General features: G+C 41.8%; 3 protein-coding genes across 3 annotated transcripts in view; 2 read left to right on the plus strand and 1 right to left on the minus strand.

Moving 5' to 3' along the window:
* Positions 1–3,449: 3,449 nt before the first annotated feature.
* On the plus strand, positions 3,450–32,571 carry LOC110523644 (stomatin). The gene is made up of 7 exons (XM_021602527.3): positions 3,450–3,670; positions 7,204–7,313; positions 21,256–21,328; positions 25,806–25,888; positions 25,985–26,188; positions 27,265–27,399; positions 30,813–32,571. The coding sequence occupies exons 1-7, from the start codon at positions 3,607–3,609 to the stop codon at positions 31,002–31,004; spliced, it is 861 nt and encodes a 286-aa protein (XP_021458202.1). The 5' UTR covers positions 3,450–3,606; the 3' UTR covers positions 31,005–32,571.
* Positions 32,572–32,603: 32 nt separating this feature from the next.
* LOC110523643 (gelsolin) lies at positions 32,604–51,192 on the minus strand. The gene is made up of 16 exons (XM_021602526.3): positions 50,847–51,192; positions 42,908–43,105; positions 42,382–42,536; positions 41,937–42,098; positions 41,497–41,646; positions 41,213–41,302; positions 40,932–41,064; positions 39,671–39,975; positions 38,981–39,114; positions 38,811–38,901; positions 35,031–35,201; positions 34,738–34,912; positions 34,516–34,643; positions 34,349–34,426; positions 33,953–34,013; positions 32,604–33,755 (listed from the first exon to the last, which is right to left on the minus strand). The coding sequence occupies exons 2-16, from the start codon at positions 43,098–43,100 to the stop codon at positions 33,586–33,588; spliced, it is 2,196 nt and encodes a 731-aa protein (XP_021458201.2). The 5' UTR covers positions 43,101–43,105; positions 50,847–51,192; the 3' UTR covers positions 32,604–33,585.
* Positions 51,193–71,158: 19,966 nt separating this feature from the next.
* Positions 71,159–72,089, plus strand: part of LOC110523645 (caspase recruitment domain-containing protein 8) — a 2,312-nt gene continuing 1,381 nt past the window's right edge. The window contains exon 1 of the mRNA XM_021602528.3: positions 71,159–71,440. The gene's annotated coding sequence lies outside the window, so the exon portion shown is untranslated. The remainder of the gene's footprint in view (positions 71,441–72,089) is intronic.

Below are 72,089 nucleotides of genomic sequence, written 5' to 3' on the forward strand. Positions count from 1 at the left end.
TTTTTTTGCGACTGCACTTGAAGATACTTTCAAAGTTCTGGAAATGTTCCCCATTGACTGACCTTCATGTCTTAAAGTAAGGATTGACTCTTGTTTCTCTTTGCTTATTTGAGCTGTTCTTGCCATAATACGGACTTGGTCTTTTACCAAATAGGGATATCTTCAGTATAACACCCCTACCTTGTCACAACACAACTGATTGTCTCAAAAGCATTAAGGAAAGACATTCCACAAATTAACTTTTATCAAGGCACACATGTTAATTGAAATAAAGATGATTGAGAGAATGCGTGAGTGTGCAAAGCTGTCATCAAGGCACAGGGTGGCTACATTGAAGAATCTCAAATATAACATATATTTTTATTTGTTTAACACTGTTTTGGTTACTAAATGATTCCATATGTGTTATTTCATAGTTTTGATGTCTTCACTATCATTCGACAATTTCGAAAATAGTCAAAATAAAGAAAAAACATGGAATGGGTAGATTGACTGGCACTGTATGTGAGAATGCTGTTCATTGACTACAGCTCAGTGTTCAACACCATTGTCCGCTCCAAGCTCGTCACCAATCTTAGGACCCTGGGACTGAACATCTCCCTCTACAACTGGATCCTAGACTTCCTGATAGGCCGACTCCAGGTAGAGAGGGTAGGCAACATCACCTCCGCCACACTGACCCTCAACACGGAGACCCCACAGGGGTGTGTGCTTAGTCCTCCCCTGTAATCCCTGTTCACCCACGACTGTGTGGCCACGCACAATTCCACCACCATCATCAAGTTTGCTGATGACACAACGGTGGTAGGCCTGATCACTGGCGAATATGAGACAGCCTACAGGGTGGAGATCAGTGACCGGGCAGTGTGGTGCCAGGACAACAACCTCTCCTTCAACATCAGTAAGACCAAGGGTCTGATCGTGGACTACAGGAAACGGCTGGGCGAGCACGCCCCCATCCATATCGACGGGGCTGCAGTGGAACGGGTCGAGGAGCTGTCACACCTTCTTCACAGCACCTCTACTCCCTCAGGAGTTTTGGCATTAGCCCTCAAATCCTCAAAATGCTGCACCGTTGAGAGCATATTGACAAGCTGCATCACTGCTTGTTATGGCAACAGCACCACCCTTAATTGCATGTGTCGTGCGGACAGCCCAGTATGTCACTGGGGCCGAGCTCGCTGCCATCCAGTGACCTGGCGGTGTAAAAGGAAGTCCCGGAAAATCATTAAAGAATCCATCCACCCAAGCCATAGAATGTTCTTTCTGCTTCCGCATGGCAAGCAGTACCGGTGCATCAAGCCTGACACCAACAGGCTCCTGAACAGCTTATCCCCAAGCCCTAAGACTGCTAAATCACTATCAAAATGGCTACACCGACTATCACACACACACACTTAATTTAATCACACACACATAACACATTTAAACTGACTCTACACACAAGCACACACTCACATACAATCATCATATACTCTGGTAGTACTCTGTTTCTATATCCCGAAGCCTAGTCACCTTACTCCTTACTCTTATACATTTCTACCTCTACCACTCCATTTTAAATAGGGTATTGGAACTGACCCTGTATACATAGTTGATGTCGGAAGTTTACATACACTTAGGTTGGAGTCATTAAAACTCGTTTTTCAACCACTCCACAAATTTCTTGTTAACAAACTATAGTTTTGGCAAGTCGGTTAGGACATCTACTTTGTGCATGGCACAAGTAATTTTTCCAACAATTGTTTACAGACAGATTATTTCACTTATAATTCTCTGTCTCACAATTCCAGTGGGTCAAAAATGTACATACACTAATTTGACTGTGCCTTTAAATAGCTTGGAAAATTCCAGAAAATTATGTCATGGCTTTAGAATCTTCTGATAGGCAAATTGACATAATTTGAGTCAATTGGAGGTCTGTCTACCTGTGGATGTATTTCAAGGCCTACCTTCAAACTCAATGGCTCTTTGCTTGACATCATGGGAAAATCAAAAGAAATTAGCCAAGACCTCAGAAAATAAATGTGGACCTCCACAAGTCTGGTTCATCCTTGGGAGCAATTTCCAAATGCCTGAACGTACCACGTTCATCTGTACAAACAATAGTATGCAAGTATAAACACCATGGGATCACGCAGCCGTCATACCGCTCAGGAAGGAGACGCGTTCTGTCTCCTAGAGAGTCTTGTATCAACATAACCTGAAAGGACGCTCAGCAAGGAAGAAGCCACTGCTCCAAAACCACAATAAAAAAAGCCAGACTACGATTTGCAACTGTACATGGGGACAAAGATCGTACTTTTTGCCCTCTGGTCTGATGAAACAAAAATAGAACTGTTTAGCCATAATGACTTATCGTTAGGTTTGGAGGAAAAAGGGGGAGGCTTGCAAGCCGAAGAACACCATCCCAACCGTGAAACACGGGGGTGGCAGCATTCACAAAATAGATGGCATCATGAGGTAAGGAAAATTATGTGGATATATTGAAGCAACATCTCAAGACATCAGTCAGTTCAAGTTAAAGCTTGGTCGCAAATGGGTCTTCCAAATGGACAATAACCCCAAGCATACTTCCAAAGTTCTGGCAAAATGGCTTAAGGACAACAAAGTCAAGGTATTGAAGTGGCCATCACAAAGCCCTGACCTCAATCCCAAGGAACATTTGTTGGCAGAACTGTAAAAGTGTGTGCGAGCAAGGAGGCCTAGAAACCTGACTCAGTTACACCAGCCCTGTCAGGAGGAATGGGCCAAAATTCACCCAACTTATTGTGGAAAGCTTGTGGAAGGCTACCCCAAACGTTTGCCCCAAGTTAAACAATTTGAAGGCAATGCTACCAAATACTAATTTGTGTATGTACACTTCTGACCCACTGGGAATGTGACAAAATAAATAAAAGCTGATATATATTACTCAATACTATTATTCTGACATTTCACATTCTTAAAATTAAGTGGTGATCCTAAGTGACCTAGGATAGGGAATTTTACTTGGATTAAATGTCAGGAATTGTGAAAACCAGATTTTAAATGTATTTTGCTAAGGTGTATGGAAACTTCCGACTTCCAACTGTAGCTTACTTACTACTTGTGTTTTTCTTATTTTATTTATTGTGTGTTTTTGTTCTACCTTATGCTATTTTTAGTACTTCATTGCTGTTGATTACTGCATTTTTGGTATTAATGCAAGAAAGGCAATTCATTGTACTTGCTCAAGTGACATTAAAACTTGAAACTTGATATATTAAAACCCTCCTAATATTTATGTGTGTAAAACCCAAATGAGGGGCCTCAGCGCTTAAATCATGTTTTTTTAGCAACTGTCCTCCAAGAGTTGCCAAATAATGCAGCTGGGTCATTTTCCTTTTCAGCAAGCCAAATTATCGGGCTACATCATTTGTTGTTATAAAGCCACGTCATCATAGTTTTTTTGTGTGTGTGCTTGACCCAGTAGGGGGTGACAAAGTGCATGAAAATGAAGTGAGATATGTCAGTACATCCCCCAGAGGACGTCTTATCTTGTGACACAAACACGCTCATTTGCATCAACACACATACTCGACTGAAGCGACAGTACTGAGGTCAGTGACTGAACTGTATTTTACAATGGAGGAAGACGGCAAAGAAACCATTTCAATTAGAGAGAGTAAAAGACGGGAACGTCAAGCAGGTAGGCCTAATCCAGTTTATTTACTTAAGTCTGCTGATATCTACATTTGGTCATCTTTAGTTGGTCAAATCAACACATGACCAAAGAAAGCAGTGGAACAGAGACCCACCCTACAAAACACCGTTGTGGTGTGCGACGCACGCACGCATTATGTATCAGACATAATGGTTAACTTACGTTTTTGTCACATTACAATTTTGCATTCAATACAGTTTGCCTGCAGTGTTGGGCAGTTGCCTAGTTAGGCTATTTGCCCAACGTCGATTTGCCAGATCAAATTCAGAATTCAGTGTTATAGTTAGTATCATAGCCCAGCATGGTCTCGTAGACTAGACTTAACATAGTAAACGTAAATCTGCTATACTCAAATGAGTATATATGGTGTTCACCCATAAAATTATTATTTCATTCAATGTTTATGTTTGCATCAGAAAAACAATAGTCCAAACCCTATGTCTCTAGGAAGTGGTCGCTTAATTTATACAACCGGTTAACAAAATATTAAAATAATGATAGACATATTTTCATAAAAAAATATTATTTTGATAATTTATTCATATTATTTCATCCTTCCACAAGAAACAAAGCAAATCTATGGTTGCTACCCAAGCCGTCTGGTCGTTCGTTCTATTGATTCGGTTGCCAGAGACGCGACCCAATCGTTCAGTCTTTTTGTTCTCTTTCTATCGACGCGACCCAGTCGTTCGTTCTAAATGTTTCATTGTCATATTGGCTGGCAACATTCTTATCCCTTGCTTGTACAGGTTTAGGGTTAATTAGGCATTTCTGAATTTAATTCAATTCAATAATTGAATTGGAATTAAAGAGCAATTTGCATCTGGGCGATTCTATGCCAGCGGGAGCTGAAAATATTTTTGGTATCTCAGATTGTTATGGGAATTCTCACATAGAAACTTAATTGGGAGGAAGGATGTTTGAAATGGTTTTTACATCATGATTCTTTACAGGATGCATGTAACGTAAACTCACTCACTTTTGTACATCCCCTCGGTCTGTACAATTGACCTTATTTTTGAGCCCCAAAAACGTAATACTTTCAGATCAGCTGTAATGTCAATACCATTGTAAAGCACAATTTCTCCCTTTTCCAAAAGAATCAATTACATGAACTAAACGCTGCCCGTTCTGCATGATTCAACAAGGTAATGAGCCCCGTCGGGTCTTTTTAAAAATGCGAAGCGAAACTAATGTGTGATAGTGAGAAGGAGAGATGTTGTGTGGGAAAATTGCTTTTTTTCACTCGATCTGTCCTACTTATCACCTTATCGCCTTTAAAATGTAAATAAAACACTATAAAGAGTTTATATAATGTGTCATTACATACCTATTTGAAGGTTTGTGTCGAATTTTAATCGGGTTTTTCAGGCGGTGCTAAAGTGATCTTATAAGTGAACAGCGGCTTTGAGAATGATGATCGCATGCAATGATGACGCAAAAAATGACTAGGTATCCCCCCCTTACCCCCGTCACTGTTCATTTCTTGTTTTTAAAGGATGAGAGAAGTGCTACACCTGGTGAAGAGAGATTGTAAGACAGAAATAGTTGCTTTATGCGTGCTGTACGTTACGACATGACACGTCCCGATGTAATGGAGGGTCTGTTTTTTCAACTTTTCTCCAATACTTTAGAGCCATTACCATGTCGATCAACGCTTGAATAGAAACCTAGTTCACACCCCCGATTTTGAAGTCAACACAGTCGCTACAGTCCCATTAGTTTTCTTTGTAGCCTCGTTTGAATGTTGCGGTTGCGCACATTTGTATGGAATGGGGTGAGTTTACGTTAGTCAGTTGTACAACTGAATGCATTCAACTGAAATGTGTCTTCTGCATTTAACCCAACCCCTCTGAATCAGAGAGGTGCGTGGGGCTGCCATAATCGACATCCACGTCTTCGGCGCCCAGAAACAGTGGGTTAACTGCCTTGCTTAGGGGCAGAACGACAGATTTTAACCTTGTCAGCTCGAGGATTCGATCCAGCAAACTTTTGGTTACTGGCCCAACACTCTAACCTCATGGCTACCTGCGCCCCAAGACCCCATGATCTGTGATCTGTACATGATACAGATTCTGGAGTATGTCACATTAATGTATTCAACATTAAACATATTAATATTAATATTTCCAAACTATCCTTTTGATTTAGTTTATTTTAAGACATTATTTGGAACAATATACTCTACATGTACATCACATTTCCAAAGTGGGGTCTCTGCTAATTCTGGAGGTATGATCAATTTTATGAACATCAACAGAGAATGGGAAAATGGATTCACAGGGAACTCCCTTTGCTTGTGACTTAAGGAATATGCAATCCTAAAAGAGAGCTGTGATTGGTTAATGATCTATAATGTCAATTTCTATGTATAAAATGGGTCATATCATTAAAAGAACCAGAGAGCACACTCTGGAATTTTGACATGTATATTGTTACAAATAATGTTAAACCAAGTTGAGATTTTATTTTTAATATTGAACAAATGAATGTGAAAATGTGTATTTCAGAATCTAGACATGCTCCATATTTGAGAGAATGCTATAAGGATTATAATGACACCAAGTTGTTGTCTGTATCATGTACGGTTCACAGATCATAGGGTCTTACAGGAGACATAGGTCTAAAAAGGTTCAAAAATTGCAACTTTCATCATGATTTTCTCCCCCAAAAATGGGGATACAAATGTAAAAAGCATGTTAAACATCCTTCCTCCCATTGAAGCGCCTATGTGAGAATTGTCAGATCAATCTGAGATACCCAAAGTATTTTCCGCTCCCATTGGCGTGAAATCACTCCACTCAATTCAGAATTGACCCAACCCTGCTACAGTAGTGGTGTATCCCCCCTCATGTGAATGCCAAGGCTTGTAATGTTACCATTGTAAATCATCTGAATATTATGGTATACAGTATCTCTGTAGTTTGCATGTGATTCTGATACAGGTAGGTAGGTTCCTTTTGAGTATGTCAGGGGAATTAGCTACTTGTTCGATAGCTAATTAGGTAGGTTTAATTCAACAAGTAAAGCTTTAGCGCTGTTTGCATTAACCAAATTTAATTTGAACAGTTGCTCAGTGGATAAACTTAATCTCTTCTAGACTGTTTATTTTCATCCTAATCTAACAATAATCTGATTGATTCATTGTTGTGGTAGGTGGTTCAGGGTGTGAATTTAGGGAAAGGTTAGTGTGATATCCCAGTCATCTGGATTGGATGCTTTCGGATTGGATGCTTAACTTGAGACACATGCATATCTGGGTATTACCAGCAGTTCTAAAACAATTTTCAGCCTAATTGTTTGTAGCCTAGGTACAGTAGCTGATGCACAATTTCAGCTACATAAACTAGACTTGGCAGATCACAGAAGAATACGGATGAAACATTTTGAAGAATGATGCTACCAGAAATGCATGATGTGGAAGGGGCTGCTCTTGGGTTGGCTGGGATGTGAGAATGTACATTTTCTGTTTGCAGTTATATTTCACACTGTTGGTATGTTTTTGTATTGTCTTTCAGCCTTGGAGAGCCCAGATATTGGTATTGGCTTATGTGGGTGGATCATTGTCGGATTATCCATCCTTCTGATGCTCGCGACTCTGCCTCTCTCCATATGGATGTGTATTAAGGTACAGTCATTACCTGTACATCTACACAAGCTGGATGGTCTGTGAACTGAGAACTGGTTAGGGGTGTCATTTGTGTGAGTCTATTTATTCTGTGAATTGATCGCGAACCAGCATGCTTCTAAATGGCCTTTCTCTCCTACTCATGATGCAGCACCATCCGTCAAGGTTGTATTGTTAGATGTTTACACACTTTAAACTAGGAACATATAGAAAAATAACTGCTAGATGTGTCATAATGGCCTGGAAGTTAGCTGCAGTGGGAGCCAAATTTGAAATGGATTACACTGATTACATGGAGCATGGTGGAAAGAAAATATGATTTAAATGGACTGTATTTTTGGAAGGGCTGCGTCACCATTCATGTAATACATTAAATATTGACATCTCATGATAGTGGGAAGCTGCTTTATAGTTTTTTGATGGGTCCATTCTTGGCAGCCCTGGTGTGAAGGGGAGGAATGGCAGAGCAGACCATCAAATAACCCTAAATATCTTTATGTGAATCTTGGAATGAGAATTTCAGAGGACCAGTGCTTCTATAGTGAAAGAACATCTCAGATCTGTGCCATTTGGGAGTGATGTGGTTAGACTTGCCTACATTCCGTTGTTTCCTCTTCAGAGGGCAACAGTGTTGTGTATTCATGGATGCCAAAATATTTGACCAAGATCATTTCTCTTTTGTCTTTGTGTTTTCATAATTTCCCTTCAATTCACAAGTGGCTGAATCTCACCAGATAAATAATCTGAGCGAGGGAAACAGTGCCCCTATGTAGCCCATGTATCTGATGCTATCTGGAAAAAAGAGTATGACATGTTGCCACCGTAGAATGTGATTGATTGATTGATGCCAGCAAGCATTTGCCTCCCTTGATTAAAAAAGTATAAAATTATTAGCCAATCAGCGTTGACTTGAGCTCAACAGTGGGTTGTCCAGGCACTGTAAAATGACCCCCAAGGGAGGCCTTCACACCAATCAAATCACATCTAAAGCAAAATGTAATTCTTAGAAAAAAGTGTCTGTTTCTAGTCTGCTTGTGTTGTCCTGCAGTAGCTAGCTTGCTAAATATGGCCTTTTGCCATTGATTTGAGATGGTGATTTGGACTTGTTGTTTTGACTAACAGTATCTTTACAGGCCAATGATTATGATGGCGATTCTGATCTAACCATAAAGTCATATATTGTTCCACTGGCCTGAGATGATTCAATAAGTTCAATATATAGCCTAGATGTAAAGTTGGTTTTACAGTCACTCATTCGGACATTCAACAGACATTCATCAGGCATTCAACAGGCATTCATCAGCCATTTAAAATGGTAAAAATCAATAACTAATTCACAAACATAAAAATAGATATGGTTTATTCTATTTATGTCTAGAATACTTTTACAACCTTTGTTTTGAATAAAAATTCCAGTTTTGATTAGATGGAAATACATAAAATCTTTAAAATGCTATTTAAATCTTTATAAATCAATAAATACTTCACAGTTTGTCACAAACATCAAAGTAAGTATGATATATTCTATAAGTGTCTAGCATACTTTTACAAGCTTTTGCTTTGAGTAATAACTAATTCCAGTTTTGATTTGATAAAAATACATGCAATTTATAGATGCCATTTAAAGCGATATAAATCAATAACCAATTCACCGTTTGTCACAGAATCATCAAACTAGGTATGATTTATTCTATAAATGTCTAGTATATTTTTACAACCTTTGATTTGAGTAAACATTCCACTTCTGATTCGATAGAAACACATAACCTCTATAAAATGCCATTTAAAGCTGTATAAATCAATAAAATTTTCACTGATTATGACAGAATCAACAAGCTAGGTATGATTTATTCTATAAATGTCTAGCATACATTTACAACCTTTGTTTTGAGTAAAAATTCCAGTTTTGATTTGATAGAGGGCATGTAGTTTGACTAGAGGGCGTGTGGTCAAACTTCTAACGAGTCTGTTATACCCTATTAGAAGGGCCCGGGCATAAAATTCTGTATCTTCAGTCAAATTCAATTAGATTACAGGAAAAAACTATGGGATTAAGGGGTCAGGCTTGACTAACAAAGAAGACAGGTGGATGGATCAAGAGGACCAAGACAACCAAGAGGATCAACATGAACATTCCACAGTGGAGATAAGGAAAACTAAGAGTGACACACACTACCGTTCAAAAGTTTGGGGTCACTTAGAAATGTCCTTGTTTTTGAAAGAAAAGCAATTTTTTGTCCATGAAATAACATCACATTGATCAGAAATACAGTGTAGACATTGTTAATGTTGTAACTCACTATTGTAGCTGAAAATGGCAGATTTTTTATGGAATATCTACATAGGCATACAGAAGCCCATTATCAGCAACCATCACTCCTGTGTTCCAATGGCACGTTGTGTTAGCTAATCCAAGTTTATCATTTTAAAAGGCTAATTGATCATTAGAAAACCCTTTTGCAATTATGTTAGCACAGCTGAAAACGGATATTCTGATTAAAGAAGCAATAAAACGGGCCTTCTTTAGACTAGTTGAGTATCTGGAACATCAGCATTTGTGGGTTCGATTACAGGTTCAAAATGGCCAGAATAAATAACTTTCTTCTGAAACTCGTCAGTCTATTCTTGTTCTGAGAAACTACGGGATGCTGGCCTTCTAGGCAGAGGTGCAAAGAAAAAGCCAAATCTCAGACTGGCCAATAAAAATAAAATATTAAGATGGGCAAAAGAACACGGACACTGGACAGAGATATGGCTTTTTCTTTGCTACCCTGCCTAGAAGGCCAGCATCCCGGAGTCGCCTCTTCACTGTTGATGTTGAGACTGGTGTTTTGCGGGTACTATTTAATGAAACTGCCAGTTGAGGACTTGTGAGGCGTCTGTTTCTCAAACTAAACACTCTAATGTACTTGTCCTCTTGCTCAGTTGTGCACCGGGTGTTACGTCCGTCGTTAGTGGTAGAAGACCGGACCAAGGTGCAGCGTGGTAGGCGTGAATTTTCTTTATTAATGTTCCACCAAAAAAACAATAAACAATACAACAAACGTAAAGCTTCAGAGTGCAACACATGCAACAAACAAAGACAAGATCCCACTACCTAAATGTGGGAAAAAGGGCTGCCTAAGTATGATTCCCAATCAGAGACAACGATAGACAGCTGCCTCTGATTGGGAACCACACTCGGCCAAAAACAAAGAAACAGAAAACATAGAATGCCCACCCAAATCACACCCTGACCTAACCAAATAGAGAAATAACAAGGCTCCCTATGGTCAGGGCGTGACACGGGGTCACTCTTTCTAAGTTACCCCAACATTTTTAACGGTAGTGTACATGTATACTGTGTAAATATATATATACTAGCATAGGTATTGAAAGATACCAGGGGTGGATAACAAAACAAAACACAAATATAAGAAGTGGACGGTACATGTTTTGTTTTTCGGCTAATACATGATGATTTGCCTCTGAACTGTATGTGAACCGCTCCGCAATCTACTTGCACTAAGCATTCAAATCTAGGACAAAACCAATTTTTTTAATGAAACAAATATCAACTGGCCAAATATCAACTCTACATAATTCAGCAGGCAGCTGTGCAACTACCACACATAATACCTATTATACCAGTGTATAAACTACGTCACCTACATAGGTATTACCAAATCTCTTTCAATTCACATTACTTGTAGAAATAACTATTTGCAAACCTTTAAAAAAGTCCAGAAAGACAGTGGTCTTTGAAGGGTATTTATACTTTAAAATATATATTTTATGTGAATGGATGTGGATGAAAGAATTCTGCCAGTGTTTTAATGTCCTAGTTTCATATTTTTTTCTTTACCTCCAACTCTATGTATCTAAGTGAGCCTGTGAGGAGCTTGGGGATCAGATTTACCATTAGACCCATTGATCAAACGTATAACAGACAGACACTGCTCAAAAGGAGTTGTTTGTGATATTTACACTCAGTTGCCACTTTATTAGGTTCACCACCTTATTCACGAAAATTAAATTGCTCCTACATACACTAAGTCCCGTGGTCTTGGCTTGCTAGACACTAAAGCATGCGGAGAAGTATTCAGGTATTCTGTTACTGTTTGTTGGACTTTAGAATGTGCAAAATGACAGCACAGTCGTTGATGGTCTTAACTCAGAAAAGTTAAAACACTTGTACTGACTGTAATAAACTCTAACAGTCTATCTCCTTTCCCAGTTTCATCGACTGTTTTGAATTCACACTGTTCCAGAAGCAAAGTTCACTGTTCACTAATAAAGTGACCCCTGAGTCTATAGACTTTCCAGAATATGTTCTGGGAATACCCGGGGTATTAAACATTTGGCTGTAAGTGTTGAACAGCTGAATCCATTTTTTTTTTTTCCTTTAGGCAAGTCAGTCAAGAACAAATTCTTATTTTCAATGACGGCCTAGGAACAGTGGGTTGTCATTGCACTGTTCAGAACGACAGATTTGTACCTTGTCAGCTCGGGGATTTGATCTTCCAACCTTTCGGTTACTAGTCCAAAGCTCTAACCACTAGGCTACCCTGCCGCCCCCTCAGGAGATAGTACCATTCAGCTTGAATGGAGATGACAAAGAAGGACTTCAACAAAGCCAAAATAGAAAATGATTGGAAGGGGCCTCTTTGCTGTTAAATTAGAGAAGTATAAATAAAAAAATGACTGTTGTGTCATGTAACTGTTGCACTAAAAATTGTAATAGAAAAAATCCTACCTATTTTGATGATTATGTCATAATCAGTGAACACGTTATTGATTTATACCGCGTTTTCTATCAAATCAAAACTGGAATTTGTATTCAAAACAAAGGTTTCAAAAGTATGCTTGAAATTTATAGAATAACTCATATCTAGTTTGATGATTCTGTGACAAACGGTGAATTAGTTATTGATTTTTACATTTGGAAATGGCTTTTGCCGAATGTCTGTTGAATGTCCGAATGTATGAATATAAAACTAACTTTACCTCGGTCCTAGATGTAGCCTAGTACGCTCACGTTGACTATCTTGCAAACTTAGCTGGTTCATTGTTGCCCATGCCAGGAAATTAGGCTAGCAAGCGTTTTAGTTTAGTAGCCTATGGCAACAAAAACTAAAAGTGTACTGTATGACAGAGACATAGACCGTTTTGCCAACTTGAAAAAGAGAATGGAATTAGCGTTCACAATTAGGGTGAGTCAAATGTTTTTACTCTTACCACATACACACAGACAGAAATCAGTACCATGGCTAGCCACTTGAAATTTAGCAACATTGATTGGACTAAATTGTCTTTAAGTTAGTTTTCACTGTATTATAGCCTAGTTGATTTGATGATGTTTAAATTGTGCCTGTGGTAATTCCGTGGTTCAATCAGTAGTTGTTTATAGAAAACATGAACTTGCTGGACCATGCTGTAGGTCATGTAACTGTTTGTTACATGCAATATTTGCTTTGTGGACTTCGGACAGATGTTGTTCTCTGGGTCTGTGATGATACAAACTAATGTGTAATTTAATTTATTCCGCCACTGTGTGACTGTTGTCTCTGCCTTATTGTATGTCACGGTGGTGTATTAATGATTGGGTTATAGAGCAAACAACGCAATTATCACAACCTAGGTTGTAATATGTTCTTTTTACTGACTTGGCTTGGCTTCCCCAGTGATTTTACCTAGGCACCGGTTCTGAAAGTTGAGTAGGCAAATATAGACAGATGTGTGCCTTTCCAAATCATATCCAATCAATTGAATTTACCACAGGTGGACTCCAATCAAGTTGTAGAATCATCTCCAGGATGATCAAAGGAAACAGGATGCACCTGAGCTGAATTTTGAGTCTCATAGCAAAGGGTCTGAATACTTATGTAAATAACATATTCCTGTGTTTTTTTATTTGTAATACATATTTTTAATACAAAAAAAAAAAGAAAAAACCTGTTATTGGGTATTGTGTGTAGGTTGATGTGAAAAAAATTATATTTAATACATTTTAGAATAAGGCTGTAACGTAACAAAATATGGAAAATGTCAAGGGGTCTGAATACTTTTCGACCCCCACAGTTGAAAGAGCATGTCAGAGCAGAAACTATTCCATGATGTTCAGGGGACTGTCCGTATCTCTGAGAGGGAATTCTGATGAGGCACATATCTGAGGGAGTGTATAAAACCATTTCTAGAGTGTTGAAAGTTTCCAAGAGCACTGTGGTGTCCATCATTGGGAATTGGCCTGACAGAAGCGACTCCTGAGAAGAAGTCACAGGACTGCACGCCTGGACTGCAAAAAGGCATGTGAAAAATTCTGAGAGCATAAGGCAAAAGATTTTATGGTCTGATGAGACAAAAAATGTACTATTTGGCCTGAATGCAAGGCGCTATGTCTGAAGAGAACCAGGCACAGCTCATCACCCGTCTAACACCATCCACACCGTGAAGCACTGTGGCGGCACCATCATGTTATGGGGATGCTTTTCAGCAGCAGGGACTGAAAGATTAGCAAGGATACAGGGAACAATGAATGGAGCCAAATACAGGTAAATCCTTGATGGGAACCTGCTTCAGAATGCAAACAACCTTAGACTGGGATCGAAGATTTACGTTCCAACAGGACAGCCAAAGCAATGCTAGAATGGCTTCAGAACAAGACTGTTAAAGTCATTTAGTGGCCCAGCCAAAGCCCAGACTTGAATTCCATTGAACATTTGTGGAAAGACTTTATGATTGATGTTCATCACTGCTCCCCCATCTAACTTAAGAGTTTTTGAGAAAGTCTGCCAGGAAGAATGGGAGAAAATACCCATGTTGTGCAAAGCTGATACAGATACCCAAGACGATTCAAAGCTGTTATCGCCGCCAAAGTTGCTTCTACAAAGTATTGTCTCAGGGGTGTAAACTAGATTTTGGTATTTCATCTTCAATACATAAGTAAAAATCTTTCAAACATTTTTTCACTTTGACATTATGCGGTATTGTGTGTAGATGGGTGAGAGAAAAACAACTATATAATCCATTTTGAATTCAGGCTGTAACACAACAAAATGTGGAATAAGTCAAGTGTAACGATTGTCGTCGGGAGAAGGAGAAGAGGACCAAAGTGCAGCGTGGTACGTAATTCATAATAATTTTAATAAAGATGAATACTGAACAAAAACAACAAACCGACAAAGGAACAGTTCTGTAAGATGCAACAAAAAACACTAAACAGAAAATAACTACCCACAAATCATAGTGGGAAAACAGGCTGCCTAAGTATGGCTCTCAATCAGAGACAACGATTGCCAGCTGCCTCTGATTGGGAACCATACCAGGCCAAACACATAGAAATAGAAAACATAGAACACAAAACATAGAATGCCCATCCCAACTCATGCCCTGACCAAACTAAAATAGACACATAACAAAGGAACTAAGTTCAGGACGTGACATCAAGGGATATGAATACTTTCTGAAGGCACTGTAGTGGTAAACTTGAAGAACTTGGACGTCTTGGTGAAGTGAAATGATTTTGAACGATACAATGTAGCCTAACAACATTGCTCGGAAACAGCACAGATGTGAGATTTGCTTCACTATAGAAGAACTGGTCCTCTTACATTTTTGTTACAGGTTGCATATCAAAATATTTCAGGGCATATCGAATGTTTTGCTCTTCCCATAACAGTCACGCCAAGCACAGGGTTACTAAAGATGCATGCACAGGGTTACTAAAGATGCATGCACAGATTCCTTTTAAAAATATGGGCCTAACAATGGGCCTCAGGATCTCATCACGGTATCTCTGTTCATTCAAATTGTGTTCATTGTTCGTAGCTTATGCCTGCCCATACCACAACCCCACCATGGGCAACTCGGTTCACAACGTTGACATCAGCAAACCACTCGCCCACACAAGGCCATACACGTGGTCTGCGGGTGTGAGACCGGTTGGACATACTGCTAAATTCTCTAAAACAACATTGGAGGCGGCTTATGGTAGAGAAATAAACACTCAATTATCTGGCAACATCTCTGGTGGACATTCCTGCAGTCACCATGTCACTTGCATGCTACCTCAAAACTTGACACATCTGTGGCATTGTGTTGTGTGACAACTGCACCTGTTTAATGTTCATGCTGTTTAATCAGTTTCTTGATATACCACACCTGTCAGGTGGATGGATTATTTTGGCAAAGGAGAAATTCTCACTAACAAGAATCTAAACAAACTTGTGCACAACATTTTCAGATCATGAAACCTGAAGCCAACTTGTTGCATTTATATTTTTGTTCAGTGTATATATTTAATGTAGTTCATGAATGGTGACACAGACCTTCCGAAAATGCATTTAAATTCATATATTTATTTTTTCCGTCCCTGCTGCATGTATTCAATGTATTCCATTTCAAATTTGGCTCCAAATGCGGCTAGTTCAGGGGGTATTGTGACGCATCTGACAGTTCCCTCTCCGTATGTTCATAGACTTTACATATGATATCTCAATTACCAGTGTAGTGAAAAGTTAGTCAAAAAGGGGAGAGGGGGCCTCCCAAGTGGCGCATTGGTATAAGGCACTGCATCGCAGCGCTAGCTGCAAATCAAATCAAATCAAATCAAACTTATTTATATAGCCCTTCGTACATCAGCTGATATCTCAAAGTGCTGTACAGAAACCCAGCCTAAAACCCCAAACAGCAAGCAATGCAGGTGTAGAAGCACGGTGGCTATGAAAAACTCCCTAGAAAGGCCAAAACCTAGGAAGAAACCTAGAGAGGAACCAGGCTATGTGGGTTGGCCAGTCCTCTTCTGGCTGTGCCGGGTGGAGATTATAACAGAACATGGCCAAGATGTTCAAATGTTCATAAATGACCAGCATGGTCGAATAATAATAAGGCAGAACAGTTGAAACTGGAGCAGCAGCACGGCCAGGTGGACTGGGGACAGCAAGGAGTCATCATGTCAGGTAGTCCTGGGGCATGGTCCTAGGGCTCAGGTCCTCCGAGAGAGAGAAAGAAAGAGAGGAGAGAATTAGAGAACGCACACTTAGATTCACACAGGACACCGAATAGGACAGGAGAAGTACTCCAGATATAACAAACTGACCCTAGCCCCCTGACACATAAACTACTGCAGCATAAATACTGGAGGCTGAGACAGGAGGGGTCAGGAGACACTGTGGCCCCATCCGAGGACACCCCCGGACAGGGCCAAACAGGAAGGATATAACCCCACCCACTTTGCCAAAGCACAGCCCCCACACCACTAGAGGGATATCTTCAACCACCAACTTACCATCCTGAGACAAGGCTGAGTATAGCCCACAAAGATCTCCGCCATGGCACAACCCAAGGGGGGGCGCCAACCCAGACAGGATGACCACATCAGTGAATCAGCCCACTCAGGTGACGCACCCCTTCCAGGGACGGCATGAGAGAGCCCCAGTAAGCCAGTGACTCAGCCCCTGTAATAGGGTTAGAGGCAGAGAATCCCAGCGGCTGCACCGCTAGAGATTCTGGATTAGAGTCCAGGCTCCGTGCCGGGCCGGGAGCAGTGCACGCTGACACGGTCGCCAGGTGTACGGTGTTTCCTCTGACACATTGGTGTGGCTGGCTTCCGGGTTTAGTGGGCATTGTGTCAAGAAGTAGTGCGGCTTGGTTGGGTTGTGTTTCGGGGGACGCACGGCTCTCAAACTTCGCCTCTCCCGAGCTGTACGGGAGTTGCAGCGATGAGACAAAACTGTAACTACCAATTGGAAACCACAGAATTGGGGAGGAAAAAGAGGTTAAAAAACATATATACACTACAAGGCCAGCATCCCGGAGTCGCCTCTTCACTGTTAACGTTGAGACTGGTGTTTTGCGGGTACTATTTAATGAAGCTGCCAGTTGAGATGGCTGTTTCTCAAACCATACACGCTAATGTACTTGTCCTCTTGGTCAGTCATGCACCGGGGCCTCCCACTCCTCTTTCTATTCTGGTTAGAGACAGTTTGTGCTGTTCTGTGAAGGGAGTAGTACACAGCGTTGTATGAGATCTTCAGTTTCTTGGCAATTTCTCGCATGGAATAGCCTTCCTTAGAACAAGAATAGACTAACGAGTTTCAGAAGAAAGTTATTTGTTCTGGCCATTTTGAGCCTGTACTCGAACCCACAAATGCTGATGCTCCAGATACTCAACTAGTCTAAAGAAGGCTAGTTTTATTGCTTCTTTAATTAGGACAACAGTTTTCAGCTGTGCTAACATAATTGCAAAAGGGTTCAATTAGACTTTTAAAATTATAAACTTGCATTAGCTAACACAACGTTCCATTGGAACCCAGGAGTGATGGTTGCTGATAATGGGCCTCTGTACTAGAGGTTGACCGAGTAATTAGGTCCAATTTCAAGTTTTCATATCAATCGGTAATCAGCCTTTTTGGATGCCAATTATGGCAGATTACATTGCAATCCACGAGGAGACTGCGTGGCAGGCTGACCACCTGTTACGTAAGTGCAGCATCAAAAGGACCTTGTGGCTGCAAGGAGCCAAGGTAAGTTGCTAGCTAGCATTAAACTTATCTTATAAAAAACAATCAATCTTCACATAATCACTAGTTAACTACACATGGTTGATGATATTACTAGGTTAACTAGCTTGTTTTGCGTTGCATATAATCAATGCGGTGCCTGTTAATTTATCATCGAATCACAGCTTAAAACCAATACACAAGTATATATTTTTTAAACCTGCACATGTAGTTAAAATAAATATATATTTGCAGGCAGTATTAACTAGGGAAATTGTGTCACTTCTCTTGTGTTCAGTGCAAGCAGAGTCAGGGTATATGCAGCAGTTTGGGCCACCTGGCTCGTTACGAACTGTGTGAAGACAATTTCTTCCTAACAAAGACCGTAATTAATTTGCCAGAATTTTACATGATTATGACATAACATTGAAGGTTTTGCAGTGTAACCGCAATATTTAGATTTAGGGTTGCCATCCGTTCGATAAAATACTGAACGGTTCCGTATTCCACTGAAAGAGTAAACGTTTTGTTTTCGAAATGATAGTTTCCGGATTTGACCATATTAATGACCAAAGGTTCGTATTTCTGTGTGTTCATTATAATGAAGTACAGTGCATTGCGAAAATATTCGGCCCCCTTGAACTTTGCGACCTTTTGCCACATTTCAGGCTTCAAACATAAAGATATAAAACTGTATTTTTTTGTGAAGAATCAACAACAAGTGGGACACAATCATGAAGTGGAACGACATTTATTGGATATTTCAAACTTTTTTAACAAATCAAAAACTGAAAAATTGGGCGTGCAAAATTATTCAGCCCCCTTAAGTTAATACTTTGTAGCGCCACCTTTTGCTGCGATTACAGCTGTAAGTCGCTTGGGGTATGTCTCTATCAGTTTTGCACATCGAGAGACTGACATTTTTTCCCATTCCTCCTTGCAAAACAGCTCAAGCTCAGTGAGGTTGGATGGAGAGCATTTGTGAACAGCAGTTTTCAGTTCTTTCCACAGATTCTCGATTGGATTCAGGTCTGGACTTTGACTTGGCCATTCTAACACCTGGATATGTTTATTTTTGAACTATTCCATTGTAGATTTTGCTTTATGTTTTGGATCATTGTCTTGTTGGAAGACAAATCTCCGTCCCAGTCTCAGGTCTTTTGCAGACTCCATCAGGTTTTCTTCCAGAATGGTCCTGTATTTGGCTCCATCCATCTTCCCATCAATTTTAACCATCTTTCCTGTCCCTGCTGAAGAAAAGCAGGCCCAAACCATGATGCTGCCACCACCATGTTTGACAGTGGGGATGGTGTGTTCAGCTGTGTTGCTTTTACGCCAAACATAACGTTTTGCATTGTTGCCAAAAAGTTCCATTTTGGTTTCATCTGACCAGAGCACCTTCTTCCACATGTTTGGTGTGTCTCCCAGGTGGCTTGTGGCAAACTTTAAACGACACTTTTTATGGATATCTTTAAGAAATGGCTTTCTTCTTGCCACTCTTCCATAAAGGCCAGATTTGTGCAATATACGACTGATTGTTGTCCTATGGACAGAGTCTCCCACCTCAGCTGTAGATCTCTGCAGTTCATCCAGAGTGATCATGGGCCTCTTGGCTGCATCTCTGATCAGTCTTCTCCTTGTATGAGCTGAAAGTTTAGAGGGACGGCCAGGTCTTGGTAGATTTGCAGTGGTCTGATACTCCTTCCATTTCAATATTATCGCTTGCACCGTGCTCCTTGGGATGTTTACAGCTTGGGAAATCTTTTTGTATCCAAATCCGGCTTTAAACTTCTTCACAACAGTATCTCGGACATGCCTGGTGTGTTCCTTGTTCTTCATGATGCTCTCTGCGCTTTTAACGGACCTCTGAGACTATCACAATGCAGGTGCATTTATACGGAGACTTGATTACACACAGGTGGATTGTATTTATCATCATTAGTCATTTAGGTCAACATTGGATCATTCAGAGATCCTCACTGAACTTCTGGAGAGAGTTTGCTGCACTGAAAGTAAAGGGGCGGAATAATTTTGCACGCCCAATTTTTCAGTTTTTGATTTGTTAAAAATGTTTGAAATATCCAATAAATGTCGTTCTACTTCATGATTGTGTCCCACTTGTTGTTGATTCGTCACAAAAAAATAGTTTTATATCTTTATGTTTGAAGCCTGAAATGTGGCAAAAGGTCGCAAAGTTCAAGGGTTCCGAATACTTTCGCAAGGCACTGTATATGATTTGATATTTGATAGAGCAGTCTGACTGAGCGGTGGTAGGCCGCAGCAGGCTCGTAAGCATTCATTCAAACTGCACTTTACTGCATTTGCCAGCAGCTCTTAGCAATGCTTGAGGTACAGCACTGTTTATGACTTCAAGCCTGTCAATTCCCGAAATTAGACTGGCAATACGAATGTGCCTATAAAAACATCCAATAGTCATATCTATATGAAATACAAATGGTATAAAGAGAAATAGTCCTATAATTCCTATAATAACTACAACCTAAACCGTCTTAACTGGGAATATTGAAGACTCATGTTTAAAAGAACTACGAACTTTCACATGTTCCCATGTCCTAAACAAGGAACTTAAGCGTTAGCCTTTTTACATGATTCCAAGAACACAGGATGAGATGTTACTATCCTTTGTGCAAGCACTTCCAAGAGTTAATGAACAGTGAGCCTGGTGAAATTTGGGGAGCGCATCATCAGTAGTGTACCTTTGGTTCCTAGGGTGTTTCGGCCTTTCACACTATACACCCTCCCCAAAGGCGGCCAGCGACAGGGTGATCAATCCTACGCTTGCGTCCCATTCCCAATTAGTCATAGGAGTTGCCTTGTTGAATATTATGCCTTGTTGCACATATTGCACTTTTACTTTCTTCTCCAACACTGTGTTTTTGCATTATTTAAACCAAATTGAACATGATTCATTATTTATTTGAGACTAAATTGATTTTCTTTATGTATTATGTTAAGTTAAAATAAACATGTTCATTGTTCATTCAGTATTTCTGTAATTGTCATTCTTACACAAGTATATACTGTATTTATATATATATATAAAAATTGGCCGATTAATCGAAATCAGCTTTTTTTGGTCTTCCAATAATCAATATCGGTATCGGCGTTAAAAAATCATAAACGGTCGACCTCTACTCAACCCGCCTATGTAGATAGTCCATAAAGAATCTGCCGTTTCCAGCTACAATAGTCATTTACAACATTAACAATGTCTACACTGTATTTCTGATCAATTTGATGTTATTTTAATGGACAAAAAATGAGCTTTTCTTTCAAAAACAAGGACATTTCTATGTGACCCCAAACTTTTGAACGATTGTGTGTGTGTGTGTGTGTGTGTGTGTGTGTGTGTGTGTGTGTGTGTGTGTGTGTGTGTATATATATATATATATATAAAAAGGGGAGAACTATGACTACCCAGCCTGTGTTACTTTCTCTCCCAGATTGTGAAGGAGTATGAGAGGGCCATCATCTTTCGGCTGGGGCGGATCCTACGAGGAAGAGCTAAAGGGCCAGGTAACATACTCCCCATCATCACCTTCACACCCACCGTCCTTGGAGAAACTCTGTGCCTATTAGCTATGATTCTTGGATTCTTTCAAGGTCCCATAAAATTACATTTTAGTCTCTACGAGTATGATATAGATGAAAATCGCAGTAAACAGGATGTGGGCCTGTCTTGAAACCACCTTAACTGTGAAAGTATGTTAGGAGTATCTTAGTGTTAATGTGGTTAGGGGTAAATCTGCTTTGACCTATTTGTTTTACATTGTGGTGGGCTACCACACTATAATTGTTCTTCCATTGAACCACTGTGTAGGAGTTGACTGCAACAGATCTGTTCTGCACTGTGTCCTAGTTTAACCACTCCTGTCCTGCAGTAGCTTGTGTTTAAACAGAGTTGCAGAACGTAAACCGAGTTCCAGGGTTCACGCTGGAATACTTTCAGCAAGCACATTAATTAAAATAGTGCTGGTCTTTGTTTTCCGAAGCGTAGTTTGTGTGGTAGGATTTTTTTGCCTTGGTAACACTGTAAAATATGTCTGGGGTATATTTGTCATGACAAACTAAATATATCAATAGTTGGCCTTCAGATCGATGTTTATAGAATACTTTGAGAGGTCTCTATTTAACAATAAGTCACAGAATTTGGCAGCAATTGCAATCAATTAACTAATGAGCTTAAGAGACTTAAACTAAGTGATCTTAGAGCTCCACTGCTGCCCTGTACAAACTGATGTCTTGATGAGAAGCAGTGGACCTGAGTCACAGTACTGGACTGGTAGTGCAGAATAAATACCAACATCCCTCCTCAGCTCTCTCTGATCTTTCTTTTGCCTACTACCAACCGCCTATTCGGAAGGTTATTTTGTGCATCTCCTGTTTGTGTGTTTTCCTTTACTCTAATGATATTCACTTTTTCCCTAAATGAGGCTCTCCTCATTTCTCAAATGGCCCGATTCAGACTTAGGAAATGTACGCTTTCCCTATGCACACCTTTCCTACGCACTTCTCAGTAGTTGGTATTCAGACTTACCATATGCAGGTGCAAAATAAATTATTTAAATTATATAAAGAATGATAGTGCTTTGGAGCACCTTAAATTACATTTTGGGATAAAAGGCTAATTCGGCTCCATCATTAATTGAATCAGATGGCTCATTAATCACAAAACCCACTACTTTAATTACGTTTTCATTGGCAAGATAAGAACACTTAGGTATGACATGCCAGCAACAAATGCTGACACTAAACATTCAAGTATAACTGACCAAATTATGAAAGACAAGAATTATACTTTTGAATTCTGTAAAGTGTGTGTGGATGAGCTGACCAATCAGCCTGTTACCAACCCTTAGTAAACTTCTGGAAAAAATTGTTTGACCAGATACAATGCTATTTCACAGTAAACAAATTGACAACAGACTTCCAGCATGCTTATAGGGAAGGACACTCAACAAGCACAGCACTAACACAAATGACTAGCTGAAAGTAAATGATGATAAAATTATTGTGGGGGCTGTCTTGTTAGACTTGAGTGCAACTTTTGACATTATCAATCATATATCAATCATAGTCAAAAACGTATGTGTTATTTTTTACACCCCCCTGCTATAATGTGGATAGAGTTATTTGTCTAACAGAACACAGAGGGTGTTCTTTAATGGAAGCCTCTCAAACATAATACAAATAGAATCAGGAGTTTCCCATGGTAGCTGTTTAGGCCCCTTACTTTTTTCAGTCTTTACTAACAACATGTCACTGGCTTTTGGTTGACTCAAAACTATAAACGTCAGCTACTACAGCTGTTGCTAGTGATCCTCAGGAACAACCACACAAATGTGACAGAGGAAAGAAAGGTAAACTAATAATGTAATGGAATGATGCAAAATGTAAGGAAACTAACACTAAAGTGACAGTTATAAATGTAAGGAAACTAACACTAAAGTGACAGTTATAAATGTAAGGAAACTAACACTAAAGTGACAGTTACAAATGTAAGGAAACTAACACTAAAGTGACAGTTACAAATGTAAGGAAACTAACACTAAAGTGACAGTTACAAATGTAAGGAAACTAACACTAAAGTGACAGTTGCAAATGTAAGGAAACTAACACTAAAGTGACAGTTACAAATGTAAGGAAACTAACACTAAAGTGACAGTTATAAATGTAAGGAAACTAACACTAAAGTGACAGTTACAAATGTAAGGAAACTAACACTAAAGTGACAGTTGCAAATGTAAGGAAACTAACACTAAAGTGACAGTTATAAATGTAAGGAAACTAACACTAAAGTGACAGTTATAAATGTAAGGAAACTAACACTAAAGTGACAGTTACAAATGTAAGGAAACTAACACTAAAGTGACAGTTGCAAATGTAAGGAAACTAACACTAAAGTGACAGTTACAAATGTAAGGAAACTAACACTAAAGTGACAGTTACAAATGTAAGGAAACTAACACTAAAGTGACAGTTGCAAATGTAAGGAAACTAACACTAAAGTGACAGTTACAAATGTAAGGAAACTAACACTAAAGTGACAGTTACAAATGTAAGGAAACTAACACTAAAGTGACAGTTACAAATGTAAGGAAACTAACACTAAAGTGACAGTTACAAATGTAAGGAAACTAACACTAAAATGACAGTTGCAAATGTAAGGAAACTAACACTAGTTAAAAATCTATGTGGGTATAACTGATGATGGCTACCGATAGTGAATAATATTTAAAAAGATACAAATTGCAAAAAATACAGTGTAAAGAAAAGTCTGGGCATATAATTAAAACATTCTACAAATCAAAAATCAACTCGGTAGATTTGGCACTATTCTGTCATTTGCACATTTCTAAAGAAGCCTATAACTTCAGACTCCAAATGTCATACCTGCATGTTATAGTGCCAGCATTTCGTAAACTTCACTGTTGAAAAGGTGATATGTTGATATGCTTCAGTTCACAGCCATATAACTGGTTTGACATTTGTCTCCAGTGATCATAAGGTAAAATGGATCTAAAACAATAGTCATTTATATTTACAATCCCCTTATCCATATGGCTTGCTCATTTACCTAGCTCTAATCAATAGCTCTTATCAATTAGTACATCTCAGCGCATGAACACTGGTGTTATTTCTTGTAGAAAAAAAATAAAGTAGATGTTGTTCCACTTGGAACCGACAGGTTACTCAACCTTATTCATTGTGCATAAAGGTGGTGGAATTACGAGGGAATTAAGTCAAGGTTAGAATATGGTGAATCTGTAGACACACCTTTGCCACACCTTCATTTCTTTGCTCGCCACCCCAAACGAATAGCAGGTTAATAGCATGCTATTCTCATGCTTAAGTTCAAGGTCAGAATACGCGTAGACAGAAAAGTCTAAAAAGGGAATTATGTTCCATTTACGCGCTTCATTCTTGTTGGAATTCCCCCCTAGCTGAGCAGAGTGGCTAGATCAGAGGCATGCTATCTCTTTGTAGTTGGAGTGGAAGAGTGGTGCTGAGGGTTTGGTTGACATTTACCCCTCAGTAGATGGTGGCATTCTTAAGATAATTTATTAATTAGCTGTATTTACACTTTAACAATGTGCAAGATACGCTATTGCCATAAAAAATCTCCAACCTTCAGTGTAGGTATAAAGTGGCCCCAGTAGTCTTATCTACCATAGCCAGGCTATGGACATCAAACTCTCAAGCATTGCTCTCCATGGGTGAAACATGATCTAGCAGGATTCCGGAACAGCCGCATGATAACAGCCAGGGGTAATAATAAACCGTGTCCATCTGTCACGAAGGGACCCTCAAGTTCCTCTGCTGCCCGGAGGCATAAACACCAAAGTTGAGTTTAATATTTGGTTTCGGCAACTAAACTCTGCTCATTATCTCTATGGTCTTTCCCCCTCCCTCCATAGTAAGTCTTGTCCAACTGTCAGATAAGATCTTTTAACAGAATCAACTGTTATAAGTCAGGCTATGGGCTAGTCAGTAGTCATTGCATTTGCAAGTTTCCCTGATGCTTTATGCATTGGTGTTACTCTGCATTAGCCTTAAACCAAGTTGGTGTGTTGAGTGAACCAGTTACATTTTTAGGGTGGGAATCCATGGAATTTTCCATCATAATCCCATGATGCTTTGCGTAGCGAATTCAGAGCATACTCCTGTGTTGCAGACTTGCAGTACAGTACAACCAGGGCCATCAGCTAGCATTTGGCTGAAGTCCCAGCTGGGAAAAATTATTAAAGAAAAAGAAGGAGCTGTTTACATGAGTGAAAGTTGCACGGGGCAAATGCCTCTGTTAAAGGGATACTTCAGGATTTTAGTAGCGAGGCCACAGTATAAGCTACAGTATCTTACACACCATCATGCCCAGAACTCTGTATTTGTACTGTACTGATTGTACAATAGTTGTGAGACTAATGGAACTGAGCCTTGATTTGTAGCTTTAGGCTTCGCTGTTAAACATGTGTGTGTGCACATCACCCCACAGGCCTGTTCTTCATCCTGCCGTGCACAGATAATTTCATCAATGTGGACATGCGCACCATCACCTTCGACATCCCCCCACAAGAGGTGAGCCCCGCCCCCCATTACCTTAATTACTCTTATCATGAAATACCAGTTATGATCAGTGATGTCAGTAGTAACTGATTTTCCCCTTCTCCCCAGGTTCTGACTAAGGACTCAGTGACGGTCAGTGTTGATGGAGTGGTGTACTACCGTGTTCAGAATGCCACCCTGGCTGTGGCCAACATCACCAACGCTGACGCTGCCACCCGCTTGCTGGCACAGACCACCCTGAGGAACGTCCTGGGCACCAAGAACCTGGCTGAGATCCTGTCTGACCGCGAGGAGATAGCCCACAGCATGCAGGTACTGGACCACAGAATCCTACCACTCACTCTGACCATAATCTGACCATACACACGCACCATACTCCACAGCATGCAGGTACTCTAATGCACTGTGGTCTGTTCTTTATTCAGTCTTGCTATAGCAACTTAATACCACACTTTGCAGCAAGCCATAATTGCGATAAAACAGGAGATGTTGCTAGAGTTCACTAAAGCCACTAGGTAGCAAAGATGGAGGGGCATGTCTCATGATTAAAAACTCATGGTGTGATTGTGGTAGCGTAAAGGAACTCAAGTCCTTTTCTTTTCCCGATCTGGAATACCTCAACAATTACCTCCTGAGATCATTTTCTTTGGTTATTGTCACTGCCGTGTATATTCCACCCCTCAATGTTTTTAGCAGTGCGACTGCATCTAGGGTATTACGCAAGGTTACGGTTAGGTGGTTAACAGATTTTTTTTTTACTCCACCGCCCTTGGGTAGGTGGATTGAGTCTGGAAGTGCACCTAGGAATCTTTGGGTTGTCCTAGAATTTATAGTGCGGCATTGGATAATCCTTGGTTGGGGTCTGAGGGAATTATTTGTTCCGATTGCAAACCTAATAAGATGGTGATTCAATAGTCCATAATTATGAGGATAAACATTTAGATCTATTCCACGGGACAAAAATAGATCCAGGGTTTGATTGTGGTAATGTGTATGTCCCGACAGATGTTGGTCAAAACCCACTAGTAATGGTGCGGGTAATTACCTTTCACCTGTTTGTGCCAGAAACAATTAGTTTTCTTTGTAGTAATGGTTCAGCCGTGACACTAACGAATCTGCACTCTGCTTTTTCTCTAGGGCACTCGGAAACAACGGTACAACGAAACCTAATCATTATGACAATTGTTAAGTGGGCACATTTTTTATTCTAGGCGCACTGGTGCTCTTAAAATTGCATTGAATTTCAGGTCACACAGCAAAATATTTCGGTGCATATGTGGCCAAAATGGTCGCACTTTTGAGCCCTGTCTGGGCCTGTTGTGACCTGAGGTTTCAAAAGGAGCGTGTTGGATGTAGAGTTCCGTGTCTTATCCCCTGTGTTTCCTCAGACTACCCTGGACGACGCTACAGATGACTGGGGTATCAAGGTGGAGCGGGTGGAGATCAAGGACGTCAAACTGCCCCAGCAGCTCCAGAGGGCCATGGCTGCAGAGGCCGAGGCTAGCCGCGAGGCCAGGGCAAAGGTACGGTACTGACACAGATACAGACCAGGCTCACACACACACTCGAATATACAGGCATTGGTCTGTAGTCTATTTTTCAGTCCCTTGAGTTGAGCTAAATCCTTTTCCTCTCAGCGAAAAATCCCCACTTGGCTTCTATTATATCGTTTGTTGATTTTACTGACTCCCAAAATAAATCATCCAGATGAAAATGTTTTTTTGACGGGTCAACACGTCATCTCCCTTGTTCCTTAGCAACCGGTGGTCATATCGTAAGAACCCGAGAGCATAGCAGGTCACAAGCTGGGGCTTCTCTGCCCGAGTCTCCTCCCATCGGCCATTACACTAATTGGATATCATCTTCAATCTGCTGGTTAAAGATAAGAGGGCTCTCTGGGATTGATTTATTTAATCATCCACTCACTATGGTTACTCTCTGTATGCTTACATTCACTTGATATGTGTGTGAAGAAGAAGCCGAATCGGATCGGACCGCGAGGAGACAGACAGGATGGTTTGGTGCTCACCTCTCGTAGACGCTTTTCTTTTACAATGTTACCAGGTGCAGGACTAATTGGCCAATAAAGTTTGTACGGAAAATAACAAACAGGACGTTTACAAAGACTTTAATAAATCAAAGGTATTCTCAATTTAAACTCTTCCGGCAACTTCTTTGCCTCTAACAAAACTCAGGTATAACTCTACTCTAGCCAACCTGTTACCCGCCCAGCCTGCTCTCCCCCAGACAAAAGCCAACTGACCACCTAAGTATTCTTTCCAGGAACTCCTTTCAGCTAGGAATGTTCCATCCTGATAGCCCCTGTGAAACTCACGAACGACTAGTAAAAGCTCAAACCAAGTTTATTCACCCACTGGGTCACACAGCTGCATAGACAAAGACATGTTTACACAAGTACATATATGAATACCCTCTACTGGTGCAAGGAGTTGATTCCACAGTCTAGACAGCCAATACATCTCTGTTGCTAGGCAGGAACTTAAGTGGCTCCTCTCATTGGGGTAGTCATGGCTCTGCCTCCTACGTGTGTATGTCATAGAACTGTTCCTCTTCACTTCTCTGACCTTACCTCAAGCCACAGTCCTCACCTCTCCCTAACTCACTGCTGTCCCACCTTACCAGTGACTGACACCAGACTGTGGCTTATCACCTCTCCATATGAGATTTAACAATAACATGTTCTGACAGAATTTAAGCTTTCTGCTCTCCCCTTTCTCACTCTGTATATTTACCTACCCTCAGTTTTAAAATGGTAACATGAATAAGGATATTTCGACTTTAGAAGCTAGTACCCCACACCCCAAAACACATTTCTACCATAAATGTGTAATTTCCCATGGACATATAACATCCTAAACAACAGTTTTACATAAACAAACCCTTTGATTTACTTGTACCATGAATTCTTCTTTAAGTCGCACAATACACATTCATGAAGTAATTCACGCCCGGAATAATTCATCACTTTGGTTATTCCCATCAACCAATACATGTTCCTCGAAACGTGTTAACATTGCCAAAGCAAGTGAGGTAGATAATATACAAAAGTGAAATAAACAATACAAATGAACAGTAAACATTACACATGCAGAAGTTTCAAAACAATTAAGGCATTACAAATGTAAGTGCTGTAACGATGTACAAATGGTTAAGGGTACACAAGGAAAGTAAATAAGCATAAATATGGGTTGAATTTACAATGGTGTTTGTTCTTCACTGGTTGCCCTTTTCTTGTGGCAACAGGTCACAAATCGTGCTGCTGTGATGGCACACTGTGGAATTTCACCCAGTAGATATGGGAGTTTATCAAAATTGGGTTTGTTTTCGAATTCTGTGTAATCTGACGGAAATATGTGTCTCTAATATGGTCATACATTGGACAGGAGGTTAGGAAGTGCAGCTCAGTTTCCAGTCTCCAGATCTGGTGTCCTTTGACAGCTCTTTGGTCTTGGCCATAATGGAGTTTGGAGTGTGACTGTTTGAGGTTGTGGACAGGTTTTATACTGATAACAAGTTCAAATAGGTGCCATTAATACAGGTAACGAGTGGAGGACAGAGGAGCCTCTTAAAGAAGAAGTTACAGGTCTGTGAGAGCCAGAAATCTCGCTTGTTTGTAGGTGACCAAATACTTATTTTCCACCATAATTTGCAAATAAATTCATTAAAAATCCTACAATGTGATTTTCTGGATTTTTTTTCTCTCATTTTGTCTGTCATAGTTGAAGTGTACCTATGATGAAAATTACAGGCCTCTCTCATCTTTTTAAGTGGGATTGGTGGCTGACTAAATACTTTTTTGCCCCACTGTATAATGAAGAGGTCTGGTCTGACCCGCTCGATGTGGGGGTATCTTTCTCAAGGGAGAGCTTCTCCTACTTGGCTAATTATTTGATTAGTTGAAAGTCCAGCTGAAACTGTTTGGGGTTGCCCTGTACCATTACTGTTCCAGACTTATAGAGATTTATATTAGCTGACTCAGAGTCCTCGTTGTCAAGTATCCTGAGTTTCCATCCCTTGTTAACACCCCCTCTCTTAACAAAGGGGTAGTGTGCTAATATAGCACTGTGCCATGCCAGGGGATGGTTTGTGTGGAAGATAAGGTTGCTGATGTTCCCATTTTTGTAATAGTCAGCAAAATGTGTCTCTTGATTTTCCATAAGGAACTTCATTTTGTCGTCTTTTCTTGCTTTATCATTCTTTACATACACAGGGTACTGTATTTTAATTACCTCTGAACAGCAGGAGGCAGCTTCTAAGGCCTCTCCATTTGGTTGGAGTAGACTGTTTGACTCTCCTGCCATTGTTGGGCTAAAGGACTTTGACACCTCTCACTTGACACGTCAGTGTTAATTGAAGCTGTATCAAGCTTGGCACCCTTAATTTACCATTCAGTCCCTATAAAGTAATGTAGTGTATTTTTCTTCTTGGCTTTTTTAAATAAAATACAATTTCAGACTAAACATTACTCACTCAGTTCCAGGTTGGATGGTGTTTTCAGGTTTCTGTTGTTTTCCAGAGAATTTGCTGTATAGAATAATAATCATTGGTAGTTGTAAACCTCCAGGTGATTCCTTAATTCCGTCCAAAATCAGGTTGTAGGTTTTGAGTTTTGATTTGGAGTGAAGGTTATGTTGTCGAGGGTAGCATCCTGTATATGTTCCTGACAAAAAAATCCAAGTTCATCTAACTCTAAATCTAACTTTTTTTAAGAAAATGCTGAAAAATGCAGGAGCTCATGTAATCATGACCTCTAGCCTGCTCTCTCTCTCTCTCTCTCTCTCCATTATCTATCATTGTTACTTAATGGTCATTACCTAACCTATTTTTCTTCCATCTCTCCCTTCCTCTCTCTATCTCTCTATCCTCTCTCTATCCCCCTCCGCCCTGCCTCCTGTCCCCTGGGTCCTGTGTGTAGGTGATAGCAGCGGAGGGGGAGATGAACGCTTCGCGGGCTCTGAAGGAGGCCTCTCTGGTGATCGCTGAGTCTCCATCGGGCTTGCAGCTGCGCTACCTGCAGACCCTCAACACCATAGCTGCCGAGAAGAACTCCACCATCATCTTCCCCCTGCCAATGGACATGATGCAGGCCTTCATGAAGAGAGACTGAGGGGAGCCTGTTGGGTGCTGTGTGAGTGCTGTTACACACATACAGTACACACACACGAAACAAACATTCCCACATATATCATAGTGTGCTGCTTTCCCTTGTGCCAAACATTTTGCCAATGCCAGCTGATGCAGAGGACGCTAGCTAAAGAGCTTGGTTGAGCTTTATGAGTCGAAGAACTTAATGTAAATGTTTTGTGTGTTGAGACTATATTCTGTATTGTGAGTTCCCATTGAATGGAACAGAGAAACAGGATTTGAACAAAAACAAGGGAAACTACATCGCCACTCGCTGGTACTACTGAGGTGTGGTGTTTCCAGCCCTGCTATGAGACCAGGATGTACTAGGGACCCTGTCTGTCTGTCTATCTGTCTGTCTGTCTGTCTGTCTGTCTGTCTGTCTGTCTGTCTGACTGTCTGTCTGTCTGTCTGTCTGTCTGTCTGTCTGTCTGTCTGTCTGTCTGTCTGTCTGTCTGTCTGTCTCCCTCCATGGGAAGCAACCTCTTTACTATGGCCATTTAAACAGCTCACAGCCTTAAATCATTGCCATGGAGTCGATGTACTCATCTCACACAGTTTCTATGCATACCTGGATGGAAATAAATTGTAAGTGTATTTTAGTCTGTTTTAATAGCAGTATTTATCATCAAGACTACATGCTCTTCAGATGCTGTTACAGTACCTATGCAGTATACATTACTGTATAATACATGGTATGTGTTATACACTGAGTTTACCAAACATTAGGAACACCTTCCTAATATTGAATTGCACCCCCTCAAAACAGACTCAGTTCGCCAGGGCATGGACTCTACAAGGTGTTGAAAGCATTCCACAGGGGTGCTGGCCCATGTTGAGTCCAATGCTTCCCACAGTTATGTCAAGTTGACTGGATATCCTTTTGGTGGTGGATCATTCTTGATACACACGGGAAACTGTTGAGCGTGAAAAACCCAGCAGCATTGCAGTTCTTGACACAAACCGGTGTGCCTGGCACCTGCTACCATACCCGTTCAAAGGCACTTTCAATCTTTTGTCTTGTCCATTCACCCTCTGAATGGAACACATACACAATCCATGTCTCAATTGTCTCAAGGCTTAAAAATCATTCTTTAACCTGTCTCCTCCTCTTTATCTACACTTATTGAAGTGGATTTAACGAGTGACATCAATAAGGGATCATTGCTTTCACCTGAAATGGCCTGGTCAGTCTGGCATGAAAAGTGCAGGTGTTCTTAATGTTTTGTATTGTCAGTGTATTCTGGTGTATAGTGTTACTGTATGTGTGAAGGAGGACATAGTTACATTATTTCATGTTACTAAACCACTCTGTTGTAAGCTATTTTTCTCATATTGAAATTATTTCTTATCATGTTTATATTTTCATATCCTTATCATGCAAACTTGCTGTTGAACAGTTTCTATAAAGGTCAATGTTGATTACGATGAATTGTAAATGTATTGACATACATTTGAAACTGAACTTTTCTCTTACACTGTTGTCCTTCAAAGCCATATTGTTATGTTCACTATGATTCAGCCTTTAAATAAAAATGATATACACTTTACATGATATACATGATGGAGACAACACATCTAGTGTCGGCGACAGAAGGTTTTATTGAAACAATGGTAAGGCCTGGGGAAAACCATTGAACTTGACATTGACTGCTGTTACGTTAATTGCGTGATCCTTATACTCCTGACTGGCTGACACCAAACAAATACAACTTAAAGGCAATGTTCCCACGTTGGTGGAGGCTGCATTCACGGTAAACACTGCATATATCGTCTCAATCGGAAAATGACCTTTAAATTGTTATTGCGAAAACTGTAGCGATACGGATTGATAACTAGTGAGGTTATGTCTGGCAGTGTGATTTCCTCAAAGCTTTGTCTCCCTGCCCCTGTTGGTTCAGATGATTGTAATATTCTAGGTTTCTTAATGGTGAGATACTGAATAGAAACAGCCTAATGTTGCTGAGGTCGTATGAAATATATTTCAATCTTAATGCAGATGGTAGCAGGTGCAAAGCCTTATCTAAACCTGTGGTTCCATTAAAGCCCTTATTATTGGTCACGTGCATGCTATTTGCATACGTAAAAAAAACAAATAAAGTCTCCATTTTATTATCAGAAGACTGCATTGGGTCACTGCTCCTAAATATCCTTGGATGAATTTAGAAGCAGGGGTGGGCTGAAATAATGACACAACATTATCACAATACGAAAACATGAAATGAGAAACACACGTTTTACATGTGGTGGGGGAGTAGAGCTAGTCTATTACAGTACCTTATTGGTATTGCAATTGTGCACCAGTGCTCTGTATCCGATATACAGGGTTATGACAGCCTCTTCTACTCTAATCAAAGCAACACATTCTAACCTAAAAGCTCAATATTCTTTGACACATTTCCTTTTTCAAAATGTAAAGAATCAACAAAAAGCCTCCTCCCACTGGCAGTCAGAAGAAAGGAGGTTGGCGGGGCATAGAGGGTTCCCCATTAAGTCTCATGACTGGAGCTGCTCAGTGCGTGCGGTAAAGTCAGGCGGCAGGGTTAGGGGTTAAAGGTGAAGGTTCACAGCTCCAGCTCAGCCATGGCCCGCTCCAGGGGGTCGCTGGTCCAGTACTCATGGTCCCAGCCCAGGAACCAGCCGGTGAACGTGGGTGGCTCGAACCCTTGCTTGATCTTCACGATCGGTGTCCTGAGGTCACGGTTGGCAGGGTCCGTCTCAATGTAACGCACAGCTGGGGGAGGAGGGGATTAAATTATAGTTCTATAGAGAGCAGTTTTCCCAGTGGGAAACTTCTCAATCAAATGAATTTAGTCATGAGTAATGCACTCAAAAAGAAAAGGTGGCATGAACATTCTCGATGTAAAACCGTCTGCAAGATAATTCATAAATCATTTATTAAATTAAGCAGTTTTCAATTGTATTACTTACCGGAGGCCATCGCCTCAGTCTTCTCCTCTTCATGGGCTTCATTCCCGATCCAGACAAACACCTAGAAGAGGATATTCAACTTTCATTAGACTATGTACAGCAATTCATATGTTATCCACTGTGTTACTGTGCAGGTGTAAGATCTTAATTTGTTCAGCTGGACTTGTTGCTGAGAATTTTCCTTTACCACAGGAAATGCAGATGAGCTTTGTGATTTACATAAATTCACTGACAACCCACACTAAGACAGGGTTATATTAAGAGTATTGCACTTTTTATGTAGTTTACTTTAGTCAACCTTATTTTGCTGTGAAAATATAGGTCAAATTAAGATCCTATATCTGCATACTTAATAACATTCACATCTCAGAAAATACCACATGCTAATTTATCTACCTGATCCCATGTGTCCAGGATCATGACATCATCAGTGGCCAGATCTTCTTGGGTCATCTCCCCAGGCACCTCCTCAATCTGGGTGGAGAAGGCAACAAGGCATTTGAAAAAACAGGGTTAAAGATGTTTAACCATGAATGGCTTATGGTATCAATAATGGGACTCACAATGAAGTTTCCAGACTTGTTGGAGCAGGCAAAGAGCCTGGGTGGATGGGCGTCCATCTTGTCCTTGCTTCTGAGTCTGGAGGAGGTGCGGTACGCTGCCTTCCCTCCTAGAGCCTCCCAGAAATCATCTGCATAGACACACACAATAGTCAGTTGGTTACGACATGCCACAGCCAGCCACAGAGCAAAGGTAAGCCAATGTCATTGGCACAATGTACATACCAGTCTCTCCGCCCTCAGGCAATTCTGAGGAGGACACCCCCAGGATAACACACAGCTGCTGGGTGCCATTTTTCTCAGTGTCACTGGCCCCCTGGCCCATCCACACGAAGGAGGTTCCAGGAGTCACCAGGAGGAAGGCATCGTTGGAGTTCAGGTTGGAGGACACAGCATCAACCTAGAGGTGGATAAGACATGGTGGGTAGAAAATGACCACGAGTGTCATGCCTGTAAATATATTGCAGTTTAGTAGCTGATTTCAGAAAAAAGAGAGGCATTGTCCTCATGTCACTCACCTCCACAGCTCTTGTACACCCTGCAGAGTTGGAACGCACCTGGAAGAGGCGTGTTTCTGCGGGGGCGGACTGGCCCCCATCTCTGGACGTACCTCCCTTGTACACCACCATGGGTTGCCCCCCAAACAGGCTCATAAGGTGAGCTGGCTCCTTGCCCTGGGCCACCCTCACCTGGACCACACAGAGCAAACTAGTTAACAAACATACACTGGGTATACCAAACATTAAGAACACCTGCTCTTTCCATGACAGACTGACCAGGTGAATCCAGGTAAATGCTACGATCCCTTATTTATGTCACTTGTTAAATCCACTTCTATCATTGCAGATAAAGGGGAGGGTAGCCTAGTGGTTAGAGCGTTGGACTAGTAATCGAAAGGTTGCAAGATTGAATCCCCGAGATGACAAGGTAAAAATCTGTTGTTCTGCCCCTGAACAAGGCAGTTAACCCACTGTTCCTAGGCCATCATTGAAAATAAGAATTTGTTCTTAACTGACTTGCCTAGTTAAATAATTAAAAAGAAGGAGTTTAATCATTGAGACATTTTTTTTTCTTTCACCTTTCACCTATTTAACCAGGTAGGCTAGTTGAGAACAAGTTCGCATTTGCAACTGCGACCTGGCCAAGATAGGAGCGTAGCAATTCGACACATACAACAACACAGAGTTACACATGGATTGTGTATGTGTGCCATTCAGAGGGTGAATGGGCAAGACAAAACATTTCAGTGCCTTTGAACGGGGTATGATAGTAGGTGACAGGCGCACCGGTTTGTGTCAAGAACTACAATTCTGCTGTGTTTTTCACACTCAACAGTTTTCCGTGTGTATCAAGAATGATCCACCACCAAAAGGACATCCAGCCAACTTGACAACTGTGGGAAGCATTGGAGTCAACATGGGCCAGTGTGGTGAAAAACAAAAATAAGTGGATCTTTGGAAGAATATTTATATTTGTATTTAATTACATCTATTTGGAAATCTATGGACATACTTGCAACGCAGCCTTGCATGTGTCTGCAAATATTTCTCACAGGGTGGCAGCAGTGAGCTCTGAACAACAAGGCATGAAAACACTAAGCACCAAGTGTTCTACAGCGCTCCCCACCCTACTCTCCCAGCATGCTGTGTATCTGTCTGGCTGGCTGACAACAGGAAGTCCTGTTTAGTGGATGCAGCAAGCTTGTCTCGCCATCCGCCAGCACAAAGGGGCCTTCTCTCTCTCCTCCCCTTAAAGAGCAACTGCTCCTAAAAAGCAACTTCTTGATTAGAAAATGGCCAATGTGGCATCGATATGAGTCAGAAAAATGTATTTTGTGTAAAAATTAACTACAAAGTGTAAATAGAATAATTATGATCATAATGTCAGTCTCGTCCAAAACTGAGATTTGCGAGATGATAGGTAAATGTAATTCGTGCCCCACGTTGGGCGCTCACTTTTTGGGGCGGCAGGGTAGCCTAGTGGTTAGAGCGTTGGACTAGTAACCGGAAAGTTGCGAGTTCAAACCCACGAGCTGACAAGGTACAAATCTGTCGTTCTGCCCCTGAATGGCAGTTAAGAATTTGTTCTTAACTGACTTGCCTGGTTAAATAAAGGTAAAATAAAAAATAAATAAATAGAATAAATTGTGCAGTATGTCACGGAATGACGAGTACCGTAACAGTTTTCAGTGGGCTGTGTTTATTTGAATTGTTCCCACAGCTGGCAGCACCCAATCATCAATTCAGAGCGCAGTTGCATGCGACCCAAACGTAATGCCCATGCTCAATTTGGTTTGACATTCGATTTCCCTATCGGGGCTAGTTAGGGACCATCAGTAAATTACACAATGTACATAGGACAATATTTTAAAAAGGTCCATAGCTCCACATTTCAATTACTTAATAACCTCAAACCAACTAAAATCATATACAAATATTAAAAGCATTTAATGAGAGAACTAAAAGATGTGCAACATGAAAATGTTATCCCACTCACATTGTGTAATTTATTGACGGTCCCTAACTATCCAAAGCAATGGGCTATCCAAAGTCTGACTGTGTGCATTTCTCACTGTTTAGTCTCTCGAGTGTGTTTGTTCTCCTCTTAACACCATTCCTGACATTTTGGGACCTGGTTGAGCCTGCACAAAGCCTTGTTCAGTTTTATTTGTTTTCAAAATTGGAGACTACTAATCAGAGAAATAGAGATTAGGTGCATATTGCACAGAGTTAATGAAGAAGTCTACCTCTGTACTGAAAACATGTGTGAGGCAATGTTGCAATCTTGGATGTTTAGTGTGATGACTAATTTCCATACACTGATTTCCTCTAAATACTGTTTCTGTTGAATGACTATGAATCACACTGTTACAAATGTATGTATGATTGTGTGTCAAATTAAATCAAATTGAATTTGTCACATGCGCCTTATTCAACAGTTGTAGACCTTACAGTGAAATGCTTTTTTAAAAGCCCCTAACAATGCTTTAACACTTTTTTTTCTTAAAACTTATTTTGTAAAAAATAGATAAGTAAAAAAATTGAAAATAAAATTAACAAATACCGTAATTAAACAGCAGCAGTAAAATAACAATAGCAAGGCTATATACAGAGGTTACCGGTACAGAGTCAATATGCAGGGGCACCGGTTAGTTGAGGAATTAGGTACATGTTGGTAGAGTTATTAAAGTGACTATGCATAGAAGATAAACAGAGAGGAGCAGCAGCGTAAAAGAGGGGTCTGGGTAGCCATCAGCTGTTAGACATCATGGACAGTTTGATGGAACATAAACGGGTTTGTGACTGACTTTTCCACCCTGGTGGGCTTCTCCACAAATGTAGGATCACTGTTAGTCATGCATTATAACAAATCAATGAAATAACTACGTAGTGCAGGTCCCCATTTTTCACACTGGCTATAGACAGGAAGGTGAGACTGACAGGCACAAACAGACAGATACACAGAAAGAGATGGTTGCAGACATTCCCAGAGCATGGAACCTTATACAGAGCCAGGGCATGATATAGCCAAATCATAATGAACTGCAGTATATAAGACAACCTACAACAGCGTTTCCCTAACTCGGTTCGGGGACACCAAGGTGTGCATCTTTTGGTTGTTGCTCTGGCACTACACAGCTGATTCAAATAATCAAAGCTTGATGATGAGTTCCTTATTTGAATCAGCTGTGTAGCGCTAGGACAAAAAACAAAATGTGCACCCCTTGGGGACCCCAGGACCGAGTTTGGGAAAAGCTGACCTAGAATCACTGGTGGCCTCTATATAACCTATGCAATGGTCCTTGCTTGAGTTGAGCACATCTCAGAAGGACGAGCAAGACAGCTCTTTGTCCCTACAACAGGTCAGGGAATTGGCTCGTCTGGGAACAGTAACTGTGCCAGAGTGATGAAGCAACAGAATCCGAGAGGATAAAGGGAACACCCTCATAAACATGGCCCTTAATGTCCTGTTTTGGGTCCCTGTTGATTTCAACCAGCTGATTTCTCTGTAAACACATTGAGCCATATCAGTTAAATACTCTGCTCTGTACTAAGTTATGCAGCCCTGAGAGGGGAGTACCAGGGTGGTAATAAGAGCACCTGAAACCTGGGGAGAGAAAGCACATGAAAGACAGGAAACAATGAGAGGAAGATGGAGAGTGACACACGGGGTTACACGGGGTTACTGATTCGAATATAGATGAGACTAAGAGGAAACCATAGAAAAAAGGAATATGCCACTTCTATACACACACACACACACCCACACCCACCCACTTACAAACACACATTCATTACCTGCACAGGTCCACCACCAAGCTCATCGTCCAACTGGGCACCCAAGATGGCCGAAGCACCAATTTCGTCCTGGGAAGAGTCACTTCCTTGCCTGAGAGACATTCTAGTTAGCAATGTATCTCTTCTGATTGTCTCTCTACTGTTTAATTTTACTTTAGTGTCTCTCTTACCACATGTAGATGATGTGCCCTTGGCGTCCTCCATGGTGGTAGTTATAGAGGATGATGTAACTGTCTCCGCCATAGAACTGTCCATGTGTGGAGGGGTCCACTTCCACCTTGTCTGATCCCTCAATACGCCAGATCTGTACATAAACATACGCATGATGTGACCCCTAATGGTGGCAGGCTACCAAAACAGAGCTATATATGTAAATACAAATTCATGCCCCTGTCATTTGGTTGCTATCTGTTCATCAGAGATTTCCTACTTCAATATCCTTCCTCTATCGGCTACATTGGGCTGAAACCCTAGCATACCTCCCTCACAGTCTACATAGATTAGCTCACATAATTATTTTTACCCGTATAATAGCCCTAATACATAAAGTTGATAGTGACAAGCAATACTGGGGCGGCAGGTACCCTAGTGGATAGAGCGATGGGCCAGTAACCAAAAGGTTGCTAGATTGAATCCCAGAGCTGACAAGGTAAAAATCTGTTGTGCTGCCCCTGAACAAGGCAGTTAACTGTTCCAAGGCCATCATTGTAAATAAGAATTAGTTCTTAACTGACTTGCCTAGTTAAATATAGGTTAAATTAAAAAAAATACTCGTCCTGATAGTTACTCTAAGAAAGATTACTGGGAAGGCTTGTCATACAATGTGGGCAAAGGCCCAGCCATTGGTCTTGTCCACCCACCTGCTTCTCTCCGTTGCCACCATCCACCATGCCGTGCTGGGCAGACATGGCGGGGGAGTCGTGGAGTGTGGCAGCATCAAATGGCACCTTCTCTAGCTTGGCGATGCTGTTGGAGACATAGGCCACACCCAGACCCTCCGTCTGGTCCTTGTCACGCCAGTTCTTGAAGAACTGTTTGAAGAGAGGTGTCTCTCCCATCTCCGGCAGGATCTGCACCTGGGTGTGTTTGGGGTAGCCCATCTTCTTGATGAACTCATCTGCTGCCTTCATGGCTGCCTTACGCTCCTCCAGGTTGGCTTCTTTACCTGGGTAAGAGTGTGTGGAAGTTGGGTGAGAAATACAAAAAGTGGGTTTAATGAATTCAACCACTTAGAAACTATAAAGACGGAGGACTTTATATAAATAACGGAGGACAATTATATTTTGAATTAAGAACAACACCTTTCAGTTGCATCCAGGGGTATCAATTGTGTACGGTAGGGTATGGCGCTCGCCATACCTTAGCTCAACACCAACAATGTCAAATAGGCTACTAAAATCATTCCAATCCTGATTAAAAGGCAAATGTACTTTAGTGGTATTAGAAGGCTGACTTTAGAACTATGCGGACACCTGGGAGTGGGAGGGAAGGTTGTTTGTGTGGCTGGCAGGCTTTATGGGAGGCGCTTCGATGCAGCTGCAGGGAACAGCAAAACTTTTTCTCAAAAGAGTGCAGAGTTAAAGATGGCTGTAGTAGATGTCTTTGGCTAGGTAACTGCTGTTTGACTTCACATGAAACGAAACTAGTTTTAATCCCTCGTGCGTTGCAACTAATTATTGTATGACGTGTTTGTCGAATGTTAAGTCCCCTAATGACTGAGGTGATTGAAGCTACCGCAACAAGATGATAATGGCTGGAAGTTGTTTTTGCTGTTCTCCAAGTTGCATTTTTGAGTTTTTAAATGGTGTAGAAATGCAGTAAATGAGCTTCAATTTTATATACATTTCTTGGAGGTTAAGCTGAAATGACACCCGTGGTTGCATCATATGCTCTCTGTGGAAGTTTATCATGTGAAACTGTCCAAGACAATGTCTCATTCTCTAAATGTGGTCTGTAATGCTGTGTTACCAAATGGACATGACAGCAGCCATACCATGCCAAAACAATTCCAGCTACAGTATTATGCTTTCATTGACTGGTTGAATTGGTGGAGAGTGTTGCAAACTGTGAAAAATCAGCTGATCATAAATATGTCTTTGATATTGGGTGACCCCAGCTGACCTTTCCAGATGAAGATCTTGCCATCGGAGCCGTGATCCAGGATGAAGCAGTCGCTGGACTCCAATGCACTCTGGGAGAATGGGTTCTCTGCTGCCACCATGGACATGGACATGTCTCCACTGGCATTTGACACCTGGGGGAGACGAGGAGCGACAGAGGAAGAATTGCAGAGAGATCAGAGACGTGTATGTGAAAAGTCCTCAGGGTCAATATGAGATGTTCTCATTATGCAGCTAGACCAGTTGATCTTGGTTTCAGTAGATTGTTCCCTGTATTCCCACCTTGTACAGTTTGGCCATCTTCCTGTTTGAGGCATCAGCTTTGATGTCATCAGAAGATCCTTCAGGAAAGTGGGGTTTATCTCCCAGAACCTAAAGACGCACAGAGAAGATCCCTTTTAGATATACTGTTGAAAATTAAACAATGCTTTAACCACAGCTGGAGTTTATTCAAAAGTCCATTATGCACCATTAAACACCACAATAAACGTCAACCAATCACAGACAGAAAGAGCGATAAAGAGAGTAAGAAGACTCTCCTGTTCTTTAGTGGTTTATGATCTCACCTCTATCATCTTGTCTCGCTCTGCTCCCTCGTCACACACATACACGCGGGCTCGCCCACTGCGCTCGTTGTCTCGGATACCCTTGGCAACCTGAGTGGCCTTCAGCTTCTCAAAGTGGTTGCTCTGGGAGCCACACCACTGGTAGATCTCCTGTGGGAGGAGAGATACACAACAAACAGGATACGTGATGTGGTCAGCATCGACCAGGAATTTGTTTGCAAGAACTATATGTGTATTTGGACAATCTCTCTATTAAACGTTTCTCTTTTCTCTTAAGCAAGACGTGAAACATACAATGTGCATGCTTCTCTGTTTATTTTTATTGAAATGTGACACCAATGTTTGATGACGCCGTGTCCTATATGAAACTTCTGTCTCTTCTGTCTATATGAAAGTCCTCCTGTCTCCCTCCTGTCTCCCTCAGGCTGATGGTAACTCACGCTGCCCAGGTCCAGGATGAAGCAGTCTCCCTGGTTGAAGCTGTCCCAGCTGACAGGCACCTCCGTCGCCCTGACAACTCGCCGACCTTTGACCTGTAGCACCCGCTGCATAACCACCTCGTTGGTAACAACATGTTTGAACCCAGATGCTACACCTCCTTTCTAAAACAGTGACAAAAGATAAGGCACGGTTAATATGGAGCCATTCACATTTCTAGGGCATATTTCCACCATTAGATTAGATTAACTTTATTATCACAAAAAGGGGATAATACAAAGAGGGCATACTTTATACCTATTAAAAGGTTGATGTACTCCAAAACCATTTAGGTATAGAGACTGAGGTATGAATGCAATATTATGTGTCATGACCTGGGTTTAAGCGCAATAATGACAAAACTGTCAAAGAAAATTCTAATTGTCATCTCAAATAACATTTCCTCACCAAGTACTTCAGTCCAGCCTTGAAGTAACCCAGCAATACTTTGGACTCATGTCCCTGGACCTCACGGTACTGGATGGGTTTACCTCCCAAATAGTCATCCATCTGGACTGTGAAGATGGCTGCTGCTCCACTCTCATCCTGGGTGCAAAAGTCACCTGGGGCAGAAAAACCACAGAAGTTAAACTCAACCTCTGAATTGCAATGTTTTGCTCTCTTGTCTTTGCACAATGGAGGCCCAACCCCCAATGGCTACTTAGTCTGCTAGATTCCACAGACGTCATGGATGACTATTTCCCTAAAGCAAAACTCAATGGACACATACCGGTACATCGAATGAACCAAGTTTGAGTATCACTCACTTAGTCCATTTCCCATCAATTATAGAGATATAATTACAGTACATACCCACCACAAGTCACAGTGACTTGAAAGAGGATACCCATTCTAGTAAAAGTATTTATATGGCGTCAATCATATCCACCAAGGCTTGTAATGCAACCCATCCTGCTCCTGGTTCTGTCCTCACCCAGCCAGAAGTGCAGGTCATACTGCAGGTTCCCGGAGCGCTGCTTGATGGTGTTGAGGATGAGGTAGGCGTCTCCCGTGTAGAAGCTTCCATACAGATTCTCTGGCACGGCCACCAGGTCAAACTTCTCAATCCTCCACACCTGCAGGCCCGCCTGCTGGCCAGCCTTCTCAAACTCAGGATGGTACACCATGCTGCCTGCATGGAAAGATCACACACACACACATGCTTTGATAGAAGATATTGATGATATGGAACACTATTAATTCACCAATTGCCAAGTTATACTGAGACAGTAAGATAAGAACAGATATGACCTCAGGAACAAGATCTAGTGAAAGACAAGAAAAGTCTGTCTCTACAATTTATGGACATAGTTTGCAGAAGGGTGCCACTCCCTTCACTGAGAGCTGTTGTCATGGATATAAAGATAACATTTAGAGTCGTGAGTTAATAATGTGTGATGTGGTGACTCATTGGTGCCCTGTGCTGTGTGTTGGGTGTTTCCTCCTCTCTCTGATGGGAAAGTGCTGTGACTCGGTTTGAGACAGGCAGCCCCAGCAGTGGTGCCACCACAGTATAAGTGTGTGTAGAGAAGAGAGGAGAGAGACCATAGATGAACTACGGCATAGTGCACACACACACAGCACACTCGTAGTCAGGCACGCAGCCCAATGGGACAGGCCCACAAACATCACACTTCAGTCATTTCAGACACCAAAATGAGGAACTGTATTAAAAGCATGGAGTGGATGGCTACGCTCAGTGAGATTATCACATATTGTATTTGAGCTCATTTTGGCATGTGGGAGTGGTTGAGATTTTTAAGACTTGAGGAGTCTTAACTGTCTAACTTAATACCTATCCTCTTTGCAGATCACTATAGTGACCACAGAAAAGTGTTTCAAAATGTTCAGTCAGTGGTCTAGATGCCAGGTAATCATGCCTAAGTTGGTTCCTGCACTTAGACAGTAGCCCTGCCACACACTGTTTCCATAGCAACCAAACACATAAGGTGATGCCCACTGAAAGGCAAGTGTCAGACATCTATATTTGCTCAGGTTTCAAAAGCAGTAACCGATCAAGATAAGATTACAAGGCCTCGTTTCTTATACGTTTTGAAACACACAACAACAACAGTTCAAATGAAATGAGAAGTTAAATTACTGTTACGGTAGGCCTACATCTACATAGCATAACACACCCTGAATGAATTCTATCCACACAACATTCCAGACAGCGCAAACAGGCTGCTCTGTGCTCTTAAATGAGGCCATGTTCTAGAGAGTAAACACAGTGTTTTCTGCACCGGGGCCCATCTGCATGCCTCGGGACTCAAGTCTCCAACTAGTATATTTAGGGAAAGACTACCGTTTGGGTCTCCTTCTCAATTTGTATGACTAACCCTCAGCATCAGAGCATGGAAAAAAAATTCACACGTGACCTTGTTTGGGAGAGAATTCAGGCAACCCTAACCCCGAAGAATATGATGTTCCTTTTTCCTCTTTTCCTCCTCTTTTCCTTTTGTAACCTATGACAAATTTCACAAGCAGCCACATACTTATTTCCCATATATTTTCTTACATGAAGACATGGTAGTAAGTCTTATAGCCCTCGTAAAGTTCAATATTGATGTAGTTTTCAATCACACGGGTATCTGTCCTGTAACAAATTTCACAGGGGGAACAATCTGCCACCGGAGAGAGCAAACAGAGAACAAACCATTGGCCATAAACAACACATTGATTCCTGTTTCAGTTGAAAATATAATAATTTGATCAACACCAGATCATGAAGTCAGATTTACAGCTCCCGGGGATTTAAGGAACCTGGGACTAAACACCCCCCTCTGCAGCTGGATCCTGGACTTCCTGACGGGCTGCCCCCAGGTGGTAAGGGTAGGTAACAACACATCAACCACGCTGGTCCTCAACACGGGGGCCCCTCAGGGTGCGTGCTCAGTCCCCTCCTGTACTCCCTGTTCATTCACGACTGCACGGCCAGGCACGACTCCAACACCATCATTAAGTTTGCCAATGACACAACAGTGGTAGGCCTGATCACCGATAACGACAAGACAGCCTATAGGGAGGAGGTCAGAGACCTGGCCGTGTGGTGCCAGGACAACCATCTCTCCCTCAACGTGATCAAGACAAAGGAGATGATTGTGGACTACGGGAAAAGGAGGGTCGAGCACGCCCCCATCTCATAGATGGGGCTGTAGTGGAGCAAATTGAGAGCTTCAAGTTCCTAGGTGTCCACATCTACCAACAAACTAACATGGTCCAATCACACCAAGACAGTCATGAAGAGGGCACAACAAAACCTATTCCCCCTCAGGAGACTGAAAAGATTTGGCATGTGTCCTCAGATACTCAAAAGGTTCTACAGCCGCACCTTCGAGAGCATCCTGACTGGTTGCATCACTGCCTGGTATGGCAACTACTCGGCCTCTGACCGCAAGGCACTACAGAGGGTAGTGCGTACGGCACAGTACATCACTGGGCCAAGCTTCCTGCCACCCAGGACCTCTATACTAGGCGGTGTCAGAGAAAGGCCCTAAAATTTGTCAAAGACTCCAGCTACCCTAGTCATAGACTGTTCTCTCTGCTACCGCATGGCAAGCGGTACCGGAGTGCCAAGTCTAGTTCCAAAAGGCTTCTTAACAGCTTCTACCCCCAAGCCATAAGACTCCTGGACATCTAATCAAATGGCTACCCAGACTATTTGCATTGCCCCCCCCCCCCCCCCCTTTTACACGGCTGCTACTCTCTGTTATTATCTTTAATAACTCTACCTACATGTACATATCACCTCAATTACCTCGACTAACTGGTGCCCCTGCACATTGACTCTGTACCGGTGCCCCCTGTATATAGCCTCGCTATTGTTATTTTACTGCTGCTCTTTAATTATTTGTTACTTTTATTTCTCATTCTTACTTTTTTTAGGCCAAAAATATATAATAATAATTAACTGCATTGTTGGTTAGGGCTTGTAAGTAAGCATTTCACTGTAAGGTTGTATTCGGCGCATGTGACAAATACAATTTGATTTGAACTACTGTATATTGACAGATCAGCCCAAGTCAGCTTTTACTTGAAACTCTGTCCAACACCATGAACATTGCCATGCCTCCAGATAGAGAGAACCATATAAATAAATGATGAATGAATAGAATGGGCTTGAAACTTCTAACCCTGGCAATTCGACTGGTAAACTCATCATGGGTACCCTCGCAATGGTTGCTTGGTATTATGAGGTAATTTCCATGGTAACGTAGAATGTTCATTCAAATGATGCTAACTGATGTGGCTCATGCAATGGAATGCATTTTTTGTAATGTAATTTGAGTTGATTCAACAAATCACAGCACAGATTGCTGGGTACATTGCTGGGTACACTTCCTGCTTTTGCTTCCTGCTTTGCTCCTATGGGTACATCACGCAATGACCGTTAATCCACCCATTATGCCATCATTGACTTGAATGGGGACACCCGTTCTATTCATTCTTATTTATATGGAGAGAACTACACCTGCAGCTCACCATGTTTCCATGCCTTGAACAATTTGTATTAAATGAATTCCAAACTTTAATTCCAAACTTTTTGAAGTGCTTGCAGTATGAAGTATGATGTTACATGACCAAATACCTGTAACTGTGATCTCTTCTCTGACAGAGAGGACTGTTCGCTCTGTGAGAACATCAAGGCCCCCAGTGCTAGATCACTACCAAGGTATTTACATATGAAACATCATCTGAGCAAGAACCCTGCAGGAAGTTATCTTTCTTTGAGCGGGAAGCCAGCTCCTCTCAGCTCCCACTGTCACGTCTCATCAGAGAAAGCAGCTAATTAAGTTGCATTGCATATATTATTATTTTCTGTATATGATATGAATACATGCATTCATCAAAATATATTGCAGCAACCTGACAAGTGACACTGCTGCAACTTTACTTAGATACAAGCAACGGTATCTTCCTCTGTAATTACTTGTCTGCTTATGTGCTAGGAGAGGGGATGTCATTTGTTTACTGTAAATCATGTCCCTGGGCCTCACAGTGTTGACTAGCATTGCTATACTAGCAGAAATTACTATATGCCCATGTTATGTGTCACTGTCAACACAAACTATACTCTAACTCAGTCACTTCTCTGATGATAATCTGCTCTGTGTTCTGGTCAGTGACTCAGAGGGGGTAGTTTGGTAGACTTCATACTCCACAGGAGGGAGAATAAATAGAACAGATCACCTGACTGCTGGTCCCAGTCTCATTGGCACATAAGGATAACAGAGCTGCCCAATGCAAATCCTCAAGACTTACGCAAGTCATTACCCGTCCCTCTTCTCCACAACCACATAAAAGTTAGTCAGTCATTCCAGTATCCCCGCCCCTCAGAGACTTGCTGCTGGCCTGTACGCTGCACCCCTCCCCCACCAACCAGACACTTTTTATTCCTCAGTATCAGATGAACTGGAAAAAAGCTTGGAATATGTTCTGGGTAAGCTGCTACAAGGTCTTTACTGAGGCCCAGAGAAAGGAGGGATGCTGGATTCGAGAAACTGCAAAGTACTGAGAGCTGTTGCTATAAACCAATTACGTTATAGATTACACGTAATACACAATCATAACAGGAAAACCAAAAAGTTAACTCGTTTTTTGCTCTCAATCTGATAGGGTTCAAGTGTTATGTCTAGTACTCAAATCAATGCATTGATGACGATCTTCACGTCCATCCTAAGTTTCCTATAGTTCAGTTTGGAAGAGAGATTCCTCAGTACTAATTTAGGGGTGACTCATTTTCTCCACTCAGGCTTCTCCCTCAGCTGAGTGTGTATCATGTGCCTACCCTCAACTCTACAGGCCTTCCCAGATAGACATTCAGTTTGGCTCCTTTAACCCCTTCTCTCCATCTACATACTGCAGTGTTTACACAGAGTATAACATCACCTGGAGAGGAAGAGAATCAGAGCCAGACTGACTTTATGGCAGTGTAAACACATAACTCCGGTTATAAGGTCGGACATTAAACTTGTGCGTGGGCGGGTACCGTTTCTAAAAGGGTTCAAAGTCAAGGACAAATAACATCTTATTTACCTGGCTTCTCTTTCATTCTCTCTCGCATAAAAGTAATGACGCACATAACACGCGCACAACACTTAAAGTGCCTTGCGAAAGTATTCGGCCCCCTTGAACTTTGCGACCTTTTGCCACATTTCAGGCTTCAAACATAAAGATATAAAACTGTATTTTTTTGTGAAGAATCAACAACAAGTGGGACACAATCATGAAGTGGAACGACATTTATTGGATATTTCAAACTTTTTTAACAAATCAAAAACTGAAAAATTGGGCGTGCAAAATTATTCAGCCCCCTTAAGTTAATACTTTGTAGCGCCACCTTTTGCTGCGATTACAGCTGTAAGTCGCTTGGGGTATGTCTCTATCAGTTTTGCACATCGAGAGACTGAATTTTTTTCCCATTCCTCCTTGCAAAACAGCTCGAGCTCAGTGAGGTTGGATGGAGAGCATTTGTGAACAGCAGTTTTCAGTTCTTTCCACAGATTCTCGATTGGATTCAGGTCTGGACTTTGACTTGGCCATTCTAACACCTGGATATGTTTATTTTTGAACCATTCCATTGTAGATTTAGCTTTATGTTTTGGATCATTGTCTTGTTGGAAGACAAATCTCCGTCCCAGTCTCAGGTCTTTTGCAGACTCCATCAGGTTTTCTTCCAGAATGGTCCTGTATTTGGCTCCATCCATCTTCCCATCAATTTTAACCATCTTCCCTGTCCCTGCTGAAGAAAAGCAGGCCCAAACCATGATGCTGCCACCACCATGTTTGACAGTGGGGATGGTGTGTTCAGCTGTGTGGCTTTTACGCCAAACATAACGTTTTGCATTGTTGCCAAAAAGTTCAATTTTGGTTTCATCTGACCAGAGCACCTTCTTCCACATGTTTGGTGTGTCTCCCAGGTGGCTTGTGGCAAACTTTAAACGACACTTTTTATGGATATCTTTAAGAAATGGCTTTCTTCCATAAAGGCCAGATTTGTGCAATATACGACTGATTATTGTCCTATGGACAGAGTCTCCCACCTCAGCTGTAGATCTCTGCAGTTCATCCAGAGTGATCATGGGCCTCTTGGCTGCATCTCTGATCAGTCTTCTCCTTGTATGAGCTGAAAGTTTAGAGGGACGGCCAGGTCTTGGTAGATTTGCAGTGGTCTGATACTCCTTCCATTTCAATATTATCGCTTGCACAGTGCTCCTTGGGATGTTTAAAGCTTGGGAAATCTTTTTGTATCCAAATCCGGCTTTAAACTGCTTCACAACAGTATCTCGGACCTGCCTGGTGTGTTCCTTGTTCTTCATGATGCTCTCTGCGCTTTTAACGGACCTCTGAGACTATCACAGTGCAGGTGCATTTATACGGAGACTTGATTACACACAGGTGGATTGTATTTATCATCATTAGTCATTTAGGTCAACATTGGATCATTCAGAGATCCTCACTGAACTTCTGGAGAGAGTTTGCTGCACTGAAAGTAAAGGGGCTGAATAATTTTGCACGCCCAATTTTTCAGTTTTTGATTTGTTAAAAATGTTTGAAATATCCAATAAATGTCGTTCTACTTCATGATTGTGTCACACTTGTTGTTGATTCTTCACAAAAAAATACAGTTTTATATCTTTATGTTTGAAGCCTGAAATGTGGCAAAAGGTCGCAAAGTTCAAGGGGGCCGAATACTTTCGCAAGGCACTGTATATATGGTTATTGCTACAGCTAACACAGTGGATAATGTGTGTTAAAGTGAGGCACAGAGGGATTAGGTGTGCTGTAATTTGTGGCGTCAGACAGCTTTCCCTGGTCTGGGCCCTCACATCTGTGTGGGTAAGAATCAGACACTTCCCCTGCTGACTGAGTTCCAGGTTGCTCTGTCTCACACACACACATTCTTTTTTATAGACAACCAAAGGCCAACACGCAACACTTTAACTTCCTCTTATGTTGGTTATTCATCATGCAAGGCCAGTGTTTGGAGTTGTGAGTGTTTCCATGGTGACTAAGGATGTCCATTTATAGATATGAGAATGCCCAACTGTTGATGGGATATGAACAGTAGGCATAGACAAACAGGCAATCATGTGTGCCATTTGATTGACACACACTTGCACGCCCTTTCAAACAATATACATTTAGCAGGAATATTTTGATATTGTAAAATGATCATTAATAATTTGACAGTCACTGTGCATAGTGAAGCATGCATTCAGAAGCATGTCTCTCTGTGTCGTGCAAAACCTATAAATTCTTATACAACTTTAACAAAGTTATTATGTTATTACAAAGTTGTAACAGTTTGATTAACTATGGTTCACAAAGGGGGGAATCATCAGAGTGTAAGATCTTCTTCCACATATTATAATGGTTTGTGCATCTAAATGTAATCTGACATCTTGATGTTGGAGTCTTTTCTTTGTTCTCTTTTTATTGGCAAATGTCATTGTTTTTTCCAATAGTTTCATCCAAGTTTTTCACTGTCGGTCCATATATTACATGGCATCCTCAGATATAGTAATTTGGCATAGCTCAATTTAAGTCATTGTCTCTGTTAACATTTTTGTAATTCATAATGATGGCTGTTTTACTCCAATTACGCACAAAAAAATCATCTTTCACCAAATATATAGTTTCAGCAAATAGTATCAAAGCAGCGAAACATCGAAGGTAGAATAGGACTGAATGCATATTTAGTTTGTTTTAAATCGTAGCCTATGAGTATAGCCTAATGATCATCGAAAGAATAACGGTCCGGTTCTGGTTAAATCAGCGCTGTCAGTGGCATCTATCTTGCTTCATTGATTTAATGCATCATTGTAACAGGCGCCAGAGTGTCGGTACACAAATTCAAATGAATTGCTTACCGTATGCTGTGTGATTTAGACGTTTTCTAGGCCGCGGCGGGTGTTTTGAGGCTGCAGGAGAGGGCTTAATTTGTCAGGACAGTGTCGCTTGGCAGGGTGTGTTGGTGCGTCTGGCTTGGGCCGAGCAACTCCCTAAATGACACTCGCGCTACAGGGGGATCAAGCTGGCATGTAGTGCCGCGTTCAAGTGCAAGTCGGAAACGGAGGGTGTATAACCAGTTAGCAAATAGGATATTTCAGAGTTCCGACTAGCATATGAGCGCGGCATAACCCCTCCTGTCTGGATGACAACCACAGATGACAACGGAGCATGATAGCCTATTACAGCCCACCACTTTTGTTTGAATACCATACGGAGTACAACTGTGTCTTGCAAATTCTCTGTTTTAAATGGCTTGTTTGAAAGCACATAATAAAAATGTGTTCTCTTTCTCTCAATGTTATGCATTCAAACGTGGCCATAAAACACTGAAAAACGATTAACTAAATACCAGAAAACATTGCCCAGCTTGCATTGCAGTTTATATTGACAAAAGTTTGACACAGGGACACAACTTTGGTTTTAGAAGTGTGGGGATATAGTTATTATTATTATTATTATTTTTATTTTGTTGGATAAACACTCCAAACAGCCTACCTGACTGCTCAGAGCCATCCGCATGGTCCCAAAGTAAACCGTTGCCACCGTTTGTATCACATTCTAATGATAAAACTGGGGAAGACAAAAATGCCATTTCAGAATGTGGGTGGGTCCCCTTCCCCATCCCCAGTGAAAGTTGCGCCCCTGATAGATATGTACAATATCCCGTTTTGATTTAGCTACCTCTTTGCTTCTAGGGTGAGTCCTTATGAGGGCAAATGAAGTCTGTCTGCTGGAAAGGCCATAGCACTATCTGCTGGTAAGGCTAAAGTATGGTTGGATGAATGTGATCCTCGTCATTTGAGGTGATTCTCTTGACTAGAGTGTGGATTTCATATGGCCTCTTTTCCAGAGGAACAACCTCCAATGAATTTTTTTTAAATCACAAAATGCAACTAATTTGATGTATGTCAACTCCCACCCAGCGAGACCATCAAAGGCATTTCATTTTTACAATTATTGTCCAACAAGTGTTTATAGGCCTTGATTGTTTAATCATAGAACTGAGCTCAGCAGGAGCTGCCCTCCCGTAGGGGTGGGAGGGTCAATAGACCTGAGAAGGCAGAACAGTGCCCGGGTTAGGGTGTAGGGTTTGAGCATAGACTGAAGGTTGGAAGGGGCAAATGCTCTTGCTGTTCCGTAGGCAGGTACCATGGTCTTGTAGTGGATGCGAGCTTCGACTGGAAGCCAGTGGAGTGTGCAGAGGAGTGGGGTGACATGAGAGAACTTGGGAATGTTGAACACCAGGCAGGCTGCAGCATTCCCGGATAAGAATTGCAATAGTCCAGACGGAAGAGGACAAGTGCCTGGATTAGGACCTGTGCCGCTTCCCGTGTGAGGTAAGTTCATACTCTACGGATGCTGTAGAGCATGAGCCTGCAGGAGCGAGTCACTGAATTGATGTTTTCAAGTACATAACTATAGAGAACATACAAAAAATGCTATGGTAATAAAACATGTACGTTTACACACAAAGACGAAGGGGCTGTACTTTCCAGTCATGTCCAGCTGAGGTCCTGGCTGCCTTTTAGGTCGAACTGTTGATGGAAGTGGCTCCACATTATCCTCTAACACAGTGTGCCAACGGTCCTCTACCTCGGTGGTTGCAACTGGTGAACTGGCCCTCCTCCACTTGTGGGCTGTCCTCTTCACACCTCTAGATGGCCGGGCGGGGGTGGGTGTGGAGCCTGGAGGAACCAGTTCCTACGTTTGAATGACTGGGGTATGGAGGGCTTGAATATGGTCTCTTTGGAGTTGGCTCCCAGAGGTAATCTCTACCACTATTGAGGATTTTTTTTAAATTAAGTTGGAAAGTTGTGTGGCATGGAGCATTGTCCTTCTGCAAAAACCAATCCTCAGAGTTGGGGAACATTGTCAGAGCAGAAGGAAGCAAGTTTTCTTCCAGGACAACCTTGTACGTCTTGATTCATGCGGCATTCACAAAGACAAATCTGCACGATTCCAGTCTTGCTGAAGTTTTCTTTCCCCTTTGTCACACCTGCAGTGAAAACAACAACCAGGAAAAGCCCTGTGATCATTCAGATCAAGAAAGAGCCTTGACTGGCATATGGGTCACCATTGAATTCTCTAAGGCTATAGAGAAGGTGTATCATGTGGCCAAAATCTTCGAAGTGTGGAACTTTCCCAGGAAATCAGACACTCTTTTTAAAGAGTACATCAAGACTTTCTTGAGATGCAAGCAAATGGCTTCTGGGTATCCTGCATCAGTCACAGATCAAAAGAGCAAAGACAGATGCATTCAGGACTATCATGAAAAAGAAGGCATACATCTTGACCCTGACAGAATAGAGGTCAACAAAACCAAAATAAATGTATTGAAATTATTTTTGAATGTGCTTTGGGGGAAAAATGGCCAAAGACGTCAAATGTTAACAACATCAATCATTAAAGATCCCGAAGAATTTATAGAATTAGTTTTTTCAGACCAATATGAAATGTCACATTTCTCGTTCTTGAGTCAAGACATACGTAAGCCCTGGTGCAATGGAGACGTAACAAGAAGTGGGTTCTACCCCCTGGTAATGTAAATGTGTTTCTTGCAGCTTTTACCACGCCCTATGGGCAACTTGAACTATATACACTCACGGAGGAGCAGCAGAGGATGGTTCTTTACCACGACACAGACTCTGTGGTCTATGTAAGCAAACAGGGTGATTGGAACCCCCCACTTAGCAACTATCTGGGTGGTTTAACAAGTGAACTGGAAGATGGTGATCATATCATAGAGTGGTCATCCTGTGGCCCCAAAAGCTTTTAGGACTAAAAAAAAGCCAAAGGCGTGACACAAAACTATGAAAATGCCCTGCGTATAAACTTGGAATCAATCACACACTTAGGGGTTCATAAATGACCGGAATAGTGTATTAGAAATGTTGAACTCCTACAAAAAGTTTGATACAAAGGGGTTCCATCTACGTAATGCCCCACTTACTAAAATATTCTGGGTAGTCTATAACAAGAGATTGCTTTTACCTGACGGGACCACCTTGCCCTTTGGTTACTGACTTTATGTTACAAACCCTGTGTGTCTTTTAACCCTCAAGATATAAACGGCTGCTGTAGAAGGTTTTGATCCCAGGTTGCAACTACCATTTTCGGCCTTATTCGCAGGCCCATCCAATAGCGGTAAAACTTGTTTTGTAAAAAGTATTTTAGATAATTCTGAAGATGTATTATCTCAGAAACCTGACAATATTGTGTGGTGCCATAGGTGTGATAAATTGACATTTAGGTGTGATAAATTGAAAGCATATAATGTGTAACCCTCTGTAAAATAATTTCTGTCGATAGGTAAAGAGAGATATTTTAGATTCCTCCCGGTAGCCAGGAATAGATTGTCAAATTCTCGCACAGATATGTTGTTATTAAATTGTGGTTGGAAAGCCTTAGCTGGGACCTGAGGTCTGTCCTGACAGAGAGCTACATACTCTGCATTGAAATGCTGAAAACGAATGTTTTTTAAATGTAAGCTGCTTGTATTAGAGGTGTGATTAACCATGCCTATAACAATGTAGTGGGGTAATGGGCCTAAAAACAGGTTTTCTTGACTGCAGATTCTACTGCCCCCAGGTATGCTGAATGTTTTCATGGTAATTCTTTGGAGAGTGTAAAGGGCATTTCCTTTCATCAAAGCCTGCAAATGACCCAGACAAACTGCTGGAGATAGACACTTATTGAATAAAAAGCGTAGCCCCCAACACCTTTAAACTAGTCACCGTCTTGGGCAGACATCAGACAAAACTCATCCTTGGCCCTTGTTAATTTTATCCTAAAATCAACCGAATTTGAGAGTAAATGTTCTTGAAGGAAAATGTCAGTGTGTATAGGCCCTAGCAGATGAAACTCTCGAGATTCACACAGTAGCGGGCACGAGCCTCCAATCCTTTGTTTTCACCCGTCATGGGGTCTATGGCTTTCATAGATGCTCCTGCAGTATCCTTGCTAAACAGCCCAGCGCTGAATTGTGTCTTCAAAGTGTCTTCGGAGTAGTTTAGTAAACATTCCAGGATCGGATAGCTGGCACTGCTTTGGATAGCTGGTACTGCTTTGACTCATAAGGTGTTCACCCAAATTCACATCCACCTGGGAGAAGATGGTCGCCAAGGGGTAATTAATGAGGCTGACCTTGGCATCATTTGCAATATTGGTACCATCTCTTTTGGTCACTTTGAGACGTAAATGTAATAAGGTGCTGTTGAGGTCCAGGTGGTTGTCACCATGGCCTGGGATGAAAAACTCTATAGGTCCATTGTCTGTAACGGCATAGAGTGGTGCTATCTATTGAAAATTGGGTTAAGGGGGCCGTGAAAAGATCGAGCTCTGTCTTTATAGCTTCAGATGACATACGGTGTAAAAGAGCCATGTTGTTTGTTCTTTTTAGAAAATGCTTCTGAGTATTCTTTTTGCAGTTTTTGTTCGAGACCTCCTCACTTTACTTTGTCTTTGACTTACTGAGTTTCATTTCACGTTTAACCTCCGCATTTTAAGTGGTGGCCTATGCCTTAACCCCAGAGGTCTCTTCTTTGGTATTCGAGACATCATAAGACCTGAGCCTTCTTGATGTTCAGGATCTGATGACACACGTCTAGTCATAGCATCAGCCACCACCACTTACTATATTTTTGGCTGATGATTTTAAATGAGGTTTGGCTATGCTAAGGCCTTTCTTCATAAATGGTAAAACCATCCTAAAGAGGTTACGAAATATACCACCTATCCCCGAACCATACATGGTAGGGGTTCCATGATAACCGGGTAATCCATTACCCACTTGATCAACATAATATAAGACATATCGGTTAGGATCGAGATGGTGGTTGTGTACCATAACCATTTTAATTTGTCTTTATTATGTATATATATAGATATATATATATCTATATATATACTGTACATAAATATACCCATTTATTGGGATTCATCCCCAACATGTAGGCTAAATTACCACTGGTCTTTATAGCTCCTTCATCATCCCCGGATAGTTGTACACGTTTCTGAATAGGGTTGTAGTTCAATAGTATTTTCATTTGGATCAGTGTTAGGAGGCCGTTCAACTCAAAGATAATCCTCTTTTACAGTTCTATAGAATCCTTTTTTAAGCTTTATAGGTTTAGAGGGTTCAGATGTCCTTTTAAAATAAAAATCACAGTCCTTATCCTTGATATTATACCAACTATGGGGGTATGTAATCTCGCTGAGACCTACTTCACAGGCCTCTGATAACTATAGGCTTAGAAAAATTGGTTGTATAATTCAAACTTTTGTTATATATCTGCAGAGGCATTACTGGGGAGAGAGTCCGGTAAGATCCACTGTGCTCCATGATGCACTCCAGTGTACAGTCCAACGTGTTTTTATCATGCATGAGGGTTTAAGTTAACCCCCACTGCCTCTGTTGTTATATCTCTTTTGAGTGCAGACCAATCACACCTTGTTGTTTATCTGGATTCACCGGTTTTACGCGCCAACCACACCTCTGGGAGAGTGCAATGTTCCCCTGTTGATTATGTTTTAAGGATCAGCAGCTAGTCTTCCTGAGGTCCAAACCAATTAATGCAAAAATAAAACATTTTATAAAACAGTACGTATAATATTATTACACCTAAAATGCAACATTTCTAATACCACCATACTTACGTGTGTGTAGAGTGCGTGTGCTGGCGGGTGTGTGCGTATGGATGTGTGTGTGTACGTGTGTGTCGTCATAGTACGCATTTTTCCATAAGGTGTAGGTTTATCTGTTTTTTTACATGATTTTACTGCTTGCATGAGCTACTTGATGTGGAATAAAGTTCAGTGCAGTGCTAGTCATTTGAACAGACAGCTCGATGCTTTCAGCATGTGAATACCACTCGCAAAGACACGTAGTGATGCATTCTCTCTTCTACTTTGAGCCGTGAGAAATTGACATGCATGTCATTGATGTTAACTCTCCGTGTACATTTAAGGGCCAGCCATACTGCTCTGTTCTGGGCCAACTGTAATTTGCATATGTCCTTTTTTTGTGGCACTTGACCATATAACTGGGCAGTAGTCCAGGTGCGACAAAACTAGGGCCTGTAGGACTTGTTTTGTTGATAGCAATGTCAAGAAAGCAGAACAGTGCTTTATCACGGGCTGACCTCTCCCCATTATAGGCAGCATTCACACTGAGCTAAAGGCTAGAGCTGCCACTTTCAAGGAGCGGGACTCTAACCCGGAAGCTTATAATAAATCTGTCTATACCCTCAGACGAACCATCAAACAGGCAAAGCGCCAATGCAGGACTACGATCGAGTCATACCACACCGGCTCTGACGCTAGTCAGATGTGGCAGGGCCTGCAAACCATTACAGATGATAAAGGGAAGCACAGCCGAGAACTGCCCAGTTACACGAACCTACCGGACAAGCTAAGAGGCAAATAACACAAACATACATGAGAGCAACAGCTGTACCGGAAGACTGTGTGATCACGCTTTCCGCAGCCGATGTGGGTTACACCTTTAGACAGGTCAACATTTACAAGGCTGCTGGGCCAGATGGATTACCAGGATGTGTACTGCGAGCATGTGCTGACCAACTAGCAAGTGTCTTCACTGACATTTTCAACCTCTCCCTGTCCGAGTCTGTAATACCAACATGTTTTAAGCAGACCTCCATAGTACCTGTGCCCAAGAACACTAAGGTAACCTGTCTAAATGACTACCAACCTGTAGCACTCATGTCTGTAGCCATGAAGTGCTTTGAAAGGCTGGTCATGGCTCAAACCACCACCATAATCTCAGAAACCCTAGACCCACTCCAATTTGCATACCGCCCCAACAGATCCACAGATGCAGTCTCTATTGCACTCCACACTGCCCTTTCCCACCTGGACAAAATGAACACCTATGTGAGAATGATATTCATTGACTACAGCTCAGCGTTCAACACCATAGTGCCCTCAAAGCTCATCAATAAGCTAAGAACCCTGGGACTAAACACCTCTCTCTGCAACGTGATCCTGGACTTCCTGACGGACCGCCCCCAGGTGGTAAGGGTAGGCAACAACACATCCACCTCGCTGATCCTCAAGACGGGCCCCTCGGGGGTGCGTGCTCAGCCCTCTCCTGTACTCCCTGTTCACTCATGACTGCACGGCCAGGCACGACTCCAACACCATCATTAAATGTGTCGATGACACAGTGGTAGGCCTGATCACTGACAACGACAAGACAGCCCATAAGGAGGTCAGAGACCTGGCCGTGTGGTGCCTAGGACAACAACCTCTCCCTCAACATGTCCAAATCAAAGGGGCTGATTGTGGCGACAGGAAAAAGAGGACTGCGCACGTCCCCATTCTCATTGAAGGGGCTGCAGTGGAGCAGGTTGAGAGCTTCAAGTTCCTTGGTGTCCACATCACCAACAAACTAACATGGTCCAAGCACACAATGACAGTCGTGAAGTGGGCACGACAAAACCTATTCCCCTTCAGGAGACTGAAAAGATTTGGCATGTGTCCTCAGATCCTCAAAATTTTCTACAGCTGCAACATCGAGAGCATCCTGACTTTTTGCATCACTGCCTGGTATGGCAACTGCTCTGCCTCCGCAAGGCACTACAGAGGGTAGTGCGTACGGCCCAGTACATCACTGTGGCAAAGCTTCCTGCCATCCAGGACCTCTATACCAGGCGGTGTCAGGGGAAGGCCCTAAAAATTGTCAACGACTCCAGCCACCCCAGCATAGACTGTTCTCTCTGCTACCACACGGCAAGCAGTACCAGAGCACGAAGTCTAGGTCCAAGAGACTTCTAAACAGCTTCTACCCCCAAGCCGTAAGACTCCTGAACATCTAGTCAAATGACTACCCCGACTATTCACATTGCCCAGCTCCCCTCTCCACACCACTGCCACTCTCTTTTGTCATCTATGCATAGTCACTCCAATTAACTCAACCTACATGTACATATTACCTCAACTAACCGGTGCCCCCGCACATTGACTCTGTACCGGCACCCCCCTGTGTATATTGTTCTTTTTTAATGCTCCTCTTTAATTACTTGTTACTTTTCTCTTATTCTTATCCGTATTTTTTGAAACTGCACTGTCTGTTAGGGGCTCGTAAGTTAGCATTTCACTGTAAAGTCTACACCTGTTGTATTCAGCGCATGTGACAAATTTGCTTTGATCTTAGCTACCGTTGCATCAATATGTTCACACCATGACAGTTTACAAATCAGGGGTACACCAAGCACTTTAGTCTCTGATTGAGTTAAATGCGGAAGACACATTTTGGTTGAATGCCTCAGTTGTGTAACTGACTAGGTATCCCCTTTCCTTTCCTTCCTCAACTTGCTCACTTTCCATTCATTACAATATTTAGTTGAGGTTTAGGGTTTTCATTTCATTCATCATTCATCGTTTCATCTTTGAAATATTTAGGACTAGCTTATTACTTGCCACTAATTCTTAAACTGACTGCAGGTCTTTGTTTTAAGTGTTGCAGTGATTTCACATGCTGTGGTAGCTGATGTGTATGATGTTGTGTCATCAGAATTCATAGACACAGGCTTTACTCAGTGCCAGGTCATTAGTAATGATTGAAAAAACATAGGGAATGCCAGAATCTACCTGGATAATGTTGGAGAGGCTTCCATTAAAAAACACCCTCTGCTTTCTTGTCACACCCTGACCTTAGATAACTCTGCTTTTCTATATATTTTGGTTAGGTCAGGGTGTGACTAGGGTGGGTACTCGAGTGTTGTATGTCTAGGGTTTTGTATGTTTAGGGTTTTGTTTGTCTAGGGTTGTTGTAGGTCTATGGGCTTTTGTATTTCTATGTTGGCCTGATATGGTTCCCAATCAGAGACAGCTGTTTATTGTTGTCTCTGATTGGGGATCATATTTAGGCAGCACTGTTGCCCACTTTCTGGTGTGGGATCTTGTCTATGTGTAGTTGCCTGTCAGCACTCATTTGTATAGCGTCACATTTAGTTTTGTTATTTTGTTCAGTGTTCATTCTTTAAATAAATAAGAATGTACGCAGACCACGCTGCGCCTTGGTCCAATCCTTATGACGAACGTGACATTTCTGTTAGACAGAACTCTCGATCCACGCTATAGCAGGAGATGTAAAGCCATAAAACACGTTTTTCCAGAAGCAGATTATGATCGATAATGTCAAAAGCTACACTGAAGTATAACAGAACATTATCAATTTATTTCAGCCAATCATCAGTCATTTATGTAAGTGCCATGCATGTTGAGTACCCTTCCCTGTAAGCTTGCTGAAAGTCAGTTGATAATTTGTTTACTGAGAAATAGCATTGTCTCTTGTCCCAAAAATAGTAATCTTAAACTTTTTCCATTTCAACTGAGCTGGCCCTAGCTGAAATGCAGATATATTTTGACTCCCTATATGATTACACAGGAGGCAGGTGATCCCTGTGGATTTGATATGGCGGCCTTTTCATTAAATGAACCTACACCTAATAGCGGACTCGTTCAGCTCCCTCTTGCTGTGTGTCATTGCCTAGATATTCTAGTTTTGTTTGGCAAAAATAACGTATGCAGTGAAATATATAGTTTAGGTCTATGCTAATTTTGTTAATATATTTTAGCAACAACAAAAAACACATTTGCAAATGCGAGGGCCGGCTACAGGCATAAGGTTTCCCTTAGTTGAGGTCTCAACTTATTGTTGAGAGTTAGAAGAGTAGAATACACAAAGTGCAATTTCGAAATGTGGTTGTGCATCAGCAGTTTCTCTTATTAGGTCGGTCTCTGACAATCAAATCAAATTTTATTGGTCACATACACATGGTTAGCAGATGTTAATGCGAGTGTAGCGAAATGCTTGTGCTTCTAGTTCCGTCAGTGCAGTAATATATAACAAGCAATCTAACAATTCCCCATCCACACATACATCTAAAGGGATGAAATAAGAATATGTACATATAAATATATGGATGAACGATGGCCGAGCAGCATAGGCAAGGTGCAAAGATGGTATAAGGTACAGTATATACATATGAGATGAGTAATGTAAGATATGAAACATTATTAAAGTGGCATTGTAAAGTGGCCAGTGATTTGAGTCTCTATGTAGGCAGCAGCATATCTGAGTTAGTGATTGCTGTTTAGCAGTCTGATGGCCTTGAGGTAGAAGCTGTTTTTCGGTCCCAGCTTTGATGCACCTGTACTGACCTCGCCTTCTGGGTGGTAGCGGGGTGAACAGGCAGTGGCTCGGGTGGTTGTTGTCCTTGATGATCTTTTTGGCCTTCCTGTGATATCGGATGCTGTAGGTGTCTTAGAGAGCAGGTAGTTTGCCCCCAGTGATGCGTTGTTCCGACCGCACAACCTTCTGGAGAACCTTGTGGTTGAGGGGGGTGCATTTGCCGTACCAGGCGGTGATACAGCCCGACAGGATGCTCTCAATTGTGCATCTGTAAAAGTTTGTCAGGGTTTAGGTGACGACAAATTTCTTCAGCCTCCTGTCTGTGTGTGTTGACCATTTCAGTTTGTCTGTGCTGTGTACGCCGAGGAACTTAAACTTTCCACCTTCTTCACTACTGTCCTTTCAATGTGGATAGGGGGGTGCTCCCTCTGCTGTTTCCTGAAGTCCACGTTCCTCTCCTTTGTTTTGTTGATGTTGAGTGAGGTTGTTTTCCTGACACCACACTCCGAGTGCCCTCACCTCCTCCCTGTCTTGTCGTTGTTGGTAATCAAGCCCACTACTATTGTGTCATCTGCAAACTTGATGATTGAGATGGAGGTGTGCATGGCCACACAGTCATGGGTGAACAGGGAGTACAGGAGGGAGCTGAGCACCCACCCCGGTGGGGCCCCAATGTTGAGGGTCAGTGAAGTGGAGATGTTTCCTACCTTCACCACCTGGGGGCAGCCCATCAAAGTCCAGGACCCAATTGCACAGGGTGGGGTTGAGACCCAGGGCCTCCAGCTTAATGATGAGCTTGGAGGGTACTATAGTGTTGAATGCTGAGCTGTAGTCAATGAACAGCATTCTTACATAGTTATTCCTCTTGTCCAGATGGAATTAACCATATTATCTAACAATGTTTCGATTGGTAAATCAGTCTAGGGGGGGGGGGGGGGGGGCATTGATTTTGTTAGTCACTCTCCAAGATTTCATTAACACGGCATACAGTACCAGTTAAACGTTTGGACACACCTACTCATTCCAGGGTTACTTTATTTTTACTATTTTCTACATTGCAGAATAATAGTGAAGACATCAACACTCTGAAATAACACATGGAATCTGTAACCCATAAAGTGTTGAACAAATCAACATGTGTTATTTGAGATTCTTCAAAGTAGCCACCCTTTGCCTTGATGACATCTTTGCACACATCTTTGCAATCTCTCAACCAGCTTCATGAGGTAGACACCTGCAATGGATTTTAATTACAGTTTCTCAGTCGCTTTGGTGCATTTTTCACATCATCCCTAACATGTGCAAAATAACAAGTGCATTTCTCAGAACAATTTGTACAAACTGCAATATACAATAGATATGTTTCTAAAGCTAGTCAGTCACTAAAAATCATTAGTACATCTCTCAAAAGTAAATATTCATGCCAATGATCATGTCAGTGTCATCAGAATGATAAGTCATTGAGTCATTGTTCACGAACAAGGTCGTCAAAATGTTTAGGCATGTTGTCAATGTAACTGTGTACTTTGACAGTATTACCTGATGTAAACTTAGGCTACAGTTTGGATGACAGTTACTGTATTGAAAATGCACAAGGCTGCACTTCTATGGCATATATCAATTTCAACAGTACTATTTACAGTACTATTTACATACGTATGTGGGTTATTGATTGAAAGAGACTGGACAACCCAAGGGGCACAAAGGAAAAAAAAACTAAATTAGAAAGAAACACAGGAAACCACCCCTAAGGCACAACTTTAACCGCAGCACAGTTGTGCTGTCTCTACACATCCAGACGTTCCTGTCTGTCGGCCCACATATTCTCATCCACATCACACCGGATATTTTCCCTTCCAATGCAACGTGGAAAGAATCTTTTGTAATGCCTTATCCATCCTCTGCAGGCGTCTACTGTGATGTCCTCACATGCTGCATCCATTGCATCCAGCAGGGTGATCTGTGTGTGGCTGACGATCGTACACCTTCCACCTCCATGCTGAAAATAACTCCTCAATTGGGTTAAGGAATGGTGAATAAGGTGGGAGGAATTCTATGAGCATCCTCGGGTGGGTCACAAACCATTGCCTTATGATGTTTGATCGATGGAAACTCACATTATCACAATTGACCACATACTTTGGCAAATCCTCTCTAAACAGACCCCTATCATCATCAGGGATGAGAGCCCTGTAGAGAGTCTCTAAAAAGTTGAGTAGATGCTGGGTGTTGTATGGCCCTATAAGGGGGATATGGGTTAGGACACCATGCTCCGAAATAGCAGCACACATGGTGATATTTCCTCCAAGTTGGCCTGGCAAATCCACATTAGCTCTGTGACCGATGATATTCCGACCCCGCCTTCTGCATTTGGTCAGGTTGAAGCCAGCCTCATCCAAGTATACAAAGTTGTCTGAGGGTTCACTTGAGTCCAACTCCATTATACGTTATATCCCAGAACACACAGTTGAATTTGTTTTGGTAAGGAAGAGTGACATAAAATGTACATATATTGCATGTTCCTTCCACAGCAATGGAAATGTGTGCAGTTTATGCTTACTGTACTATGTATCACTATAAAATGTTGCTGTAAAGTAGTTACATAGATATATGTTTTACCTGTACATACTGGTACCGTAGCTCCTTAGTTCATGGTGCAAATAGCCTCCTCCTGTTGAGGTGTGAAAAGGCATCCTCTGCCACCGGTTTGAGGTAATCTTGCAGTCCTATGTGGGGAAAAATGCAGCGATGCATGGCACACTTTCACGTAGGCAAAAGCTATGCGAACACACATTTTACTGTAAAACATACAGGTGGGTGCATGTAAGGTGCAGTATGTATCTGTATAGAGTATATTTCTGTATGCTGTGAAATACAAGTGGACTACTGTAATATGAAGCATTGTAGGAAGTATACAGTATACTGCTTATATACAGTAACAGTGCACTGTACATTGGTGGACATACCTGTTCTCTCTCCGAAACGTTTGAACTATTGAGTACACGGTTGATCTCCCAATATTCAGCTGCACCCTTCGACCAGCCTCAGCCATTGTAAGGCCATGATTGACAACATGGTCTACAATAGTGGCCCTTATGTCATCAGATATGCACCTATGTCCTCTTCTGCCTCTTCCTCTGTTTTGCCTTCCACCACACATCCTTGCTCCTCTTCTTCCTCTTCCTCAGCCTCCTCCTCCTCCTCCTCCTCCTCCTCCTCTTGGCTGTTGACCCTGTTCGTTTCCTGGTCCATCCATTATTGGAAAATTGCAGCTCTGGGTTGTGGTCTGTCTATATATGCTTGCCAATTGATTCTTCATGAGCTACACCTTTGAGCAATTTAGACAACTGGTTGATTGTTGGTTGAACAAACACTTTACATTCCTTCATGAGTGAGGGTGAATTTCACCTGCACGATTCATCAATTCACGTTTTTGTACAAAAGGTCTAATAGAAATGTGTAAAACTATACTTGACAGTTTATGACAAATAGTTCAACAATTTTGCATGTAAAGGCTTATGTAAGGGTGCAGGCCAGGCAGCAGGCTGTTAACCAGCCTGCCAGCATAGTGGAGTCTGCCACTAGCACAGTCAGTGTAGTCAGCTCAGCTATCACCATTGAGACCGTGTCTGTGCCTCGACCTAGGTTGGGCAAAACTAAACATGGCGGTGTTCGCCTTAGCAATCTCACTAGGATAAAGACCAACTCCATTCCTGTCATTATTGAAAGAGATCATGATACCTGACATCTCAAAATAGGGCTACTTAATGTTAGATCCCTTACTTCAAAGGCAATTATAGTCAATGAACTAATCACTGATCATAATCTTGATGTGATTGGCCTGACTGAAACATGGCTTAAGCCTGATGAATTTACTGTGTTAAATGAGGCCTCACCTCCTAGCTACACTAGTGACCATATCCCCCGTGCATCCCGCAAAGGCGGAGGTGTTGCTAACATTTACGATAGCAAATTTCAATTTACAAAAAAAAAAATGACGTTTTCGTCTTTTGAGCTTCTAGTCATGAAATCTATGCAACCTACTCAATCACTTTTTATAGCTACTGTTTACAGGCCTCCTGGGCCATATACAGCGTTCCTCATTGAGTTCCCTGAATTCCTATCGGACCTCGTAGTCATAGCAGATAATATTCTAATCTTTGGTGACTTTAATATTCACATGGAAAAGTCCACAGACCCACTCCAAAAGGCTTTCGGTGCCATCATCGTCTCAGTGGGTTTTGTCCAACATGTCTCTGGACCCACTCACTGTCACAGTCATACTCTGGACCTAGTTTTGTCCCATGGAATAAATGTTCTGGATCTTAATGTTTTTCCTCATAATCCTGGACTATCGGACCACCATTTTATTACGTTTGCAATTGCAACAAATAATCTGCTCAGACCCCAACCAAGGAACATCAAAAGTCGTGCTATAAATTCACAGACAACACAAAGATTCCTTGATGTCCTTCCAGATTCCCTCTGTCTACCCAAGGACGCCAGAGGACAAAAATCAGTTAACCACCTAACTGAGGAACTCAATTTAACCTTGCGCAATACCCTAGATGCAGTTGCACCCCTAAAAACTAATAACATTTCTCATAAGAAACTAGCTCCATGGTACACAGAAAATACCCGAGCTCTGAAGCAAGCTTCCAGAAAATTGGAACGGAAATGGCGCCACACCAAACTGGAAGTCTTCCGACTAGCTTGGAAAGACAGTACCGTGCAGTACCGAAGAGACCTTACTGCTGCTCGATCATCCTATTTTTCTAACTTAATTGAGGAAAATAAGAACAATCCGAAATTCCTTTTTGATACTGTCGCAAAGGTAACTAAAAAGCAGCATTCCCCAAGAGAGGATGGCTTTCACTTTAGCAGTGATAAATTCATGAACTTCTTTGAGGAAAAGATCATGGTTATTAGAAAGCAAATTACGGACTCCTCTTTAAATCTGCGTATTTCTTCAAAGCTCAGTTGTCCTGAGTCTGCACAACTCTGCCAGGACCTAGGATCGAGAGAGACGCTCAAGTGTTTTAGTACTATATCCCTTGACACAATGATGAAAATCATCATGGCCTCTAAACATTCAAGCTGCATACTGGACCCTATTCCAACTAAACTACTGAAAGAGCTGCTTCCTGTGCTTGGCCCTCCTATGTTGAACATAATAAACGGCTCTCTATCCACCGGATGTGTACCAAACTCACTAAAAGTGGCAGTAATAAAGCCTCTCTTGAAAAAGCCAAACCTTGACCCAGAGAATATAAAAAACGATCGGCCTATATCGAATCTTCAATTCCTCTCAAAAATTTTAGAAAAGGCTGTTGCGCAGCAACTCACTGCCTTCCTGAAGACAAACAATGTATACGAAATGCTTCAGTCTGGTTTTAGACCCCATCATAGCACTGAGACTGCACTTGTGAAGGTGGTAAATTACCTTTTAATGGCATCAGACCGAGGCTCTGCATCTGTTCTCGTGCTCCTAGACCTTAGTGCTGCTTTTGATTCCATCGATCACCACATTCTTTTGGAGAGATTGGAAACACAAATTGGCCTACACGGACAAGTTCTGGCCTGGTTTAGATCTTATCTGTCGGAAAGATATCAGTTTGTCTCTGTGAATGGTTTGTCCTCTGACAAATCAACTGTAAATTTCGGTGTTCCTCAAGGTACCGTTTTAGGACCACTATTGTTTTCACTATATATTTTACCTCTTGGGGATGTCATTCGAAAACATAATGTTAACTTTCACTGCTATGCGGATGGATGACACACATCTGTACATTTCAATGAAACATGGTGAAGCCCCAAAATTGCCATTGCTAGAAGCATGTGTTTCAGACATAAGGAAGTGGATGGCTGCAAACTTTCTACTTTTAAACTCGGACAAAACAGAGATGCTTGTTCTAGGTCCCAAGAGATTTTCTGTTGAATCTGACAATTAATCTTAATCTTAATGGTTGTACAGTCGTCTCAAATAAAACTGTGAAGGACCTCGGCGTTACTCTGGACCCTGATCTCTCTTTTGAAGAACATATCAAGGCCATTTCAAGGACAGCTTTTTTCCATCTACGTAACATTGCAAAAATCAGAAAATTTCTGTCCAAAAATGATGCAGAAAAATTAATCCATGCTTTTGTCACTTCTAGGTTAGACTACTGCAATGCTCTACTTTCCGGCTACCCGGATAAAGCACTAAATAAACTTCAGTTAGTGCTAAATACGGCTGCTAGAATCCTGACTAGAACCAAAACATTTGATCATATTACTCCAGTGCTAGCCTCCCTACACTGGCTTCCTGTCAAAGCAAGGGCTGATTTCAAGGTTTTACTGCTAACCTACAAAGCATTACGTGGGCTTGCTCCAACCTATCTCTCTGATTTGGTCCTGCCGTACATACCTACACGTACGCTACGGTCACAAGACGCAGGCCTCCTAATTGTCCCTAGAATTTCTAAGCAAACAGCTGGAGGCAGGGCTTTCTCCTATAGAGCTCCATTTTTATGGAACGGTCTGCCTACCCATGTCAGAGACGCAAACTCGGTCTCAACCTTTAAGTCTTTACTGAAGACTTATCTCTTCAGTGGGTCATATGATTGAGTGTAGTCTGGCCCAGGAGTGGGAAGGTGAACGGAAAGGCTCTGGAGCAACGAACTGCCCTTGCTGTCTCTGCCTGGCCGGTTCCCCTCTTTCCCACTGGGATTCTCTGCCTCTAACCCTATTACAGGGGCTGGAGTCACTGGCTTACTGGGGCTCTCTCATACCGTCCCTGGAAGGGGTGCGTCACCTGAGTGGGTTGATTCACTGATGTGGTCATCCTGTCTGGGTTGGCGCCCCCCCTTGGGTTGTGCCGTAGCGGAGATCTTTGTGGGCTATACTCAGCCTTGTCTCTGGATGGTAAGTTGGTGGTTGAAGATATTCTTCTAGTGGTGTGGGGGCTGTGCTTTGGCAAAGTGGGTGGGGTTATATCCTTCCTGTTTGGCCCTGTCCGGGGGTGTCCTCGGATGGGGCCACAGTGTCTCCTGACCCCTCCTGTCTCAGCCTCCAGTATTTATTCTGCAGTAGTTTGTGTCGGGGGGCTAGGGTCAGTTTGTTATATCTGGAGTACTTCTCCTGTCCTATTCGGTGTCCAGTGTGAATTTAAGTGTGCTCTCTCTAATTCTCTCTTTCTTTCTTTCTCTCTCTGAGGACCTGAGCCCTAGGACCATGCCCCAGGATTACCTGACATGATGACTCCTTGCTGTCCCCAGTCCACCTGGCCGTGCTGCTGCTCCAGTTTCAACTGTTCTGCCTTATTATTCGACCATGCAGGTCATTTATGAACATTTGAACATCTTGGCCATGTTCTGTTATAATCTCCACCCGGCACAGCCAGAAGAGGACTGGCCACCCCACATAGCCTGGTTCCTCTCTAAATTTCTTCCTAGGTTTTGGCCTTTCTAGGGAGTTTTTCCTATCCACCGTGCTTCTACACTTGCATTGCTTGCTGTTTGGGGTTTTAAGCTGGGGTTCTGTACAGCACTTTGGGATATCAGCTGATGTACGAAGGGCTATATAAATACATTTGATTTGATTTGCAAGGAACTAATGCCTAGATGTTTTGAGGGGTAAGACTATTCAACAGAGAACCATCTACTATATTTTGATCAACATGACATGAGCAATTGATAATGTGGAAAAAAGCTGACACTTTTTTTGTACATTATCAATTGCAATTTGTTCAAAGGAATAAGAAATTGCTTTAATGATGTGCACAAGTGACTAGATGATTTTGAATTTGTACAAGTAGTATCAAGAATTGCACTTTCGATCTAAAAAAATGCACCAAAGCGACTGAGAAACTGTAACAGGTGTGCCTTAAAAGTTAATGTGTTAATCCTTCTTAATGCATTTGAGTCGATCAGTTGCGTTGTGACAAAGTAGGGGTGATATACAGAAGTTAGCCCTATTTGGTAAAAGACCAAGTCCATATTATGGCAAGAACAGCTCAAATAAGCAAAGAAAAACAGTCCATTCTTTCTTTAAGACATGAAGGTCAGGCATTGTCACTGGTGTAGGTCCGAGGCACGTAGTCCATGGCAGTCCCGAGGCGCTCCAGGCACGAGTCGTGGTGGTGGAGCTTTGCTCCTACAGCCGAGAGGTCGGGATATCCTGCTGCTTCCTGTTTTCTTGGGTCGGTCATTCTATCACTGGTGTAGAGAGGAGTAGGCAGGAGGCAGTCGCAGGTTTAGAACTACTGAATTTATTTAAGCACCATAGATCAAAGCTGGATGAAACCTAAATGCTGTTGTGCTCAAAATATATCTCCATAAACAAAAAGGCACAGGGCAAACACAAAGTGTAAAATATAATATACTCAGGAAATAGTAGGAGAGATTCCTCTCAGGAAAACAAGTAATCTTTACAATGACCAACAAAGACAAATGGCAGAGGGAGTATATATAGAGTGGGGATTGGAACCAGGTGTGTGTAATGATAACGAGACAGCCGGGGTTGATGAGTGAAGGGCGTTTGCCAGCAGTAGGTTTGGCAGTAGCTAGAAGGCCGGCGACGCTGAACGCCTGAGCTGGACAGGAGGTGGAGCCAAAGCGAAGACTGGTGTAACAGTCAAGCCAGAAAATTTCAAGAACTTTGAAAGTTTCTTCGAGTGCAGTCGCAAAAACCATCACGGACTATCATGACACTGGCTCTCATGAGGACCGCCACAGGAAAGGAAGACCCAGAGTTACCTCTGCTGCAGAGGATAAATTCATTAGCGTTACCAGCCTCAGAAATTGCAGTCCAAATAAATGCTTCACAGAGTGACGAGTGACAGACACATCACAACATCAACTGGAGGATCAGGTCTTCATGGTTGAATTGCTGCAAAGAAGCCACTACTAAAGGACAACAATAAGTAGAAGAGACTTGCTTTGGCCAAGATACACAAGCAATGGACATTAGACCGGTGGAAATCTGTCCTTTGGTCTGATGAGTTCAAATGTGAGATTTTTAGTCCCAACTGCCGTGTCTTTGTGAGACGCAGAGTAGGGGAACGGTCGCTCTCCGCATGTGTGGTTCCCACTGTGAAGCATTGAGGAGGAGGTGTGATGTGCTTTGCTGGTGATACTGTCAGTGATTTATTTAGAATTCAAGGCACACTTAACCAGCATGGTTACCACAGCATTCTGTAGCAATATGCCATCCCATCTGGTTTGCGCTTAGTGGGACTATCATTTGTTTTTCAACAGGACAACACACCTTCAGGCTGTGCAAGGGCTATTTGACCAATAAGGAGAGGGATGGGGTGCTGCATCAGACGACCTGGCCTCCACAATCACCCAACCTCAACCCAATTGAGATGGTTTGGGATGAGTTGGACTGCAGAGTGAAGAAAAAGCAGCCAACAAGTGCTCAGCATATGTGGGAACTCCTTCAAGACTGTTGGAAAAGCATTCCAAGAGAAGCTGGTTGAGGGAATGCCAAGAGTGTGCAAATCTGTCATCAAGGCAAAGGGTGGCTACTTTGAAGAAGCACTTTTTTGGTTACTACATGATTCCATACGTTTTTAATTCACAGTTTGGATGTCGTCACTATTATTCTACAATGTAGAAAATTGTCAAATAAAGAAAATCCCTTGACTGGTACTTTAAGTCTTGGCAAAATGTGTTGAGCTTTAAAACTGCTCAACTCCCCTCCGCCCTATAACAAAATATAAAGAATTGCAGAAAGCTTGCTTTAAAATTGTAACATTTTCTCTAATCCATATGGGAAAATGTGTAGAATTGCAGTTGTTGTTGTAAACCTATACAGGAATACAACCACATATCAAAAACTAGATGTGCATTCAATTTCGACAGTCTAAATTGCATGTCCTTTGAGTTGTTATTAACAACCATATGTGGTTGTATTCCTGTATAGGTTTACAACAACAACTAACAGCACTGATAGGCTCACGCCTCGATCACACCAATAGTGTTCCAGCATCTTCTGGATATGTGTGCAGCAACAGTTCAAAATTCTCCTTCTGCCTCCATTTCTGTCAAGCCATATACACGTAGTTCGACGAATACGTTCCATAAATCCAACGAACACAACTGCCTCTGCAATGCTGCAAGGCAAACACAGCGTTCCATTTGAAACATATACCAAAACGCCTTTGACAATCGGTGTGATAGAGACGTAATGCATCAGAAAGCGAAAGTGAAAATAGTCTTCTGTAGTTTCCTTCTAAACTTTTGTAACTTTAAAAGAGAAGAGAACATTCATACAAAGGTAGCCTACATCACCCGAGCTAGAACATCAACCTTGGTAAGGCGATGTTTGAGATATTTTCCAATAGAATGTGTTAATTTGTGTGCGATTTGAATTCGTTTGGAATATAATCAGAATATAATCGAAAATCTGAGTGACGGAGTTGGATGGCTTTTTCCTGACCTTGTAAACTGGCATAATGAAATGACCAGTGCGTAATTTGACAAATAAATGTATGTTTGACTTGCATTGTATATTTATGTTCTTAACGACATTTAGCAGTTATGTAATGTCCTATACTGTAATCTGTAGAGAGAAACAACCTGATTTCAGAGCATTTCATAGTATTCTGAATGTATAAATCTGAGGGAATTAATTTACTATGATATGTTATGTTTGGTATGGTTACATAAAACAAATGCTTACTTAAGGCAAAAACTTAACCCGTTTAGATAACCCTTCACCCAATCCTAACCATAACCTTTTAACCTAACTCCTAAACTTTAAAACATTTTTTTCCCACCTTTATTTAACTAGGCAAGTCAGTTAAGAACACATTCTTATTTGCAATGACGGGCAACCCCGGACAATGCTGGGCCAAATGTGATACAGCCTGGATTTAGTTACAAAATTACAATTTAACCCTAACCGTAACTCCTAGTCTAGCTAATGTTCGCAAACTACCTAATATTAGCCACCTATCTAG

This window comes from Oncorhynchus mykiss, chromosome 5, assembly GCF_057628025.1.
Source record: "Oncorhynchus mykiss isolate SJ-2025 chromosome 5, ASM5762802v1, whole genome shotgun sequence".
NCBI lineage: Eukaryota > Metazoa > Chordata > Actinopteri > Salmoniformes > Salmonidae > Oncorhynchus > Oncorhynchus mykiss.

Excerpts from the sequence above, each read along its gene's own strand:
- LOC110523644 (XM_021602527.3), top strand. The coding sequence starts at position 3,607 with ATGGAGGAAGACGGCAAAGAAACCATTTCAATTAGAGAGAGTAAAAGA. Across the intron at positions 25,889-25,984 it reads TCGACATCCCCCCACAAGAG|GTTCTGACTAAGGACTCAGT; the intron begins GTGAGCCCCGCC and ends CCTTCTCCCCAG. Across the intron at positions 27,400-30,812 it reads GCCGCGAGGCCAGGGCAAAG|GTGATAGCAGCGGAGGGGGA; the intron begins GTACGGTACTGA and ends TCCTGTGTGTAG.
- LOC110523643 (XM_021602526.3), bottom strand. The coding sequence starts at position 43,100 with ATGGTGTACCATCCTGAGTTTGAGAAGGCTGGCCAGCAGGCGGGCCTG. Across the intron at positions 42,537-42,907 it reads TGACCTGCACTTCTGGCTGG|GTGACTTTTGCACCCAGGAT; the intron begins GTGAGGACAGAA and ends TTTCTGCCCCAG. Across the intron at positions 33,756-33,952 it reads GACTGAGGCGATGGCCTCCG|CTGTGCGTTACATTGAGACG; the intron begins GTAAGTAATACA and ends CTCCTCCCCCAG.